General features: G+C 33.8%; 1 long non-coding RNA gene across 6 annotated transcripts; it reads left to right on the top strand.

Annotated features, from left to right (window-relative positions):
* Positions 1–25,161: 25,161 nt before the first annotated feature.
* LOC114735282 (uncharacterized) lies at positions 25,162–43,157 on the top strand. Of its 6 annotated transcripts, none has more exons than XR_003739254.1 (4): positions 25,162–25,173; positions 31,099–31,288; positions 42,071–42,170; positions 42,527–43,141. It is a non-coding gene; the product is annotated as an uncharacterized LOC114735282 (long non-coding RNA). The 6 variants fall into 6 exon arrangements; XR_003739250.1 differs by lacking the exon at positions 25,162–25,173 and having other exon boundaries at positions 30,803–31,288; positions 42,527–42,796; positions 42,958–43,157; XR_003739253.1 differs by lacking the exon at positions 25,162–25,173 and adding an exon at positions 30,803–31,041 and having other exon boundaries at positions 31,199–31,288.
* The last annotated feature ends 28,932 nt before the right edge of the window (positions 43,158–72,089 follow it).

Genomic DNA, 72,089 nt, shown 5'->3' with positions numbered 1-72,089 from the left:
TGTATAGAAAAGCCAAAGAAAGAATGTTAAAGCAAAAGAAAATAAGTTGTAACAAAAGAATGAAGTTTGAAATAAGGCATTTCATGATGGTTAGAAGAACAAAGATTTGTTTTTCAAGAGTTTAAAGTCTACACATTAGTGTCCTTTCATGATTGTACCTTAGCTCATCTTGAGTTGACACTTTGCCATTCATGGATTTGCTTTGTTGGTTTATTCCATTCATTTAGCCTTTCTTTCCAACATAACAACCCTTCAAGTCCCCTTAATCATGAGTCTAAGGTATATTAGTAGTGGAGAGATTAGCATTTCTACAAGCTTATGGTAGGTTTTAGTCTAAGTGGACTGAGTGAAATTCTCCTATTTCAGAGATGAGTGAAACACTTGTACCTTTTATGTAAACTTTTTTATGTTTCTCTTCCATTATCTTGCTATGTTTTTTGTGTTAGTTTCTTTGCACTAAAGCATTTCATGGTTGATGATTGATTAAGGATAAAGGTTGCTTGAATTGATTGCACATTCTTGCTTAGCCAGTTTATGTTTACTTGCATAGAGTTTAACTTTTAGATTTTTCTTTTCTAATGTTGTGCCCTGGAGTACAAAAGATTAAGTGTAGGGGAGTTGACAAACTCATATGTGTGTGTATATTTATATCATATCTTTTGATGACTTTTTGTCATTTTAATTGATCTTTATTATATATGATTTTATTGTTAATTGACTTAGTGTGCCTCATGTAACATTCTGAATTTTGAGCTCTGAAGTACCAAAAGCAATCTAAGATAGGGAGGCTATTTGACTCCTTTTGGCAAGAGTTTTAGAAGTTCCCTAAAAGGACGAGAGAACTCTCAGGGACTAAACTGGAAAGTAAGAATTTTTTGGAACCACGAGATAGATAAGTTAGAGATCCTAATAAAGTTTGGAGGATTCGAGCATGGGAATTGAAGATAATTAAGGACTAAAATTTGTAATGGGAACCTTAGTGAGAAGATTCCTGAGGTTAAACTCATACAGGGACCTAATCATAAATTTGAAAACTTTCGAGCTGAAAAGGGCAGTAGCAGAAAGTATGCCCAAAAATTTCCAAAAATTCTAGAAAAATTAGAAATGAGGTTTTAGGACACGAATAGGGAAAAATGATGAAAATACCCTTGGAGAAAATTGATGAAATTCTTAGGTTTTGGCTAATTAAAAATATTAGCCAAAATTGAATTATTTAAAATATGAGGAAACCTCAGATAATTGGAGGAAAATGAGGAATAATATTTGAGGAATTATCACAAGTTTTAAAAATGATTTTGTCCCCAAAGAGTGAAGAGGTTGGCTTTAATATAATTTAAAACCAGTTTATACGCTATCTAAGGAAAGTCCAAATAAACCATCTAGAGATTAACTTTTAACCTAGGAAAAATTAAAGAAATTTCTCATGATGAAAAGATAGTATTGATACCCAAAGATAGATTCTTCGAGTCATGGACAAGTAGAAAGAATTCGGTCTAGTTCACTCTGAAATAAATATTATTAAATATTTTAAAGAAAGAATAAAGGGAAGAGCATCACTCTCTTTTAAGGCATGCTATATAATGTCATATGAGGTTAATTACGATGGAAAAAGGATGTGAGAACATGTCTCAGGGGTATCGGGTAAGTCAGGACCTGAAAAAAAATACTCGATATGATGTAAAATCATAAAATCTGTGGAGGAATTATCAAAGGTATGAGGGAGCACAAATTTTTCCCTATTTTCTCCATCTTTTAATGTAAACTCGATGAGGGGACATAAATAGAATAATATATTTTGTTAAGGGTTAAGTTTGGAAGAATAGAATTATGTAATAAAATATCATATTTTCTTCACATGGGTGATAGGTAGCATGTGATGCGTCCTATGAGGTGGCACTTATATTGAATGAAGAGGACATCTAAGAAGGTTAGGTGGCAATAATCAAGAATGTAAGGAACACATAACCAAAAAGATTAAATAAATGATCAAGATCAAGATATACATACAAGATCAAGGGCTAGGATTTAGCAAAATTTTATAAATACCTCCCCTCCCCATTTAGGCCAAGATTTCAACCAAGCTAGGAGGGGGGACCGAAATTAAAGTGGAAGAAGGAGAAGAGAAAGAATAAGAGAAACCAAATAAAATTAAGCTCTAACATAAGGTGAGATTGTAGATTTTGATGTAGTATATGTTACTCTTTTTTTTATTGAGCTTTGTAATGGATTTTGATAAATTTTGAAAGCTTGAAATCCTAGGGTATAGTGCTGCAAAAAATTGATTGAGCAAGAGCAAGATGAAGTTGATGTGAATAGAGAAAGAATCAAGTACTTTTATAGTGGAAATTAATTAAGATCAACTCCTTCTAATTCTTGTAATTTTATTCTTAACTTATCAGAAGCATAAAACTCATACTCTTAGGGCAAAGATGAGAAAACATGTTTGAAAGCATTGGAATTAAAAATAGAAAGTTTGAAACTAAGACCCTATGTTTTGGCCAAACCAGTTTGAGTATTTGATTTTGATTATTTTGAGCTTGAAAATGAATTCTACATGTAAAATTGTATGAAAATAGCATGTGGGATTGATTTTAGAAAGATTAGAAACCAAGCTCAAAAGTTAATATGAAGTTAAAAAGGATTAGGTATGAATGTGTTGATTTAGATTATAATTAAAGTTGCTTTACTGAATGTTCGATAGGCATTGGGAATTTTTAAGAAGAGAACTCCAAGAGCAAGGAAAGGAGGAAAGAGTGAAGGCTTTAAAGAGGTAGCAAGAACTTGTAACTTAATGTTAAATTGCCTTATGTGTTGTTTGTTATTTGTGTTATGCCATGAGGTGGTTGAGCTAAATACGTTACGCTATATGAAAATCCTTACATTTGATGTGTTAGCAATATGCATAGTTAAATTATGAAATGGAATGGTATGATGGCATGCTTCCCTTTCATAGCATGATGATGAAATGATATGCATGAGATGTACAAAGTGAATATAATGATGTATGAGATGTGTATTGATATATAGTATAACATGCATTGCATTGTTGGCATTTTGTTGTGATTCATTGCTACTGAGATTTCTATGAAATCTCACCCTTTCCATATTTAAATTATATTAATCAGAGGCTGATTTTCAGGTGGCAAAGGAAAGAAAATAGACTTGGCATGAAGATCCCCTTGAATGATAATGAATTATGTTCTTGAGACTTGTTTTATATAATTTATAAATGGTTATGTATGAATGATGTCACATCTAGCAATAGGGTAATTAAAAATAAGAAATATTCCCAAATAATTTTGGTGGAAAATAATTATTATGATTTTCCAAGTCAATTATGAAAATTTGATTAATTAAGGAGAATTGGTCAAATTATAATTATAGAAAAATATTTTCAAGCCTTAGAAAATTAAGAAAAAATAAGGATAGTATCCTTTGAGAATTATATGATATTATATAATTTGTTTTATGACCAAATTACCCTTAAAAAATTATAAAGGAATTTAAGTGTAATTTAGACCAATTTAAGGGATTTTATTTGGAAAACTCCAAATAAATATTTTAAGGAGAATAAAATTCCAAAAAATTCCTATAATACCCCAAGGAATTATAAGAGATTATGAAATTAGAAGGAGACCCTCAAATATCTAAGATTTTTTCTAATTCTTTTGAAAAGTGAAAAAATCACTAAAGAGAAGAAAAATAGTTTTCCTTTCTATTTAATTATTAGGAATTTAATTTTGAGACAAAGAGGGCATTTTTGAAAGATAAAAATGAGGAGAATAAATTAGGAATCTGACAAAAAATAATTACAGAGGTCAGACTACTGTAATTATAGAAAAGAAATTAAACCTGGAGTTAAAGTGCACCGATAAAGTGAAGATTAGAGTCTTGCAATTCACATGGCTCACATTTTGCCATGTGTTAAACCCTTAATGGAGAGTGTCACATCCCAAAAATTTTCATCTGGCAATAAAGGATCAAAAATTGCGATGAGGGTCAATGTAGGAACTAAATGGGGAGATGAAACAATTTTTGATATGAAACCCTGAAAAGGTCCAGACTGACATTTTCATAATCATCAGTCTAGGAAGGACAAAACAGGAAAATTTGAGAAAAATTCCAGAAAATCCCCGAGAAATGGGAAAATTGTAGAGTAGAGGTTTTGGAAACCCAGTTGAGGCCCGAAAGGTTGGAAAATTTAGAAAAAGAAGGGGGGACTCTGTCACTGTTCATCCAGCACCCTTACATGAAAATTCTAAGGTGTTTTAGGCAAGAAATCATCCAACTTACTTCAAGGAAACACTAAGGTATGTCTAAGCAACAATATCCCTAAGTTTTATATTGATTGGATTAAGATTTTGGTTTGAAAAAATGCTGAAAATTCTGCCAAAATTTTGATTGGATGTGTGATGCTTAGGAAAGGGTAGAAACCTTAATAATCAAGCGGAATAAGCAAGATTAAGTAATGTATGGATTGATTTTTGGATGAGATCAAGGTTAAGGTTTAAGGGGAGATTTTCGACCAGCACTGTTCATGCAGGAGCTGATTGTTTTTCATTGATTTAATGATTCCAATGGCTTTAAAACATGTTTATGTGTAGGGATATGATATTGGAAAGTGTTTAAAATCATTGGAATCAAAAATAGAATTTTTAAAAAAATTAAGGACGCCTATTCGGTCAAACCGGGTTCATTGTATAGGATTGAGTCATGAGATGGTTGAGTTTAAAGAAGGAATCAATTTGTTAAAAATCAAAGAAAAATAGGGAAAATTGTTGAGTTAATGTTTAAGTATTGGAATTAAATTGTTTTGTGATTAACATGGCCTATGATTATGCTTGATTTAATAGGCATTGAGAGGAGAAATTAAGGAGAAGCATTGCTCCTTAGAGGAATTGATTGGACAAACTTTGCAAAGGTAGCTTTGAATTATAATTTTACTGTTTATCTTGCTTATTTGTTGTGATTGTTGTTATTTGGATTGGAAGAACTTTGTGGTGACTTTGATTGTTTGATTGTCATTGGTTATACTTTGGCCAAATGCTTTGTGGTATGTCAATGTGGATAATATGACATTCCTCTCCTTGCATGGTATTTGGTATGAATTCCTATGAGTTGGGAATAGTTTGGATTGCATGAACATGTCACAATTAAACTTGCATTAATTTACATGAAAATTATAATTCATATGCTACTGAGATTTTTTTGAAATCTCATTCCTCCTATGTTATTTTATGCACTAATTAGGAAGTAGACCAAGTATAGATCAAAGGAAGGATTTGGCCTTGGAATGAATTGATTTTGTAGATGTTATGCCATGTTGGAAACTTTTGCAATGTATAATGAACTTTACATGAATTTTGTAATAAGTTATGGATGACATTTTGATATAAATTATATTGTTATCCCATGTTTCAATGTTAGAATTATACTTGATGCATTGTGGAAAGGATGTGGACAAAGAAAAAAGAAGAAATAAATCAAGAAAATAGAAATTAGGGGATAAAATCTCCCTAAACAGTGCCAAATTTGTGGCATATAAAATAATGAGCAAGTGTTGGATTTTAGACATGAAATTTTATAGGCAAATAGATCTCATGGTAATTCATTAAATTTAGAGTTGTGTGCTAAGAGTTATGCCCTTCCAAAATTGGGCAAAAATACTAAAAATTCAAAAGTTTATCAAATGAATAGTATATTTTGACAAATTTCCTGGAATTATTCTGAATGGAATTGGGCCTAATGATTATTTTTCCTCCATAGAAATCTTAGCAAGCTTCCCATCAAAATTAGAACCACTTCGTTTTAATTTTGTTAGATTTAGTTATGAATTTTCAAAATTCACCCATTTTTGGATGAACAATGTACGAACGGATGAATAGTAAAAACCTGAATTTCAATTTTTTCATCCGAAAATGTTACGAAACGACTTATATTGGTTCCAATTAACGTATAATGGGGGTGTGCTAGAGAGGATTTGAATTTGCCAAGTGTCACACCTCAAATAGAGAGGATTTTGACTTTTGGTAATTAATTTCAATTGGATTTAGTTAGTTAAGAAAGAGAATGTAAGATTAAAAGGGGTAATAACACTTGGATTTTAATTAATGATGGTAGTTGGGATATTTTTCTTATTAAAGAACTCTTGCTCCCCCTGTTTTTCAGATCCTTGTTCGGGCAAAAGAGAGAAAGTGAGAGCAAGAGAGAGTTTGAAGAAGAACCAAGAGAAAAGGCACCAACTTTGATCATCTAACCAAGATTCAAGGTTAGTTTTTGATTCTAAGTTGTTCCTTACCTTGTTTGCTTGAGTTGTATGGTTGAAAATCCTAGTTTCTCTTCTCTTTGGATACTGGCCAAAACATATATATTGTAGGGGAGGAAGTTTTGTTGGTCAAACTTGTTAGGATACTTCAAAGCATGATAGTTCCTAGTGGTTTTAAGTGATTATAGGTTGTTTTTGAAGTGATTTTCTTGTTGTTTTTCATGAGGACCAATTCGACCAAGGTAAGAACTAGACCCTAGGATATGTTTTTATTTATGTTGATATTTCCATTGTGTTCAAAATGGAAAATGGCGTGGGATAAACCCAAAGAACAATTGTTGGAAGCATTAGAATCAAAGTTGTAATTTTTGGATAATAAACCTCTTTGGTTTGATCAGTTCAAAACTAGAAGAAGGGGTTTTATTTTCTCAAATCTAAGTAGATATTTGGAATCTATATGAAAAATCATGTAGGAATGAGTCAAGAGGGAGTTTTTAGGGTTAAAGAACACAAACTCTAAAAATTCAAGAACAAAGATGGAAGCTAAAAGGGTTTAGGAACTTCTTAAGTTATGTTGTTGATTTTTGTATGGAATGGTTGATGATCTTGCTGCCCATTTTGTGGTTCTTCATGCTAGGATTGACATTTGTGAAGGGAAGGAAGAAGAAAAAAAAAAAAGCTCAAGTCTTTAAAGCAAGATAGCAAAGGGTAACCTAACTACTAACATTAACCTTGCACTGTTGATTATTGCGTGACTAATTACTATTATGTGGATGAACTTTCTTGATTGTGATGTGGCTACTCTTTGCACTTTCTTGCTTTGGCCTTTGTATGATTGAGTTTGCCAAATGATAAGTATGCTAGTTCACCAATAGTAGCTAATGTGGTTATGCATAATAATGATGCTTGTTGATGATATAGTGGGTTAATTTTGCTATTGGGATTTCTTTGAAATCTCATTCCTTCCAAATAAAATCTAACCTTTTAGGAGTTGAATCATCAAAGGGCAAGCTGCAAATTCAAGGTTAATTATGGTGCCAAACCATAAAAACTTTGTTGGCTTTTGGTTATGTAATTATATTGTCGTTTAGTGTTGTAACCCTAACTGCACCGCCAACTTGAAGCAACGTTTTGACTAGGTTCCCAGATGTTTTAAGTCACAAATTTGGTATGAATGTAGATCATGTCCTAAGCTTCAATTTGATAGGTAGCACGTTAAAAATGGCCAACTATATGATTTATAATGATTTTTCAAAGTTAAGGTCTAGATTCTAGAAAAAGAATTTTCACCAAAAAGATAATGGTGACTTCTACAAAAACCTGATACTTTCTCAAATGGAACTATTCACAAGTTTATTTTTTCTTGAAAGATAATTCAAAGAGCTTTTTACGGAATTTTGAACTACTCCATTTTGATTTTTCTAGATTAAGTTATGATTTTTTGAAGTTGGACCAGAAAACTGGATTTTTACCAAATGAACAGTAAAAATCCGAAAATTAACATTTTTGTGAAAAATTTGAGCCCAAGACCATCCAATGTGGTCTAAAATGATTTTGAGTCGATCCAATAGTAAGGTATAACAAATGACCTAATGACTCTATAGTGAAGCAAGCAATAGTTAAGTTGTGTTTACATGTCATTATGCTGGAGTTTTGATTACATGCTTTGAGAAAAGTAAGAATCCTTAAGAAACAGCACAATAAGGGATAAAAACAATCTAATAACGGTCTAATTTGGTTACCATGTGAATCTGGGCAAATGGTCACTAATTTTGGCAACCTATTAGATCTCATTTTAAGCTTTAAAATGGATGTAATTTGTTAAAATTAGAATTTTGCACAAAAAGTTATACCTATCTAAAGTTAGGCATAAAATATAAAAAATTAGAAAATGATTTTAGCCTTAAATTGGACTTGAATGGTGAGGTAATGAGAGCAATGAATATTTTTCCTGTGTAGACAATTAATAGAGCTTCAAATAGTTATGATTTTTTAAATTTAGCTAAAATTTTAAGGGTTGCTGTGAATAGTAACTCGAGAACAAAATTTTTGAAAACTTGATTTTCTAGCCTTATGGCCAACAAATGTGATTCCAACCACTTCCATTTGATGCACTATTGAGTATAAAGCAAGGTGTTATACCTTATTTTGATTTAATAGTTTATAAGGGTAAAATTATCATATTCTAGTATAATTGGCATTAATTAATTTTTAAGAACAATTGAAGCTACCTTATTTTCACTATTTTAGGTAGATTTGCAAATTACATTTTTGTCCCAAATTTAATGACAGCAAAGGACTAAGAGAAATACAAAAAGGACTTGAATTGAAGAAAACACAAAGAAGGATCAGAGTAATGAAAACAACATCATTTTGAAGGGAGCCCTTAAAGATTTTGATAGACTAGTGAGGAGTTTGATGGAAGAACATCACAAACATCCTTCCATTCCATACTAATCCTCATTCTCGACATATAGCACTAAAAATCACCAACCAAAACCTTCAATCCACTGTTCCTCTCCCTTCTTGTGTTTCTTATCATTTTGTTGTCATTATCTTTACTGTCCCCTTCTTTCTCGCTTGTCTTTTATTGTTCACCATTGTCCTCAATGTTCTTTATTTTTGGTGTCCTTTTTAGTGTACTCACACCATTTTGTCATCTTCTATACATCTCTCTATGGTTGCTTGTGGTAGATTACTGGTGGTAACATTTTTCATGGTAAATCGTACTAGAGCTTTATCATCCTATGTTTTAATAGCAATAGTAGGCCCTTAGGTCTCTGTAGGGAAGTTTAAGCTACTTTAATCTCCTACTCTATTAATTGTTTAGTCATTCCTAAGTCTTAGGATAGTTCTTCTAATTGTTGAGAGCTTTGTATTGTTTAATTTGATTATGTTTAGAGATTATTGTGGCTAGATAACTCTAATCTCTTACCCTATTAATTGTTTAGTAATTCCCAAGTCATAGGATAGTTTTGCTAATAGTTGGGAGCTTTGTATTGTTTAATATGATTATGTTTAGAGATTATTGTGGCTGGATTACTGTTTAGCATTTGACATTAGGCTACTTATAGCTTTGATTTCAATTATAGTGTTGCAGTTATGACATTTGTATTGACTTTAGAGTTAGTATATTGTGATTTTCTAAGCTCACTTGGAATTTTGGAACAAAAAGTCTTGCTAGCTTTAATTCTGTTGTCCTGATTTGTTTAATTATAATTAAGAATTAGCTTTTAACATCCCGAGTTCCATTTTACTATTCCAGTTATAGTTAGTAAGTTGAGATTTTGAAAAATATTTTGTGACAATTCGAGATGGACTTGGTTGTTGAAGTAAAAGCTTAATTATAATTCTTAATTCATGTTTTTGTAGCTTTTGTATATGTTGAAGTGATTATTCTAGTGCTATTGAGTTGGAGTGTTGTTCTTTATTATTGTTATCTTATGTGTTTCATTCCATTCCATCTATTATCATTCCATTTCAATATTTTTCATATAAAAACATCAAAAACAAGTCTTTTAAAATCAATTTAATTCATGGCATTTAGTTAGTAGTTTATCAAATTGAAACTCATTTTGTAGTTTAGGTTGCATTGCATTTAATTACTTAGGATTTGAATTCCTTTTGGCTCCTCAAAAGGAAACGACCTAAGTTATGCACTATATGCATAATTTGGATTTCTTTTGGAATAACCCCAAGACAACAATTGAGGGTTTATCTCAACTATAGATCAAGATGTCATAAAAAAAAAAGAACAAAGCAATAGAGATATGGCCAAAAAATTGTATTCACGAATGCTTTGAAAATTGTTGGGGTGTTAGTAAGTCTAAAGGCATTATCATCTACTCATAGAGGCCCTAATGCATTATAAATGTAGTTTTTTCTCTACGTAAATCTCTCATCAAGATTTGATGGTACCTGTATCATAAATCTAATTTTGAGTAGAACACTAAACCATATAGTTCATCAATAAATTCATCCATAGTAGGCATGGGAAAAAATGTCCTTAATAGTAACAATATTCAGAGCTTGATAACCAATACAAAAATGCCATGTGCCATCTTTCTTTTTAACCACAATCACAAGGGCAAAAAAAAGGCTGCTACTAGGTTGAATCAATCCCTCTAATAATAATTCTTCTACCATCTCTTCAATTTCCATTTTCTGATAAACTAGGTACCTATATGGTTAAACCTTTATTAGTTGAGCTCTAAGCAATATCTCAATTTTACGCTCATGGCCCCTTGATGGAGGCAATCCATGAGGTTTCCAAAAAACAGAGCAACAGGATTGCAATTTTTTGCACCAAATCTGAAGGTACATTGGTAGGAATTTTCACTATGTAAGGTTCTACAACTTCAACCATGAAACATCATCCCCATGACCTTATCTGTTATAATTGAACAAGACAATAAATATTTTCTTAGGATATTGAGTTGCCCTAGAAACCTTTAAGTATTATTAATTGTCTATTGGTTAAGAATTTTATGGTGGATGCACTGTAGTTGGCCATATAAGGATGCCATATGAGGACCCAACTTTTTAAGGCAATCTACTAGCGACTCCCACAACAAGTGATACTAGTATCATCATTCTCATAAATAAAGAGTTGAGATTTAACCACACACCTCTTGTAATTTTATACAACTCTAAGGGCTAAGAGTTAAAAGGAGCACTATAAATACCCTTTCCATCCCTTCACATTTTGGGCCAAGAGAGGTCTTTTAGGGAGAGAATGTTTTGCTCCTAAATTACAAGAGAGAGAAAGGAAATTCTAGTGAGAGGAGGCTTAAAAAAGGCTAAATTACCACCAAAGTAAGCTTCTATTCCCTTTATGAATTATTGGGCTTTGGTTAGGACTTGTGAATTGGAATTGTTTAGGATTGTTTTGAGATGGTTTTCATGTAGGTTTGGTGGCTTTTCTAGAATTGTTTAGGACTGTTTTGAGATGGTTTTCATGTAGGTTTGGTGGCTTTTCCTTAAGAGGCAATGCCACCCAAATTTTGAAAAAAATAGTAAAGGATGCCTAAGAAATTGGAACAATGTGTAAGCAATAGAAATGAGTAGGAGTTGATGGTTATGATTGATTTTTAGAAGAAAATCCAACCCCCTAACCCTATATATATGTTTCAGCGAAAATGGAAAATAGGGGTTAGAGTTTGATTCAAATTAATTTGACACTCCCATTATGTTTAAATCATGAAATGGTGTAGGTAAACACCAAGATGTCTGGAAGCATTAGAATTAAAAATAGAATTTTGGAATTCCTAACCCTATGTTTCGGCCAAGCATGATTCTCTAGGGAGGGATTGGATTTTGATCAATCTAAGTGGAAATATGGAATCTACATGGAAAATTATGTAGGAAAAGACCAAGGGATTAAATGAATCAAAACTAGAAACAATAACCCAAAAATCAAAGGAAATGGTTAAGTGTTATGTTGATAGTTTAAATTGGATAAATTAGTAATGTGTGATGTCCTATTGTTTTACTAACAGGCTTTACATCAAAGGAGGAGGAGAGTTATCAGGGAGAGAATGTGAAGGCAAGAGGTTAAACTTATTAAGAGGTAGCAAGCATTTACAATTTCAATATTGACTTGCATTGTGTATTAGATATGTGTATGCTATGTTTTGTTTGCCCTGAGGTGGTTGAGATAGTTATGTGATGATATGTTTAACTCCAAGCATAAAGTTCCTTGGCTATGTGCAATATTGAGTTTGATGATTGAGAACGCACGTTATTACCTTTCCATGGCATATGCATTTAGAAGAGGCATGGAATAGCTAGTGACATGTAGCATGTTATACCTTGCTTGTTGATATTTTAATTGTGATGCTTTGCTACTAAGATTTTCATGAAACTTACCCTCCCAATGTTCATACAAACCATCTAGGGGCTACTACTTTAAAGGAAAAAGGAAAGCAGGTAGCTACGACTTGAAGGAATGTCATGTTTTATGACACATTATATGGCTTTGAACCTTTCCCTTAAAACATGTGAAGTTTTGTATTAGACTTGAATGAATGACCTTATGTGATATTTTGATGTATTTGTATATTAAAATATGTCATGATACCTAGTTGCGTGAGTAAATGGTTAGTATAAGGAGCTATGGTCTTGACATACAAAATTAAAGTAGTTAAGGGGTAGAAAGAATCTTAAAATAACCAAATTTAGACTACATAAAAATCTAGCCAAATGGTTGATTTTGATTTGGCATGTAATTAGAGCTCATTTTTAGTTTTAAAATGAGTAGTATTTCATCTAATTTGGATATCTACACATAAAATTATGCTAATCCAATGTTAGGTAAAAATACTAAAAAATTGGAAAATGACCAAATAAACAATAAACATTTGGACTAAAATTGGGCTCTAATTTTAAGAGTAATCATCTAGTGACTATTTTTCTCAAAAGAGAATATAAAGAGTTTAAATAGAATTTCGAACTACCTTATTCTGATTTTTCTAGAATTAGTTATGAATTTTTGAAAGTTTGATCCATTTTAGGGTTCTAAGTGAATAGTAACCTAGGAAGAAGAAATTTACAACTTGAATTCTCTCAACCTAAGGACTTAGTAAGTGGCTCTAATTGCTTCTATTTGATGTATAAAAGGGTCTAAAGTAAGGTGTGACAATCTCTACACAATTACATAAAAATCATACTAACAATGAATTAACAAAGGTATAAACATGAATATATTTATAAACCAAGTACTCAAACTTACAATTACCCATCCAAATCTCAACAATTCCAATCTAAACTAAGAATTACAACTAGCAATTTCTAGTTCTAAACCAAATTTAAACAATTTCAAACCAGAAATCATCAATTAAATAGTCTAAACTAAGGATTAAAATTAAACTCCTATTTGTAGCTCCCAAGCTCAAGCCATTATATTCAATCCCAAAGAGCACAGTGAACTCAACCTCTCATAGCTCTGAACCCAGTCACAACTCGCCCTAAAGATTTAGTAGCCATAGAGGACAATTATGTTGATGGCAAGAGAGTAAGGGACAACTTTGATAGAGGAGAAGAAAGATGAAGTCGAAAGATTCACGGAGGTGGCACAGAGGGGTTCAAAGATTGATGCCTCTGGGTCTTGTGTTCACTAGCTTTTTATTGAAGAAAAGTTCGAAGGTTGATGCCCCTTACGGTTGCTCTTCTCCTGCATGATTGAATCCTCCTATTCATCCAATTAAATGCCCTAAAATTCATTCTCCTAAAAACAGTCCATTTAGCTTTCTTTGGCCTTGTTTTTTTTTTTCTCCAGCTATTAATTCCTTTCCAATATAATATAATAATGGAAAATCAATTTCTCTCTAATGACCAGCAAAATAATAGATAATACCATAAAGTCATAAGTTCAATTATTTAAGAGTAAAGATAAAAATATGGCAAAATCCCCCCTTTCTTCTTTATTTTAATAAAATCATTTGTTAATTGAAAATAGTAATAATAAATCCAAATTAAGCTCATTTTAGCTGATAAAAGACCCCTAAAAAGTTATAAAATAACAAGGCAAAATAGAGGTTTATGAACTCTCCCACACTTAGACTTTTACACTCCTGAGCAAAGATACATTAAAACCAAGACAAGCACTAGAGACAATTAGGAAGCTATACAAATTCATGGTAAAAGTGTAATAGCCCAATCAATGACGTCCAACAAGCTAGCAAAATTTATAGTTAAAACCAATACAAAGGATCAATCAAGTGCGCAATCAGCCATGAAAGTAAACAAATGGGAGAGAGTACTAAAGGATAATAGTGTTTCACTCAACTCATCTCGTTAGAGTAATTTTCAATCAAATCCACTTAATTCACATTCTATCATAGGCTTATAACAAATCCACTATCTGAATTACTATCACAATTATAAAATGAATAATGGGGACTTTAAAGGGTTTTAATAATGAGAAGAGGCCAAATAGAATGAATAAAAAAAACAAAATGGCAAGAACTATGCATGCATAATGAATGATAAGCAACCTAAGCATGACTAAATATTCTATGATAAAATCATGCCTCCTAATGACACTTTGTTGCTTCACAAGATCCAAAATGCCTTATTTTCTTTTCTTTTTTTTATTTTGTTTTTCTCAAGTGCACAATTTTTCCCTTTTTTTTTCATTTTTTCTTTCTTTTGTTTTCTTCTCTTTCCTTTTTTTTTTTCCTGAACTAGCATTCCAACCCCTCTATAAATGGCAACAATATCCCAGGTATAACAAGAACATAGGTGTGTTAAGATGCTATGAAAATGCAATCAAGATGCACATACATTATCACTTGCTCAAAATAAGAATGAAAAGAAAGTGAAGACTCAAAAGGGGTTCACAAAAGAGGTAGAAGGTAGTGGTTTGTATTTGGAAAAATAGGGATATGAATAAAAAAGCCTCAATCATATTCATCATATAACCATAATGCAATTAGACTAAGAGTTAGAACAAGTTATGCGGATTGAAAAAGTAAGTGGATAATCACACAAGGAAAGGAAATTAGGCCTAAATATCTTCTAACAAAGTTTACCCTCTCAAGCTCACTCACATTGGCCAATTAGACACCGAACTAGCTACAAAGCATTAATGAAACTATTCAAATTGCTAGCTATAAGAGTAGTATAAATCAAAGCATTATATTAAATAATGAACAAGCATAACTCTAAATTGAAATAGTGAAAGTCATTTTCTCTCTTTTCAAAACATAGAGTAGCAAAAATCCAAATATGGGATATAATGAGCAACAAAATCATCAAAATTAGCAGCAAAAACAGCAGGTCTCAATAACTCAACCAATCATAGGACCATAGTAAGTAACAGAAAGACTCAGAAATATGAAACCTCCCCCATACTTGAATCATGCATTGTCCCCAATGCATAACCCAAATGTGGAGTAACAATAAGAGAGAGAAAACTACAAAGGAGAGATTTTATTGAATTAATAATAGCTATAGCTATCTTTTCCTACTGGATTAACCCTTCCCCAACACTTAAAATTAGAATAACATGTCAAACAGATATTATTAGCAATAATAGAACATGAAAAAAAAATGAATCAAGGGAAGGAAGGGGACAACCTAACAAGTTATGGAAGCTTATAACTCAAATGGAAAAGTCAAAGCCGGTCTAACTTCACTCACATCTGCTGCCTTTTAGCAATCTTTTCCACTGCTTTTTTTTTCATATTTGTAAATAGAAGTGATTACCACAAATCCGATCTATCATGCTTTCATCTTATGGTCTGGGGTCTGAAATTTAGAGAACTAGACCCAAACTGACTGATCAACTAACAATAGTTTTGCTCCTTCATCTTTTTTGAAATTCGAATCATTAATGAAAATGTCAAGTATTTGAAGATAGCTAATAAGGTGGTTAATATCAGAAAATGTAAGTCTATACTTTCTTTCTATTGTCTTTGTTTCTTGAGACAATACACTCTATACCTTAATTATCAAAATCACTAGATGAGCTAGTATTAGCTTGTAAGATAGATTTGACAATTCATGATTGCTTTCACTTCTTTTTCTTATTCTTCTTGTTGGTTTTGGAATGGATAAGAGCTGCTACAATAGCTTGTAGGTGTTTAACCTCTATTATCAATTGCGTTGTAAGCTCATATGAGTTCTCGGTCTTATCAGTGGTACCTACAGAATGAACACCCACAATACCTTTCTCAAGCCAATTTGTATCAGAAACAAGAGCAATATCTGTTGCAGCAATTTTATAAGTACATAGTATGGAAAAAGCATAATCCATATGAGTAACTGTAGAGTACTTCACGTCATCACCATGCATGGGGGAGGGAGAAGAATGTAGTGGAGAAATGGGGGGTAGCATATAACCATGAGCATGAACATATGTAAGAGACAACCCATCTTCACTAGAAGCGTCATAAATCAAAGCATCAATAACACTAACACTAAACAATAAATTATATTCATATAATCTTTTCATGGAATCTTGAATATTAAATGCACATAATGATCTCCTAAAGACATAGTAATAGTCTCTCTTGGCAAGTTAATATTAGTATTTACAGTCATTAAGAAGGGCCAACCCAGTATCAAAGAACCATTACCCTTAGACTCATCAGTTATATTCAACACATAAAAGTCAGCTAGAAAACTAAGTCTTCCACTTTTACCAAGATGTCCTTAAGTATACTGTCTGGGTACCTAATGGTCTAATCAGCTAGTTGGAGTACTGCATTTGTTAGCTTAAGAATATTAACACCTAACGATTCATAAACTAACTTAACATCACATTGATAGTAGCTCTTAAGTCTAATAATGTATGGGGAATAGTACTCTTACCAATAGTGCAGGATATGGTAAAGTAACCTGGATCTTAACACTTAACTAGGAGAAGGGATTTAAACATAACAGACACATTCAATGTGACATCCTAGATTTTAGGCCTAGAAGTACCAAAATTAGCTAAAAATGGGCAGGCTAGCAGATTTTTTTTCCGTAAGAGTTCCAGAACTTTCCTGGAAGGACAAGAGGATTCTTAGAAACTAAATCACAAAGTAAAATTTTTCTGGAACCATAAGAAATGCAAGTTAGAGACTCCAATGAAGTCTTGAGGGCTTGAATATGGGAAATAGGGATGATTAAGGATCAAAGATTGCGCTGGGAACCTCAGTAAGATGATTCCTAAGGCTAAACTCGAGTAGGGACCTAATCATAAATTCAAAAAGTTTCGGGCTAGCAAAGGGCAATGATGGAAAGTGAAAAGACCTCTTCTTAATGTATAATTATAGACCATTTTTAAGATGATAACCATGGTAGAAAAAGAATTGAGTTAGAGCGTTAAAATAATACTATGGTTATAAAGAGTTTGTCTTATTCCGAAAACATCCCAAGAGACTCAAGATGCATACAACACTCATGAGTTTAACAACACGTACAATAAGGACTCAGGGCATAGTAACCGGCCACAAGTCCAACATAAACATTCAGCCCATAAAGACTTAGGACACAAGAAACACATGGTGCTCAACCCAGCCCACAAGTCATACACATAAGAGTAACACATACATAAGAGTTTTATAGCTTCTAGCCATTCTAACAGCACTCCATCAAATATAGTCATCCAACAACCAAACAAAAAAAAGTATATGTCAACAAAATCATGGGCCATAAGATAGTAATATACATAACATTACATGCCCAAACCAAAAGAGGACTACTAGGCTATGCTCGCTTATGCCTCTGGTTGCTTCCCTTCACACTGAACCAAACTAGATAGCTCTCTTGAAAAATATTGATGAACAACGGGGTAAGACATAAAGTTCTAGTAACCAAGTATTAATTTATGACATATACTAGTAGGATGACAAGTTGGTGAAGTAGTGCTTAAATATAATTTAAGTAATAAATAATACTTTAATAGATACAATCACATGAAAGGAGTATATCTCACCATCCACAACACAATTCATGCAAAATTATATATATGCAACAACACAATGAAACATGCCCTCCTATCACCATAATCTTCCTCTGACTCATTGACAAGGACCTGAACTTTCTATACTAAGTAACCTAGCCAAAGGTCACCCCACTTACATTAAGCACTGGGCCCCCTCTTACACCTACACAGCCCAAGAATGGACTATGATGAAAGAGGTGTCTACCCAAGAGTTTGTTGTCAATTTCAGGCCAAGAAAAAGGAAGAACTACAAGGGTCTGACAAAAAGGCCAAACACTATGATCAATAGTGTAAGCATGTCGCGTGGGCTTTAAGAACAATTATCCTCCACATAACAAAATCCCAACCTCTACATATGAACGCTATGCATAGTCACAATATAAATTAAAATATCATAGTTCTTCGAAGTAAGATGATATAATTCCAAACAAAGTACAACATATTTTCATTTCATTTAATAACATAATATTACATATCAAATTCGGCACCACAAAAAAACATAATTCCCAATAAACTACAACTCATGCATAATTAAATCGACATATTTCCCATTCCACCAAAATTTGTCATATAAAAAAAATATATATTTTACTCACAGACATACTTTCACAAATTAATTTGAGAAAATAAAAGCATAGTAAACACCTTACAATCCAAATCATATATATAAAATAAATTAACCCTAGTCACCTCTACTCTAAGCTTAACCTCACACGCTCGAGGAAAAAGAGAATAATTTACAAACTCTACAAAATAATCTACAAATAATGTAAATACAAGTTAATATACATACAAATAAATAACTTAAATTATATAAAATTTATTATTATTAATATATATACATATATTTACCGCCCGAAAATTCTTGTTTCAAATAATAACTTTTCTCTACCCAAATAACTCATTTAAATTATATATATACATATGTAAACTGTTTTTATCTAACAATGTAAAATTCTCAATTTATAATTTAAGTTTCCAGCTTCAAAATTTTTCTAATAACATATCCTTAACCTATTTCATATTTTAAAATGATTAAAATCTCAATCATATATTAAATAACCCAAATAAGATATTTAACTTAAATTTAATCGGTAAAAAACCTCACAAGCTCGAGGAAAAAGAGCATTATTTACAAACTCTACAAAATAATCTACAAATAATGTAAATACAAGTTAATATACACACAAATAAATAACTTAAATTATATAAAATTTATTATTATTAATATATATACATATATTTACCGCCCAAAAATTCTTATTTCAAATAACAATTTTTCTCTACCCAAATAACTCATTTAAATTATATATATACATATGTAAACTGTTTTTATCTAACGTTGTAAAATTCTCAATATATAATTTAAGTTTCCAGCTTCAAAATTTTTCTAATAATATATTCTTAACCTGTTTCATATTTTAAATCGATTAAAATCTCAATCATATATTAAATAACCCAAATAAGATATTTAACTTAAATTTAATCCGTAAAAACATTCTATATATCTTGAATAATACATTTTTCAGCTAAAATCTTAGTTTAAAAAATTTTAAAACAATCAATGAATAAATATAAACTGAATAAAATTTCAATAATATATCAAACAACCCAAATAAATTATTTAATTTAACTTTAATAGGTATAAATATGATATATATCAAAAATGACAAAATAAATTTAATTTTAAAACCAAAAGTAACAAATAGACAAATCTAAACGGATTAAAATTATATACTCATTTACCTCTAAAGTTTTATGGTCATCTATTGTCAAAACCCAATACTTATTCCATACCAAATCACAAAATTTTCTCTAAACATTATAGTGATACTACTAATATAAAATTCTAAACATATAGAAAATATTCATAAAAAATTTAATAAAAAGTACTTTTATGTACCTAAATGATCCCCAAATGCTTGTCTTACTCTTCAGACAACACATACTTACAAAACTTTTCGCTCACTCTCTTGTTCTTTCTCTTCCTCTCGTTCTCCCTTTTTTTTTTCCTTTACCTCCTGCTCTCTTTTTATCCGCAACCTTCAACTGCTCCCTTATTTTTTTTCCTTCTTCTTTCATTAATACCTTCCCCATTTTTCTTCCTTACTATTGCACCACCCCCCTCCAATTTCTTCTTCACCTTTAACATACTCAACTTTTCCATTGAATTCGGTAGAAAAGCTGAATGTTTGTGTTTTTTTTTTATATAATAAAATACTATTGTTTTATATTATTTAATTAATATATTTTTATACTTTCTCTCTCTTTTTTTGAAATAATAATATTTTTTTATTAAAGTAATATTCAGGATGTTACAGACAATACACCCAAAATTCTAAAAAAATTTCAAAAAATGGAAAATGAGGTTTTGAGGCCAACATGGGGTTAAAAATGATGAAAATACCCCTGAGCAGTTGATAAAATTCCTAGGGTTTTAGCTAATTATGATATACTAGCCAAAATTAAATTATTTAAAATATGAGAAGGCCTAAGATAATTAGAGAAAATTGGGAATAATACTTGAGAAATTATTACAAGTTTTAAAAATAATTTTATCCCCAAAAAGCAAAGAGAATGGTTTTAATAGAATTTAAATTCTAATTATGCACTATCTGGAGGAAGTCAAAATAAACCTTCTAGAGGTTGACTCTTGACTTAAGACAAATTAGAGAAATTTTCTATAATGAAAAGACAGTATTGGTACCCAGAAACAGATTCTTGAAGTCATGATTGATGAAAAGAATTTAGTCAAGTTTACTCTAAAATAAATATTATTAAATGTTTTAATGAAAGAATAAAGAGAAGAGCACCACTCCCTTTTTATACAATTTATATAATGCAATGTGGACTTATTTGTGATGAGGAAAAGGTGTCAGAACATGTCCAAGTGGTACTGGGTAAGTTAAGACCTAAAAAAGTACTCGATACAGTATAAAATGACAAGATACGTGGAGGAATGGTTAAGGGTTTGGTTATGCTCGAATTCCCATTCATTTTTCCTCCTTATTTTATTGCCAAATTGATGAAGGGACATGGAAGGGAATAGATGATTTCTTAGTTGGACGAAGAATTAAATGTTATTTGTAATTAGTACACATGGCAAGTAATAAGCTAAGAGGCAAGAGATTTTTACACTTAATGAAAGGTTTGGAATAGAAGTGGAAGATCAAGCACATATGGCGAGAGATCAAGCATGAAGTGATAGGATTTGTATACTTAAAAGAGAGTTAAAATGAATGGTTAGATTGTGATCCACACAACCCTTGTAATTTTGATCAATTTCAAAGACCTACTTCTAAATAGTGTATCACACACATCATTCCCTCCCATTCATTGCAATATTTTTGGTCAAGAGAGGAAAGGGGAGGTAGGGACCAAACCTCATGGAGGAAAGAAGGAGAAGAGAAAGAACAAGTGCTTCTATGCAAGTCCAAGCTCCAACATAAGATATGATCATTGTTTTTGTTGTAATCAACGCTTTCCTACTTCTTTCTAGGCTTAGCTAAAGATTTTCGTTGAATTTAGAGAGGATAAGAACCCATGATGAGATGCTGTCCAAACTTTGATTTGTAGAGGAAAGAATTGATTGAAGTAAAACTAAGGATTAAAGATTAGAAGACAACAAGAATCAAGTGTTTTGTGATGAAAATTAAATGAATCTAACTTCCCTTAACTTTGTGTGAATTTTAGCTAGACTTATGGTTTTTGATAGGGTTGGATTTTGATGATTTTGATACTTCCAATATGTTTAGAATAAAAAATTATGTGGGTTAAAGGTGAGAAAGCAAGTTTGGAAGTATTATAAGTGGAAATAGAATTTTGAACCCTAAAACCTGATGTGTTTGGCCAAGGTTTGTTCATGAGAAATGAGTTGGATTTTGTTTAATTTTGAGCTTGGAAATAGATTCTTCATGTAAAACTGTGAGGAAATAGCACATGAAATTAATTTTAGACTGATTATCAAGCTCAAAAGTTAGAAGTCAATATGATTTAAAGAGAGTAAAGTATTGATATTGATGGTGATCATGTCTCTAATAAATAAATGACATTGTATGCTAATGTATTTAGGGCTATGAGACATTAAGGAATAGAAATGCAAAGGTTAAGCAAGCAACCTAAATAGTTAGAGGCAAAGAGAGCAAGAGAGAGCAAAGAGAAAGTTTAAAGACACAAGATAGTGAACTTAAACTTATTATGTACTTGATATGTATGCTTGAGTATTGATATTACTTGATGATAATTTAGAATATGAAAGACTGAATGTTGCTCTATTTTTTATATGTTTCATGGCTATATATGAATGAAACATTGAGAATTAAAGCATGTCGTTTTATAAGCATAAATGCATGAAAGCATGAGACCAAGTATGTCATCCACTTGGTATTTGTCTTGCATGCATATTGGGTAATCTTTGTTACTCAGATTCTCCCAAATCCCACCCTAGGTATTATGCTTATAGAAGAAGAATGCATTGATGAAAGTTAAAGAAAGATGAGAAGAAATGGGAGAATTGTGTTTATGTTTTATAATGTAAAATTTCTCCCTTATGTTAATGTATATATGAACAAGCCTGTCGATGTTATGCGATGTTAAAATGTAAGATTAAATATGATGATGATGAGAATGAATTATGCAATTTTGGCATGATTATAAAATATGCAAGAAATGAATATGAACTATTAATGCAATTAAGGGGGATAAATTATCTCCAAGTGAGCCATGAAATTGTGACATAGTAGAAGTGAGCCAAATGATGGGATCTACCTGTGAAATTTGGAATACTTAAAGCACATATCTTGAGCTTTAAAACAAGTGGTAGATCACTTAAAATAGATATGTGTGCTAAGAGTTATGATTATTCAAAATTAAGACAGAGAAACTAAAAAGTATCAAATAAATTGTAAATTTTCACAAATTAACTATACGAATTAACAAGAGTTAAGTCTAGATTTATATATATATATTTTAAGAGAATTTGAATGAAAACTTACACCACTCAATATGATTTTTTTATAATTACTTATGAATTTTTAAAGTTGAACCAAAAATCTAGAATTTACAAGTAGATAGTAACCAAAAAAATTAAATGCAAGTTTTTAAATCTACCAGCTTATTTCACACTTTGCTTGAATTATAATGGTTTCATATGTGTAGTAAAAGTGATAAATAGAAGGTTGTTTCATTCAAACTTAACTAAACCTTATCATGTGGCTTAAACTTTCTCTTATTAGTGAACAAATCTTGCAAAACTTTAGCATATTGAGGCACTTTGTTAATCAATTGAAGCAAAGGAATGTTAATGTCTAATTTGGTAAACATCTCAACCAATTTATTATCATGTTGCTCATTATGCATTTTTTTTTGGTGAACTAAGAAAAATTAAGGGAAAGGAATGTTGCTGACTTTTACCTCTTTACCTTTATGATAAATCCTTGTCGGCTTGATTCACTTTGCTTTAATGTTATGCACTTGTCATTTGGAGCCACTTCAAGTTGGTTTTTTTTTCCCTTCTTGCCCTTCAGTAGGCTCTTTAAGGTTAGCCACTAGTGCTCTTTCTTTAGAGCTCTCATATTTCTTGCTTAGTTTAATAGAACATAGAGCAGATTCAGCTTCTATCTCTTTATCCACAGTCGGTTCATCCTCTTTAGTGAAGCATACTTTCTTTCTACTTCTCAGAGTAATGGCATTAAGGGCCTTGGGATTGATAAATGTAGTAGAGGGTATGCCTCTTCCCCTAGCTTATAGATCACTAATAGTATTAGCCACTTGAGTCAAATAAGATGTCATAGTGTTATTCTTCAATTCTAGCTCTTCCAACTTCTTATAAATGGTTGCATTATCACCTTGCATCCTTTGTAGAATTGTGGTAATGGATGAGAATTAGCTATATCATGCAAGGCTTTATCGTCTTTCAATCAGTTATCCATATTGCTAAGTTAGGCAACTATACTCTTCAATAGTTGGTTGGTTTTATCACTCTTTGGTTGAGGAAGTGAATTATTCTAGGGTAGAATGACCATCCTTGAAGGTTATTGAAAGTGGCTTGAAGAAGCATCAAGTCCATAGTTCCCTCTTGAAATTAGTTTAGCCCTCTGTTATCATTATCTATCTAACTGAAGTTACAGTTCTGTCTCCACCCTTCATTGTGCGTGTTGGAATAAGGATTCCAATTTTAGTTCATAGGGCGTCCCTAAAACATAGCAGAAACTTCTTCATATCTTAAAGGACATGCACTACTTATGGCATAGGAGAACCATAGTAATCACAACTACGAGCCACTAATGCTTGGGAGGTTCTTATTACATTACATCATTTAGGGCCCCTTTCATTCTCTAGTTTCTCTAGTGTCCTATCAATCTTCTCTATAAACTACTTAAGCTCATCATCAGAAGAGGATGAAGCTACTTCTCTAACATATTGTCTATCTCTAGTGCTACATTGTTAGTCATTTGTAGCAGTCTTCTCAAAGAGGTCCTAAGCACCTTGTAGAGTAAGATCAAGAATTAAACCATTAGTAGCAGTGTTAACAATGCTTTAGTTGTATGGCAAGAGACCTTTGTAGAAGTACTAAACCAATCGTGACTAAGGTAATTGATGATTAGGACAATGAGACATCATGGTTAAGAACCTAGTCCAATATTCATAGAATGATTCCCCTTTATCTTGTTGTGCTCTGAAGATAGCTTTCTTAAACTTGGAAGACCGAGATGTAGGAAAGAATTTCTCAAGAAAAGTGGTCTTAAATTGCTCCCAGGTAAGTGTAGCAGAATACTGGGGCAAAGTTCTTAAGGAATCAGTGATGAGATACTCTTTGAAAAGAGAGGGGTTTGAAAAGAGATTTTAACTAATTATGAAAATAAAGAAATAAATCTAAACTTTTTTTTGGGTATTTTTACAAAAAGACAGAATGAAAAATGCAAATTTGGATTTTAAGGAATCAGTGATGAGATACTCTTTGAAAATGACCTATTGACTATCCTAACTTGTTTGGTGATATCAAATTACTCAAGTGATTAGGATTGGTTTAGAAAAATTATTCCTTTTAATTTAATGCTTAAATAGAATATTAATTACTTGTTAAAATTACTCCAAGCATAATCTCTACGCAACTTGCATAAAAATCATACTGACATTGAATTAACAAAGGCATAAACATGAATATATTTATAAACTAACTACTCAAACTTACAATTACCAATCCAAATCTCAACAATTCCAATTCAAACCAAAAATTACAACTAACAATTCCTAGTTCTAAACCAAATATAACAAACTTTAAACCAGAAATCATGAATTAAATAGTCTAGACTAAGGACTAGAATTAAACTCCCCTTTGTAACTCCCAAGCTCCAGCCATTATATTCAATCCCAAAGGGCATAGTGAACTTAGCCTCTCATAGCTCTGAACCCAGTCACAACTCGTCCCAAAGATTCAGCAGCTATGGAGGACGGTTATGTTGATGGTGATGGGGTAAGGAACATTTTAATGGAGGAGAAGAAATATGAAGTTGAAAAATTCAGGGAGGTGGAATAGATAGGTTTGAAGATTGATGCCTTTTGGTCTTGTGTTCATTGGCTTTTTATTGAAGAAGAGGTCGAAGGTTGATGCCCCTCGCGGCCACTCTCCTCTAGCATGATTGAATCCTCCTATTCGTCCAAGCAAACGCACTAAAATTCATTCCCCCCAAAAATGGTTAGCTTAGCTTTCCTTGGCTTTTTTTTTTTTTGTCAACTTTTTTTAATTCCTTTCCAATATAATATAATAATCCAAAATCAATTCTTCTCTAGAGACCTACAAAATAATGAGATAATACCATAAAGTTCCAAGTTCAATTATTTAAGACTAAAGATAAAAATTGGACAAAATTTCCCCTTCCTACTTTATTTTAATAAAACCATTCATTAATTGAAAATAGTAATAATAAATGCAAATTAAGCTCATTTTAGTTGACAAAAGACCCCTAAAAAGATATAAAATAACAAGGCAAAATAGAGGTTTATCATTGAGAGCAAAATAGAGAATTATATGCAGTAACATGCTAATGTGGAGACTAGATTCCTTATCCCTAACCCGAGGCAAATATGGAGATCCAACCTTAGACAACCTTCACCTCATAACAGGTATCTTGAAAAATCTAATATGATGATGATGGAGCTATAGTTTCAACAGCTTTTGATCTACCATATTCTCCTTGAAGGCTGATGTCGAGTGGACAACTTGTGATGACAAATTCAAAGCTTCTTGTTGAAGGAAACAAGTCTCCTATAGCTTGAACTAGCTAAAAGGAAGGCCAATGTAAGAAGAGGAAGACTCAACAACTTTAGGACTTAGGCAATTAGGCTCTAGGATGATTGTCATATTTTGCATCTTTTGTAGTTAGGTTAATTTTTTGTAATAGTCCACCTTTTGATTGGATCCTTATGATAATTTGGAATGATGGTTGTCATATTTTACATCTTTTAGCCTTGGACACATGAATATGTTAATATTTATCACTTTGAGATTGATCAAAGTGATATTTTGAAATGTTGCTCTATTGCAAATGTGATGTTCATCTGTGATGTACTTCATGAAACTTTCTAAACTTATCAAATATATTACTATCTTTCCTTACCAACTATTTCTTCTTTTCTATTACACTTTCTTTCCTATTTCACAATTATATCAATGGTCCCCTTTATGCTTCAAGTGTCTTCATCTTCGGATACATTCTTCTTTACATATTATGCAAAATCCAACACTTTATTTTGCACAAAATCCAAACTTTTACACACAATCAGACAATTAGCACAAAATTTTGTCCTTCAAAATAGAGTAACATAAATTTTGACACACTGAGGTTACAACATTCGTAACTCCTATATGACGATATTCCCAAATGTCCACAAAGGTCGATGGACTTCCAACAAAATACATATAATTATGCTTTTAATACCAAAATAGTAATTTCTACTTCTAATATCATCTGACTACACATATGATTCATTAAAAAAACACCCAAGAAGCCACCAATGCACCTATCGCCGTCCTCATTCTTCATTTAGTCTTCCTCATCTTATTTTGTATTACAACTATCTCTACTTCAAGCTCATCATCTCCTCTTCTCTTCCTTACATTGTCAACATACAATGAACCTTTCCAAATACGCAAGAAGCTCATTAATAATCCCAATTGGCCTCTCCCCCATTTCCTCATCATGCCAATGATAATATCCACACCTCTACTCTGTACATCTGACAACCCTTCCCTATGTCAAAAATGTAACTTCTTAATTTTATTCCAAGGATTTAAATATTCAAAAATTGGAAAAAATGAGGTTCCAAACTATTATTTTCTCCATTTTAAATAGGGCCTTTAACTTCAACTTACCCTGGGCTTTTTTCTTTTTTTTTACCATCGCCCTCATCATTTTCTTTTGTTTTCTCTCTCTCCCTCCATGTTCTTTCGCAGCGTCGATCTCTCTCTCTCACTTCTTTCTCCATCATTATAGATCACTTTGGTAAGTAAAACTACTCCTAATTACAAAACTTCCTTCATGAAAGTTGTTCTACTTAGTTGGATCTATCTAATGATAATAATTTTGTGTTGCTTAGAGAAAATTTTTAGATCAAGAGTTTGGAGCAAGTGTTGAGTTTTGATAACTTTTAACCACAGTATTGTAGATCTATTATAGCAGATCATTTCTACCGGTTTAGATTTGTCCATTTGTTGGTTTTATATTTAAAAATTAATTTTTAGTTGAAAAATCTGTTATTTATGAGATATATCGTATTTATATCATCAAAATTAAGTTAAATAATTTATTTGGGTTGTTTGACATATTATTGAGATTTAATCAGTTTAGTTTTATTTATTAGGTGACTGGATATTTTAAAATAATTATTTTAGCTAAAAGTTTATTATTTGTAAAAAAAACTGATACTTATACCATTAAAATTTTAATTAGATTATTTATTTATAAATTTTTGAGATGCTATTAAATTTTTGATGGCTTGGTTTTGAGGTTTAAACTTCAAATGGGATTTTTAGAATTTAAAATATAATAATTTCATATTTGAAAATTTTGAAAAATTCTTTTTATTAAAGTAAATAATTTGGAGGATATAAATGAATAATTTGGCTTGTTAGAAAAATTTAAGTTAGTTCTAAAATACTTAATTTTGGGTTATGAGAGTTGTGAGAATTTAGAATAGAAGTTAAATTAAATTAAATTAGAAATTTAACTAATACATATAAGCTTAATTAATTAGATTATGATAATATGTGGTTATATTAATTGTGTAGATTAATTATTCGGTTATTGGTTTGAGCACATGGTTGACTTCGTGGCAATCCTTTTTATAGCCTTGGTGAAAGGTAACCACTTTCCACTTGTTATGTATGCTTGTATAATGTTTGTGAGTGATTTCGAATTACATGAGATTCTTGAAATGCCCTTGGGATATGATTTGAACAATGAAATGTATTATTGTTGAAATTATCTTGAGATGCTTCATGTTATTAAAAAATAGTTATGAAATTATGAATCTATAAAGTTGTTATATGGGACACAAATTTATTAAGAAATAGTTTTGAGAATTGATGTTAATTATTGAAATTTAGAAATTTTGATTTTGGTAAATGTAAAAGTTATTATGTTATTGGTAACTAATTATTTTATAAATTTTATGAGTATAAATACGAGAGAGGATGGTGAATGTTGATTGATGGGAGACATATTATAGAGGAAATAAGGGGGTAAATTTTGTATATATTATAGAGGTAATATGGTGGTAGGATGCCAAATGCATACTGGTTGATCCCTTCGCCCTTTCGTGTGTTGTAAGGCACATGACACCCCGTTAGTAGACCAAAGGGGGAACCCATAGTCCGGTCTTGTACTCTGTGGATTTTGGCCTGTTCACATCACTTGACCAGTGTGCTTCACTACAAAAAAAAAAGTCTATTAGCGACGGAAAAAAATTCCGTTGCTAATTTCCAACGGAATATTTTCCGGCGCTAATTTCTAATGGAATTTTGACGAAAATTCCGTCGGTAATTTTTTTGACGGATTTGGGATGGATTTCTAACGGACTTTAGTGACGGAATAGTTCCGTCGCAAATTCCGTCAATAAATAGGCTTAGCGACGGAATTTTGCGACGGAATATTTCCATCGCTAATTTCTACTCCTATTTTGTGACAGATTTTCTGACAGAATTTGTTTCCGTCGCAAAATTCTGTCACAAAATCCATCGCTAACATGAAATTCACAAAATTCTACATTATGATTATAAAATTTGAAAAATTTATATAATATAATAGTGTAATTATTTAGACATGTATTTTAACAATTTATATATCTATATATATAAAATATAATAGTTTAATTATTTATACATATTTTCTATTGGGAAATAGAAGAAAATTGATATCCTTATTAGGCACTTTTTTGAAATTGATTATATTTTTTTGAGCTTGTGAACTTAAATTAAAAATCTGAATATAATTCGTAATATGATTTTATTTTCTTGTTACAGTATGATTAATTTTTTTGTCAGATTGCTGCTCTTTCTTTCAACATTAGTGTCAAATAAGTGTCTTTAGATATGATAAGATATGTGAAAAGTTTCTTTAGATATGATGAGATATGTGGAAAGCGTAAAGACATGTTGAACTTTTACCTAATTGATAACTTATTTAACAACATATTGAAATATTATTTATTGACTTATTTTCATTGAATGAATAATAAGGGCGCCATAAACTATAGAGTTAAGCTGAAAACCTAATAACGAGGTCAATTTAGCTCAATTTGCGTATACTTGATCTGTTCGAAAAAAAGAAAGTTCAACAGAAGTTTTGGCAAGGTTAGTTTAGATCCAAAAGCGAGTATGTTGGGTTAGCTTCATTATTTGACTGAGGTACTCAACTAATCTATAGTGTGTGTGTGTATCCTAATTCTCATTTGTGACTTGGAGTAATAGTAAATGCTCATTTGATAATGAAATTATATGTAAGAATATCTAAGATAAACAAGGGGATGGTAAAGTATAAAAAGAGAATCAATATCTTGAATTTCTAAAACAATAATTATAAATATTTTGAATTTCTTTTTAGTCATCCAGAAATTGAGAAATGATAATTAGAAAAGAAAATTAGAGATTATAGAGTAGATCTAAGACTATAATAAGAAAAATCTTATTAGATCTAAAAATATTTGATTAGAATATTATAAAAAGCTTGACAACTTTACTTAAAAAAAAAATTTCATCCAGGTAACATATAAGTTAGAGATTCTGCCCCTATCATTATAATCCTGTGGATTAAATTTAATTTGTAAATCTCATATTTAAATATATCTATATTTTATTATCAAAGATTTCAAATATATTTGTATTAAATTTGATAAAAATATTTCGAATAAACTGCGGTTTAAATCTTTATTATTGAAGTGTCTTATATTTATGTTTTTTATTTTAACATTATTATATTCTTTTTAATGCTTATTTCTTGATATATCTTATATTTATATCACTATATATATATGTATGATATTAGTTTAACATTATTGGACAGTATTTCTATATTATTATTACTATTTAGGTTTTGAGGTATGTATTAATTTTCTCTAATTACATACTTAGATGGCAAAAATTGTTGGTAAAAAAAAGGAGGGAAAGTTGAGAGGGAAGGTACTGAAAGATAGAGTGTGTGTGAGAGAGATGTGATATAATTAAAAGTGAGATAATATATGTGAGAGAGAGGTATTATAATTAAAAGGAATAATTTTAATAATTAATTTATCATTTTAATGCTAAGTATATTTTCTATAATAACAATTTTATTTTATAATTTTTTACTAAAGAAACATTTAATTAGATTTTATATCTATATGTGTGTGAAAAATCTTGCCCCTCCAAAATATTCACATGTTCCCTCCCTCCGTTTGCAAAGGCAAAATTCATTTTCTCTCCACAAATATCACAAATTTGCTCTCTTTAGGATTTTTTTTCTAATTTCCTTCTTTTGAAAAATTACAAGAATCGCAAGAGGAGGAGCCAGACCACTTCTAAGGGTTTCCTCAACGCCTAAGGGTTTATTTCTCTGATGAAACCCCTTCACCATCATCTGCCAGTCCAGTAAAGGCGCCTCCAATCCTCCACTCCTACTCTTCTTCCATTTCTCCTCCTCAGATCAAATCGCGCCTGAATGTGCAGGTTTTGAGACTCAGAGTGTCGGCCTCCCGTTCACGTTGTTGTGTCCGTTCACATTCTTCGGTCTCCTCTTCAAAGTTTAGATTCTATTCCATTCTATCGGCCTCCTCTATTTTCATCGTCAGCGTTCAGATTCGTCACTGGGTAGCTTCTTGGCATTCTATTTCTTGTTTTCATCTTCTGGTTCAGATTCCCTTTTAGATGTCATTTTATTTGTGGGTTACTTTTTATTTCAAGGTTCACATCTCCCTTCTAGTTTTGTTGAAAATATTTCTATTGGTACTAAGTGATTGCCTTTTAGTACTGCCTTGACTAGTGACATTGCAGAGGATTAGCACTTCATTTGGTTGATTGGATTCTCTGCAATTCATTCTGGGAGATGGAAAATGAGGTACACATTTAGGCAAGCTTTAATGTATACTGGTCTTTGATATATATGCTTTTTTATTGGAGTTTTATATGTATTATTGTATACAAACATCTATAATTCCCAACCCTTATTCGTAACTTCTGTAAATTGGGCCTTTTTGCTTTCATTTGCTTTTTTTGGTTATTCGTTTTATATTTATTGTTGTATTGTTGGAATTGGCTTCTATCTAAGAAAGCTCATTCTTCGAGCTATCAAAGTACAAACATCTGATTGTGTTGTTGCTTCCATATTACGTTCATCATAGTCGGTGGATGAGTGTTGTGTAATGGTGATGGCACAAGCATTTGGTTGCTCTTGACATAAAACTCATGACATGAGAATGTTGCAAGTTAATCATGTGTAAAGCATCCTAGTTTGTTTATTTGCATTATAGATTCAATTACCTAACTAAAAAAATTCCCCCTCATGTAAAGCTGATATAGATTTCACTCTGATAGTTGCAATGCTTCAAGGCATTTGGTAACTTATGATGAGCCTGTCAGTGTAAAATATAAATGAAGAGTATTGCCTGGATATGGCCAAAACATACTGGAATACTATTGATCTAGCAAGCAGATGATGTATCAGACTCATCATGATTTAAAAGAAATTAAAAATACTTGTAGCAGGGGAATCTTCATTGAGAACCTCATGGGGACCAGTATATCGATACTAATATGTATCAATTGAATTCCAATACTAAACTTATACTTTTACAAAATTCTTTCAATATGCACGCAATTTCAACAATAAAACTTTAGCTCTTTAATTTATTATGGTTTATTAGCTTTAATGATTTCTAATTTTTTCCTGATTGTATTATTAATTTTATATTGTTAGGATGTCATTTCATTAGGATGGTCAAAGATCTTATCAGATTAGAATCTGATTTTGAGTTATTACTACAGGCCTAGCCCCAACTATATGCATTGATCATTCCAAAGGAAATAAATAAGAGCTGAGATGTTAATCCCTCAGCAGATTACAACTTAAAAAGATCGCAAACATCTGATCCAAAATGCCTATAATTTCAGCCTCAAACATTATGAGCATTATTACTTGAAACAGCAAAACAGTTTCCTACTGATTGAGCATTCCATAACTATTATGCAGATTTACATCACTTTTGCAATGCCATAATTGGGCAAATACATGTAAAATCTGTCATTACATGAGATGCTTGGTTGCTTAGAATATTAAGGGACTTATGTGTAAAACCCTTAACCTCCAAACAGGTATAAACTCGTCATAAAATCACTACTATGGTAGAAAAGGAAAGCTGTTACAACAAACTACCATAGTAGAAAGAAATTTGCATAATTTTTGAAATTAACATTTAAACTCGATTCAAACTCAAACTCCGTTGCATGCAACTAAAATCGTTCATTTACATCCACTGGGCCTCCGAGCCTCCGGCCCGGGTAACAAAAGACATCACATCAGCCCATCCAAATGGTTTCCAACAAAATAAATCAGAGTTTCATAAGACACTGGAAATGGCCTATGGCCAACCAAAGTAAGGAGATAACATTCCCTCCAGTTTACAATAAGGCCGGGTAATCAAAATATTTTAAAAGGGGTCCTAAATGTGGCAATATATACTAGCCATACATATACAAGGGCTAGAGGCCTAAAGCTAACCAAGCTCAAGCCTCTACGTCTCTTCCCGATGGCACACGCCTAGAATCTTCACCTGAAAACATTGTAAACCACGGGGTGAGACAAACGTCCCAGTAACCAACATTTCCAATTCAAGGTACTACTAAATAGGTGCTCGTGAGGTGTCAAGTGGGGCAGTTCACAAGTAATATGATAAATGATAGCCACAACCAGTCATGCAAGTGCAATGATGCAATCCCATCAACCATATCCCTCACTTTGGGGGATTTTCAAGAGCCGAACCCGGCCTATCCCTCACTATGGGAGACGTAAGGAGCCAAAAGGCCTATCCCTCACTATGGGGGACGTAAACCATCATGCATTAATGGAGGCCTTATCACGTGGTAGTAACAATCAAAACTCTCACCAATTCGCAATTCATGCATCATGCTCAAACCGTAATCAAAGAGTAAATGATCATTTCACAACTAACTTCTTTCAGTGGCCTATTTTTCACAAGTTCCAGATTCAATCAATATCAATTTAAACCCCACAAGACGGTTTTCCTTTTCAATATACAACATACACTTTGAACACAGTTGTTACTCGGTGCACAAAACATAAATCCACTTACAATACCACAAAAGCATGTACAAAGGATTGGAAAGTGGTTACCTCTCACCTGAGCAAGGAATAACAAACCAACGACACGGCCCCGTGCACCAACAAGGCTCACAACCGGTCTACACAAGCACACAACCAACATGTATTAGCTTTCAACTAATGATGTGGCCAAAACAACACTTGGGGACACAAAATTCCTAGCTCTAACCACAACTCTACCCAACTAAAAACGGTATAACCATCAAGGCAACACTCCAAGGTCATAAAAATCCATTAAAACCTTAATTCCTTTCCAAACATCAATTAAAACTCATAACCTCAAGGACCCACTATAGGAATTCAACACCCAAACATCCCATTTGAACAATTGAAGTCTTAACAACATTCTAAACGGATTAAACATCCAATTTAACCCTCCTTAACATAACCCAAATCATAAAACTCAAAATCAACCTCCACATTGTCATCCTCAATCACAAACCTCCCAATCTCATAAACCCTAACTTCAAAAACTCCAAGTTCTTCAAATCCAAGAAAACTACATCGATTAAATACTTAGACTAACCAAAAGCAATCGATTAAACTCAAAACAATCGGTCAAAAACCTTAATTCCATAACAACCTAGAAAACTCTAGGGTTTCACCATAAATCCTCAGAAATTCTAAGAAACAAAGTAGATTAGAGGTTAAAATCACTTACTTGAGGTAATGGATCCTTAGAAATGCCCCCTCCAAGCCAAAAATTCAAAACCCTAGCAGAGCCTCTCTCTCTTCCTTCAGATTTTCTAATTTACGCACATCTGACCCCTCCAGCGACTATATAGATTCGACCCCTTTCGCCGCGGCGAACCCAAAGCTTCGCCGTGGTGAACTAATCCCGAGAGGGATTACTCGCCTGAAAACCTGACTTCGCTGCGGTGAAAGCTTCCCGAGAGGAAACTCTTGCTCGCCCAGAAAACCTTCGCCGCGGCATGCCCTAACTTTGCCGCAACGAGACCTTCCCATGAGGGAAACCTCGCTCACCTGAACAACTTCGCCGCGGCGTCCCTCTGATTTCACCGCGGCCAAACCTTCCCGAAAAAGACACTCCCCCCTTGGAACTCCCGATTCGCCGCGGCGAACAAACCCTGAGAGGGATTGTTCACCTATTCCTCCAACATACCTCAATCCTAAGCCAAACACCAAGAACAAGGTTAAATCACTAATCTATCCTTAAAATCAACCAAAAAGAGGCTATTAAAACCCGATAAAACTCAGGACGTTACAATTCTCCCCAACAAGGATTTTTGTCCCCAAAATTCAAGCAATCACAATACACCACACAAACAAACACAAAACACTTACTAAGAAAATAAACGAGGGTAATCGCGTCGCATCCTTTCCTCTGTCTCCCAGGTGGCATCACCCGGACTCATGCCCTTCCAGAAAACTTTCACCAGTCGAATGGTCTTATTCCTCAACTGTTTGTCCTTCATATCAAGGATTCTTTCCGGTTCAGCCTGGTAAGTTAGATTGTCATCCAGCTCCACCTCCTCAGGCTCTACGATGTGAGACGGATCAGGGTGGTACTTCTTTAGTTGGGACACATGAAACACATCATGTACATTAGACAGGTGCGGTGGCAAAGCAACTCGATAGGCTACTTCTCCAATCCTCTCCAGAATTTCAAAGGGTCCAAGAAATCTAGGAGATAACTTCTTCGCTTTAATGGACCTCCCAATACCAGTAGTCGGCGTGACCCTAAAAAACACATGGTCACCCTCACAAAATTCTAATGGTTTCCTCCTCCTATCAGCATAACTCTTTTGCCGGCTCTGAGCTGTCAGCAACTTCTGCTTGATGACCTCAATCTTCTTTGTGGTGGCATCTACCAAGTCTGGTCCTAAAACCGTTCTTTCACTCAGTTCTGTCCAACAAAGAGGCGATCGACACTTCCAACCGTAAAGTGTTTCATAAGGGGCCATCTGGATGCTGGCATGGTAGCTATTATTATAAGCAAATTCAGCCAAAGGTAGGTGATCAATCCAACTCCCCTTGAATTTAATGGCACAAGCTCTCAACATATCCTCTAGCGTCTGAATTGTCCGCTCGGTCTGTCCATCGGTCTGTGGGTGATATGCCGTGCTGAACTTCAACTTATTACCCAAAGCCGCATTCACCGCTTTCTAAAAGTTAGAAGTAAAGCGTGGATCTTGGTCCGAGACTATACTCGATGGAACCCCATGAAGCCTGACGATTTCATCCATGTACAACTTGGCCATTCTCTCCAAGGTATAATTGACTTTGTAGGGTAAAAAGTGAGCAGATTTTGTCAATCTGTCCACTACTACCCAAATAGCGTCATAACCTTCGGGTGTCCTCGGTAAACTCACAATGAAGTCCATGGAGATGCTGTCCCACTTCCACTGAGGGATTTCTAGCCCTTGCAACAAACCTCCAGGTTGTTGATGCTCTATCTTAACTTTCTGACAAGTCAAACATCGAAGTACGAAGTCAGTCACTTCCTTCTTCATGTTGGGCCACCAATACTGCTGCTTTAGGTCATGGTACATCTTGGTTGCACCGGGGTGGATGGCGTAACGGCTTCGATGAGCCTCCTCTAGGATAGTTCTTTTAATCTCCTCATCCTAGGGAACACAAATCCGGTTCTTATACTTCAGGATGCCCATATCTCCAAATTCATAGTCCTGCACTGGGCCATCCTCTAATTCTACCCGAATCCTTGCCAACTATTCATCTTCCCATTGAGCCACTCGTAAATCCTGATAAAATTCATAATCTCCGAGCACTGCACACAGAGTAGCCTGCCCCGACGGTACAATTGGAATCTCTAATAACTCCTCGAGCAAGAATTGTTCCTTTAAGCTCATACAGAACACATGCACTGCTTTTCTACTCAGAGCATCCGCTACCACATTAGCTTTTCCAGGATGATATTTAATCTCAAAGTCATAGTCCTTCAGGAACTCCATCCAACGACGCTGTCGGTTGTTCAACTCTTTCTGATCCACCAAGTATTTCAAACTTTTATGGTCACTGAAGACTTCGAATTGGGAGCCATACAGATAATGCCTCCAGATCTTTAGTGCAAAAACTACTGCCGCTAGCTCTAAGTCATGGGTTGGGTAGTTTTCTTCATGTGGCCTCAGCTGCCTGGAAGCGTATGCCACTACCTTATTGTTCTGCATTAGCACACAACCCAAAGCCTTTAGTGATGCATCGGTGTAAAGAACATACGGTACCCCAGGGATCGAAAGTGTAAGTACCGGAACTGTAGTCAACCTGGTCTTTAGCTCTTGGAACGCTGATTCACATTTCTCCGTCCAAACAAACGATTGATCCTTCTTGGTTAACTTAGTCAATGGCATTACAATCTGAGAAAAGCCTTGGATGAATCTCCGATAGTAGCCAGCTAATCCCACAAAACTCCACACCTCAGTTACCGATCTGGGGACTTCCCACTTAAGTACTGCGTCCACCTTGTTAGGATCCACTGCTACTCCCTGAGCTGACACCACATGACCCAAGAACTTCACTTCTTTTAGCCAAAACTCACACTTTGACAGCTTAGCATACAACTGGTGGTCCCTTAAAATCCGTAGTGTAATGTGAAGATGCTCTCAATGTTCTTCCTCACTTCTAGAATAAATCAGAATGTCATCGATGAACACTACCACAAATCTGTCCAAATAAGGTCGGAAGATCCAATTCATGTAGTCCATAAAGACAGCTGGAGCATTTGTCAGTCCAAAAGGCATCACCAAAAACTCATAGTGTCCATAACAAGTTCAAAAGGCCGTTTTTGAAATGTCCTCTGCTCGTACCCTCAACTGATGGTATCCTGATCTCGGATCAATCTTAGAGAAAACTGACGCTCTGACTAATTGGTCAAATAAGTCATCAATTCTAGGCAATAGGTACTTGTTCTTGATTGTGACCTTGTTTAATTGTCGATAGTCGATACACAGCCTCAAGCTACTATCTTTCTTCCTCACAAACAAAACCGGCGATCCCCACGGTGACACACTTGGTCGGATAAGTCCCTTTTCTAACAATTCTTCTAGCTGCTTTTTCAATTCTACCAATTCTGAAGGAGACATTCTATAGGGAGCCTTTGAGACTGGGGTGGTTCCCGGAACCAATTCTATGGAGAACTCTACTTCCCACTCTGGAGGTAGTCCTGCAACCTCGTTTAAAAACACCTCAGGGTAGTCCCTCACCACAGCTATCTGTTCAATTCCTCCTGCCTCATCCTCACTAATTGAAAAGAAGACAATGAAGGCCTGGCACCCCTTCCTCACCACCTTCTCTACTTGAGCAGCTGACAACAAAACTGGACCACCTAACATTTCAACACATAAGGCACCTACCGGAATCGTCACCAACCTCCTTTTACAATCAAGGATTGCACCATTGGCCATCAACCAGTTCATGCCAATAATCACATCGATACCTTTCAGAGGTAGACAAAACAAATCTATTGTAGAATCTCGATTCTCAAACTAAAGTGCAAGCTCTAGACACGCTCTTCCAGTTACGACAGTGACTCTCGCAGGAGTAGACACTCTCAAATCATATGGTAGCTCAACCACAGGCAAGCTCAACTTCTGAGCATAGTCCACAGAAATAAAGGAGTGCGTAGCACCTGAGTCAAATAAAGCAGAAATAACATGCCCCTCAAGTAGAATGTTACCTCGAATCAAGTTTGGAGATGCAGAAGCCTCCTCATTTGTCATGGCATAGACACATCCCGGAACAGTAGAACGACCAGCTTGAGGTGTTGGTTGACTCTCTGGACAGTTTCTGGCAATATGTCCCCACCGGTGGCATCGAAAGCACTCCCATCATTGCCCCGCATGCCTACCCCCACATCTGGGCCACGGTCCAGTAACACTCGGGGTGGTCATTAATGAATCTCGACGGGAGCCCTGTCCTCTGCTAGTTTGATTGTTTGGATTCTGGCGCCTCTGCATAAAGCCCCTCTAAGCGTTCGACCTCTGATTCTGCTCTTGATTCCTGTTTCTCCCTGAGCTACCTGAGCTCCCAGAGCTGTACTAACTTCTTTTCCCCACTCCTCTTGTAGGACCAGGCTAACAGGCTGCTCGAGCTTGGTTTTCAGCCCTCCTTGCCTCTACCACCTCTCTTGTCCTTCTAGCTGCTACCCGCAGCTTCACACACATCTCCTCAAAAGTATTGACCTCTAACAGGGCCAATTGCTGTTTCAACTCTGGCCTTGCACGATTCATCAACTGTTGAGCTAGCCAGAATGAATGATCTTCTGTCTGCCTGGGCATATACTTTACCAAGTCTATAAACCTTGTGATAAACTGATCCTCATGCATCTCTCCCTGCTTCAAGGAGTAGAACAGGAATTGCTTTTCCATTCGCAACTCCTTCAGAAAGAAATGATCATAGAACATCTGCTTGAAGGTATCGTAGTCTAACTGAGATATATCAGAAGGTCTTGCACTATCCCACCAATGTCTTCCTTGCTCCACAAGATAAGTGACCGCCACTTGTACCTTGAGCGGGGAAAGACAAGGAACAGCAGTAAAGATTGTCTCCATCCGCTCAATCCACTTCTCTGTATCTGACGGTTCCAAACTTCCCTTAAACTGTGGAGGATCATGACGATGCACCTCTCTCCATACCTTGGTGATGTCATTCAGTAGCGGAGGGTAAATCACTCCCTCTGAAGTATCTCCTCCCTGGCTAACTCCTCGATACTCCTCCCTCTGAGGTAAGTCTCTAGCTCGATCACCACCTCTAAACCCCCTTTCTCCTTCTCCTTGTGCCTCCATAGTCACCTCGTTCTCTCGGTCCTCTTAATTGACCGACTCTTGATGCTTCCTCGTGAAGTCTTCTTCAAACTTTCTCAATCTTTCATCTACCACTGCTGTCATCATCTCCCTTATTTGTCTCAGAAAGGCCTCATTCTCTTGAGGCAGTCCGTTACCAACTGGATCTGTCTGACGTGTCTGTACCATCCTTCCTCTCCCCAACTAAGGATGGAAACCCTCATTAGTAAAGAAAAGAAAGGAACACAAAACAAACAGGGAAGGTATGTATGAAGTATGTATATTGCCACTAGGAAAAGAAACAATTTCAAAAAAAACAAACTGGCTCTGAGTACCAATTTGTAAAACCCTTAACTCCAAATAAGTATAAACTCGTCATAAAATCACTACTATGGTAGAAAAGGAAAGCTGTTACAACAAACTACCATAGTAGAAAGAAATTTGCATAATTTTTGAAGTTAACATTTAAACTCGTTTCAAACTCAAACTCTATTGCATGCAACTAAAATCGTTCACTTACATCCACTAGGGCTCCGAGCCTCCGGCCCGGGTAACAAAAGACATCACATCAGCCTATCCAAATGGTTTCCAACAAAATAAATCAGAGTTTCATAAGACACTGGAAATGGCCTATGGCCAACCAAAGTAAGGAGATAACATTCCCTCCAGTTTACAATAAGGCCGGGTAATCAAAATATTTTAAAAGGGGTCCTAAATGTGGCAATATATACTAGCCATACATATACAAGGGCTAGAGGCCTAAAGCTAACCAAGCTCAAGCCTCTACGTCTCTTCCCGATGGCACACGCCTAGAATCTTCACCTGAAAACATTGTAAACCACGGGGTGAGACAAACGTCCCAGTAACCAACCTTTCCAATTCAAGGTACTACTAAATAGGTGCTCGTGAGGTGTCAAGTGGGGCAGTTCACAAGTAATATGATAAATGATAGCCACAACCAGTCATGCAAGTGCAATGATGCAATCCCATCAACCATATCCCTCACTTTGGGGGATTTTCAAGAGCCGAACCCGGCCTATCCCTCACTATGGGGAATGTAAAGAGCCAACCATCATGCATTAATGGAGGCCTTACCACGTGGTAGTAACAATCAAAACTCTCACCAATTCGCAATTCATGCATCATGCTCAAATCGTAATCAAAGAGTAAATGATCATTTCACAACTAACTTCTTTCAGTGGCCTATTTTTCACAAGTTCCATATTCAATCAATATCAATTTAAACCCCACAAGACGGTTTTCCTTTTCAATATACAACATAAACTTTGAACATAGTTGTTACTCGGTGCACAAAACATAAATCCACTCACAATACCACAAAAGCATGTACAAAGGATTGGAAAGTGGTTACCTCTCACCTGAGCAAGGAATAACAAACCAACGACACGACCCCGTGCACCAACAAGGCTCACAACCGGTCTACACAAGCACACAACCAACATGTATTATCTTTCAACTAATGATGTGGCCAAAACAACACTTGGGGACACAAAATTCCTAGCTCCAACCACAACTCTACCCAACTAAAAACGGTATAACCATCAAGGCAACACTCCAAGGTCATAAAAATCCATCAAAACCTTAATTCCTTTCCAAACATCAATTAAAACTCAACCTTGAGGACCCACTATAGGAATTCAATACCCAAACATCCCATTTGAACAATTGAAGTCTTAACAACATTCTAAATGGATTAAACATCCAATTTAACCCTCCTTAACATAACCCAAATCACAAAACTCAAAATCAACCTCCACATTGTCATCCTCAATCACAAACCTCCCAATCTCATAAACCCTAACTTCAAAACCTCCAAGTTCTTCAAATCCAAGAAAACTACACCGATTAAATACTTAGACTAACCCAAAGCAATCGATTAAACTCAAAACAATCGGTCAAAAACCTTAATTCCATAACAACCTAGAAAACTCTAGGGTTTCACCATAAATCCTCAGAAATTCCAAGCAAGAAAGTAGATTAGAGGTTAAAATCACTTACTTGAGGTAATGGATCCTTAGAAATGCCCCCTCCAAGCCAAAAATTTGAAACCCTAGCAGAGCCTCTCTCTCTTCCTTCAGATTTTCTAATTTTCGCACATCTGACCCCTCCAGCGACTATATAGATTCGACCCATTTCGCCGCGATGAACCCAAAGCTTCGCCGCGGCGAACTAATCTCGAGAGGGATTACTCACCTGAAAACCTGATTTCGCCACTGTGAACTCCAATCTTCGCCGCGGTGAAAGCTTCCCGAGAGAAAACTCTCGCTTGCCCAGAAAACCTTCGCCGCGACATGCCCTAACTTCGCCGCGGTGAGACCTTCCGAGAGGAAAACCTCGCTCACCTGAACAACTTCACCGCGGCGTCCCTCTAATTTCGCCGCGGCCAAACCTTCCCGAAAAAGACACTCCCCCCTTGGAACTCCCGGTTCACCGTGGTGAAGTAAAACTTCACCGCGACGAACAAACCCTGAGAGGGATTGTTCACCTATTCCTCCAACATACCTCAATCCCAAGCCAATCACCAAGATCAAGGTTAAATCACTAATCTATCCTTAAAATCAACCAAAAAAAGGCTATTAAAACCCGATAAAACTCAGGACGTTACATGATGTACGTATATATTGTCTATGTATAGAGTTACCAATTATTGAAATGCTTGGTTGCTTGGTGAATGCTTTTTTTTTCTTCTGGTTTTAATTTGTTGAGCTGATTGTGTGTGCAGGGTTGGATTATAATAATTTGAGATACAGTAGCTTCTTTGATAGAGTTAGCTAGAGGTCTAGTGGCAACCCAAACACAAGTTGTAGAACTATTCAAGTAAGGTGACCATTTAACTGTTAGTTGGGTTGACGTATAATGTTTTGTTTTTTTTTTTATCTGGCTTGATATATGTTGTTTGATTTTTGTTGGTAGGTAGTCTCAATACATTCCTATCTCTTACATTTTTCAGAATATTTTTCAGTTTTTTTTTTGTACTTCAAAGCTATCTCTTAATGATTGTTTAGCAAGTCTTGTCTTTGGTAGGAGTTGTCCTTAAATAAAACTTGTTAGTTTCTTCATATACAAATGTTGACATTTAACTTTGCTTATTCACATATGTGTGTGTGTATTTGTTTGCCATATATATTACTTGTCTTCTCCAATTCTTACATATTATTATTGCACACCTCTTTCTTAGAATGGAAGGCCCAGAAAATCGGAGATGGATGTACAATAGAATAGATCCATGTACTAAATGGGTTACAATAGAATTTGTGCAAGGTGTAGAGGACTTTCTTACTTATGCAATGCAATCACCTTATTGCCAAAACTTCGTGTACTAAATGGGTTACAAGAAGAAGAGGAACTTCAAGATGATGAAGAAACAGAAGATGGTGAGGAAGATTCTCATATGGATGAAGATGAAGATGAAGATGAAGATGAAGATGAAGATGATGCATAAATTATGGTTGTGACATTGCATTTGTTATTTAGTTTTCAGTTTGATTGATTGCATTAACTTCTTATTTATTTTTCATTTAGATTAGATTATAATTTTGTTAATTTCTAAAGAAGATTTAGTTCTTATTGATTTAGTTTTTATTCATTTATTTAATTTTGAATATGCAGATGGCAAGTCGTCGACTAAAGCGTGGTAGAGGGTAATGGAGTACTCCATCACCTGCACAATTAACCTTAATGTTCTTAAATTTATGACATTTTATTGTATGGGATTATTTTTAAATTCCAAATTGTTTCTTATAAAAAAAATTGAACTATTTGCAGTTTAAAAACTTTACTTATTATCATGAAATTTATTTCTTTCTAAACAATTTATTAAAAAAACCTATTTAAAAAAATAATTGACAAAATTTTGTTGCAAATCAAAAAAATAAGCATAAAAATTGAAGAAAAAAAATTTGTGACTGATTTGCAAGGAATTTCCGTCACAAATTCCATCACAAATGTGTGTGAGTTAGCGATGAAAAATTCCGTCACAAAATATAGCAAGTTAGTGACAGAATTTTTTGTTGCTAAATGCGGTACTTTGCGACGGAATATTCCGTCCCCAATTTCGTGGCAAATATTGTAGAATTAGCGACGGAAATTCCGTCGCTAAATACAGTATTTAGGGATGGAAATTCCGTCGCTAAATGCAATATTTAGCGACAGAATATTCCATTGCTAATCGTACTTTATTTGCCACGGAATTGGCGACGGAATATTCCGTTGCAAAGTACCGCATTTAGTGATGGAAAATTCCGTCGCTAATTTGAGACCGAAAATCCGTCCTAAATCCGTCACAAAATTAGCGACGGAAAATCCGTTGCAAATCCGTCCGTCGCAAACCAATTAGTGACGAGGCTGTTTGTGGCAGAACATTTTCTGTCGCTAATTCCGTCGCTAATACTTTACCGACGGAATTCCATCTCTAAATTCCATCGTAAATCGATTTAGCGACGGAATTTCCGTCGCTAATAGCTCTTTTTTTGTAGTGCTTATTATGTTGAGCTATCAGTCACATAGGTCAGTACTAGCCCATAGGTTCAGTCAGAGGAAATAAGGTGTGAGGAAATAAGATGGAATTGAGAGTGAGATATTATATTTTGATATATATATATATATATATATATAAAACCATGTGACAATTGTGAAGTTATGATTCTTATAATTGTTCCACCTGACACCTCCCAAGCACTTGTATGCCTGATGAGTGGGATTGTTAGTTATTGAGGCTTTTGTCTCACCCTGTGGTGTAACATTTTTAGGTAATAGCTCTAGGACTGGTCCGTCAGGGAAGGTGGCGGAGGCTTAGCTATCAAGTTTATCTTGTATAGTCTCTTTTTCGTCATGTGATGAATATTTATATATTGCCACATATAACTCTTTTTGCATACTCTAATTTATCTAAGATTGATTGCCTTATTTACTTTTGTTGCTAGATTGCATGCTGGTAGAAGGCTAGAGGTCTCTAGGGGTTTGCTTGTGTTTGTGAATTGTGGATCCACAATAACTTTCGAAAATAGTTAACTACCATTGGTTTGGAAGAATTTTATTTGAAAAATATCATGTTATAGGCTTAGAGTTAAATGTGATGTTTTGGACTTCATAAAGCCCAAGACCCCATTATTGTAAAATATTATTAATTATGATTTTCATACAATTTGTTTAGTAAAGCTCTTATAATTATAATAGACATGTCTAATGATTAGTTCAAGTCATTTCTATCATGATTAATATTTCTGGCAAATCAAATTTCTTTTTATAACCATAGTAGACTTTTTAAAGATTATACTAAGATTTTTTTTCCACCATGGTTGGTATTATTAAATTTTGAGTTTAAAAAAAGTTAGTAATAGATTGGAGATAATCGTGTTACAAGAAACACATTCATTCTTATAATAATAATAACTATTATTATTATTATTATTATTATTATTATTATTATTACTATTATTATTATTATTATTATGACATAACAACAAACCTTTTGATAATTTTCGCATCCATAAAATCTTCTTTGGTTCATTTCCATCAATGAAGTGCGAAGGGCCGGGCACACCATGCCGTAATAACAATGCCTAGTCCATCCCACTCTTACCTCCTTACACTCGTCCCTCATTGCAACCCTAAGCTCCACTCCACTCAATGCCTCTATTTAACCAACTCTAAACCCCACTCAATGCCTCTATTTGACTCTTTAAATATCGTTACCATTACACATGAGAGAGGGGGGGAAGGATGGGTGACTGAGCACTATTCTAGCATGGATAATGACCTTCTATCCTATGTGTCTAAATATCCTCCGTGTATGATGTTTGTTTGGGTTCTGTTAGATTTAGTCAACATTGCTACATTTTTCACACTTCCAAGATGACGGTACTCCAAAAAATACTTCCGGATACCCATAGCTCCTCTGTGAAAGCTTTCGGGGCAAATTTGCTATTTAACCCATTAACTTAAACTATTTATATTTATCATTTTTTCCAGAATAACTTTTCTCACTTATAAATTGATATATAATCTAATGATCAGTATAAGTATTTTAGAGAGATCATATAACATATGTTATAATTAAGTCATTTAGTAACTTCCTTAATCTCTTCAAATTAATTAACTGGGTTTTATATTAAGGATTGATAGTAGTAGTTTTGAAGCTTGTGCTTACTATAAGTAGCCCATCCTGTAATGATGATTATAAGTTCCATAATGTTCAAAGTCTCTTTGTATGCATTATTATGGTGTCTTAACTGCATATTGATTTATACATCTCATGCGGCATGTTTTGAAGTTGTCTTTCTATCTCATATTTTTTGGTCATGTCAGTTTGTCCAATGCTTAGGTTACTATAAATTTCATTTATAGTAAAATAAAATGTAATATTTCTATCATATTCTTGTCATAATAAGTGTCACACCCCAAGTTTTGGGCCTAAGATAGGTAGGCTACTAAATCCCTATGAGCAGGAGTCCTAGAAATGTAAAAGGAATGTTGAAGGGTTTTAGGGACTAAACTGTAAATAAAGAAAGTTCTAGGGACTAAAATGTAAAGAAAGGTAGAGGCTCCGGTGAAGTCTCGAGGCCCATAAATGAGAAAAGAGGTCAGTTTAGACCAAGGTTATGATAGAAGTCATAATAGGGTGATTTATGAGGTTTACTTGACCAGGGGCAAAACTGTAATTTTTGGAAAGTTTCGGGCCAGGAATGGGTAAAAATGGAAGTAATACCCAAAAAAATTCTAGAAAATTCCAAAAAATGAAAAATGACATTTTAAGGCCTGTATACGAGGAGAAATGATGAAAATGCCCTTGAGTTGACTTAAAAGGAATTTATAAGTTTATGGCTCAGTTTGAGATGTAGAGGTAGATTTAATTGTTTGGTTCATAAGGAAACCTCAAAAAGTTATGATAAAATGGGGATGTATGATCTAAGAGGCTATAGAATTTATAAAATTAGTCTCAACCCTTGAAGGCCAGCAGAATGGCTTTAACATTTTTTAAGACCAGAACTGCAGTTTATGAGTTTGTTATGGGAAATTTAAAAAGAAATACTTATGGTCTGAGTTATAATATGAGAAAATTCATAAATTTTCTACAGAATTAGATGAATTTTATAGTATAAATAGATATAATTAATGGTGATCTAATATAAGAATTCTGAGATACTAGAATTTTTCAGCTATCAGATAAAATAAACCAATATTATATTACGATTCAGTAGACTGTCAGGACAACCGGGGTGATAAAATTTCTGAAGAATGTCAAGGACACATGTTATGCCCAAATTGGCCAAGAAAGGGAAAAGGAAAATAAAAAGAAAAAGAAAAAGAAAAAAATAAATCAAGATAGGTTAAAACCTAATTAGGTTTAAGTAAGATGATTAGGGTTAAGTCATCTTCCGTAGGATTGTGACATGTGGCAAACATGGTTCATTGGATGGCTAGGATCTAACCATCTATCTTTGAAAAGTCAAAAGTTTCTAGAAGGGTAATTAGTCAAGTTAATCAAGGAATTAAGAGAGTTAACCTTGATTAAAGCCTAATTAATCTTAATGGATAAGAACGATGACATAAGCCCTAATGACTCACCATCCAAGTGTCAACATATTAAGCCACATAGCCTAAGATTTGTACATGTGGAAAGAGGTAAGAATTGGAGGGCTAAGATTAAGGCTTATGCAAGAAGGGCATATGTGGAATTAGTGAAATATGGAGCCTATAAATACCCCCTCACATGTTCATTTCATGCAAGACCTTTCAAGTAGGAAACCTCTTGCAAATTTTCGTGTAGAGAGAGAAAGAGAAGAATTCTAGTGAGAGAAAGTCATTTGGAAGCAAGGTAAGCTTCTAAAACTCTTCCATTTCAAGTTATAATGATGGTATGTTAGTTTTAGGCTATTTTAATGATGATAGAAAGTCATTTTCCTAAGGGGAAGTGCTGCCCAAATTTTATCAAAATGATAAGGAATGGTTTAGATGAAGATTAAGCATGGTTAAAGGTTAAAGATTAAGTGGTTACATGTTAGTTTGGTTGAAAATCCTTTTCCCTATAAATATATATGGTTCGGCCAAGCTAAGTCAATTGGAAGGGATTGGATTTTCATAAAACTAATATGATAAATGGATTCTACATGAAAAATTATGTAGGAAAGGCCCAAGAAAGTTCAAGAATCAAAGCTAGAAAAATAAACCTTAAAAGTCAAGAAAAAAGGGGTTTAAGGGGTTATGTTAAGTTATGGAGTTGAAGTAATGCTTAATGTTGTGTCATTGGTTGCCTAATAGGCTATACACAACAAAGGGGCAAAGATCTAGTCAAGAGAAAAGAGTTCAAGAGGAAGGAAAGCCAACAAGGTAGCTTTTGCATTCTATTACTTGTTAGAGTTACTATACATTGTATGTTCATTGCTATGTGTTATGATGTTATGCCATGATGCCTCCATGCATGTATACCTTGGTTTATTCAAGGTTGAGATGATATGTTATGTTATGATGTTATGTTTTTCCATGGCAAGTACATAATACTCAAGTATGTATGTATGCATGTAGCTTGAATTACATTGTGATGTGTAACCATAGTAGTGTATGCAATGTGCTACTAAGATTCTCCAAGAATCTTACCCCCATATTTAACAAACCCTAGGGCCTTTAACCTCCAAGAGCAAAGGAAAAGAAGTAGCTATAGTGGAGAATTAAGTTTGCTTCAAGAAGAAGAAGAAGAATGAAGAAAAACCTTATGTTGGATGAATGTAATTAAGAGTATGCTTTAAGGTTTTAAGTTATGGATATATGCTAGCTTATGTGCTAATATGTGAAAGCATGCTAGTGTTGTCCGATATGCATGATTATATGGTAGGAGAATTAGTATGCAAGTACTTGGTCAAATAAGACAATTTATCCTTCCAAGGGGGATAAAAGTCAACATTATGGACCTAAACTTTGACCAAAGTCAAATTAAGCAATTGAGTGAGTATAGCCATGAGATTCGGTGAGCAAATAGATGGGATTTTTCTCTTCAAGATGAGAGTTGGTTCACCTGAACCTGATAACCACACAAGAAGTTATGCCCTTCCAAAGTTGGGCTAAAATAAGTGGAAAATGGAAAAATGACCATATGAACAGTAATTTTTTCAAGAAAAACTGGGCTCAAATTTTAAGGCAATCAGTCTAGAAACTATTTTCTCTCAAAATTTTATCCAAAGAGCTTTCCATAGAACTTGGAATCACTCGATTTCGATGTTTCTACAATTAGTTATGAATTTTCGAAGTTTGCCACATTTTTGGGTTACAATAAATAGTAATCCGTAAAAGAAAATTTTCAAACTTGATTTTTCATAACTTGTAGTCTTCAAAAGTGATTCCAAATGCTTCCGCAAGGCAAGTTAATTGGTATAAACATAAGGTGTTACAATAAGTGACTAATGATCATTTATAAACTTCATCTGAAGCATAGCATATGGTAAATTTAGAGCCAAAAGTTCGCTTATTTTGTTTTATTTCTTTATTTTCATTTCACAAACCACGCTAAGGATCGATAAAACATAAAGAACTAGATAAAAGAATATAATGACCTTAACCCGTATGTGTTTTGCAAACCAGGAAAACAATAGTAAATGATGAAAGAATGGCCATTTAGAGCCACATTTGGCCCTTTTCCCCTTTTAATGAGCGGAAGCATATAATTTACCAATCTTATTATTTGGAATCTTTGTATAGGTTGTATATAGTTTTTGGAAAGATTATTAAGGGATTGTAAATATTGGATAAGATTACAGAAGCACCTCGAAGAAACCAGTTCAAGTTTAGGAGTGTGGTGAATTCAATTTAGATGAGATTAGAGCTGGTACGTAGATAACAAAAGCATAGTTTATATTTAATTATGTGTAAATTTTGAATATGGTATTTTAATTCTATAAATATTTTATACTTATTTAATTCATTCTAATTATTTAATTATTATTACAGAAGTGATATTTTCATAAAAACCACTGATTCTCTATTATTTTATAGGATAAAAAAGAAAAGAAAAGAAACACTAATATAAAATTATCAATATATGTCGGTTATTTTGGCTCATACATGGTTGTTGTCATATATGGATGTATCATTTATTCTTTGTGAAAAATACGTGATGGTTTTAAACCGTCATGCGTTACCCCAAAAAAAAAAATCTCATTATTGACGAAATTAGCAATGAAAAAGTATTTGTTAGCAAGGCTAAACACCCAAGAGGAAGGGTGAATTGGGTGTTAATAAGAGTTATAACTAATAATAGATTAAAATCAATTAATATAAATAGAGAAGAGTGAAAGAGATATCACCTCTTGTCTTTGAAGGAAAGGATAAGAAGAGAATACTATACACAAAGATTTATACTAGTTTGGTCCAACTAATCTACATCAAGTCTTTAGACTCCACTTAAGTGTTTCACTATATCCCCAAAATTCAATGGGCTCTTGGTGCCATAGTACAATAACCACCTCTATACTAGAGGCAACATGTCAATCCTTGAGGTAATCACTCCACTTACTACGTGTAAGACAATATTCCACTTAGAATCCCATGATTCTAAGCAACAAATTAATGAAAGTATGTAACAATGGAGTGAGTCTTTCTTTCTCTCTAAACAGAGTAAATGCTAATCATTGAAGCTCAATAAATTTTTCAAATAATGTTACCAAGAATGTTGTTTCTGTAGCTTGTGAGATCTTGTCTTCTCTAATTAATCTCTTCTAGTTCTCTACATCTTCATTCAATACATTCATCTATTTGTAGTTCATCTCGAAATTTGTCTACTAGACACAAAGTGAAATTTCCATTTAAGCTTGTGTTTGATGTAGGTGAACATATTAAATGAATCTTTTCATTAAAGTTTGTTTCAGATTGAGTCAGTCATATTCAATGCTTTTTGACATATTCTTTTCTTTTTAATATTCCCATTGGCCCTTTGCTATTCTGTAGAGTGTTTTAATATATTTTGAAAATATTTTCTCTTTGATAAGATACTCTGTATAAAACAATGCTAGACAATTTCAAATTTGATAAAATATTTTTCAATATAGAACTAGAGTAGAATGAAAGTAAAAAATAACTTGGAATATATCTTCAGTTTATCAGGATAGTTCAACTGAGATATAACATTAAAAAGGCTTAGTCTGACTAGTATAGAATCATAGCACTTTTGACTTGATACCTATCTTGAATATATTAGAGTCAAATAATCAAATACATAAGATGAACTCCGAGAACATGACTAGAATGAGCTTAGAATGAAAAACGATTTCTAGTTTTAATATAAAGCCAAACAAAAGGTGTTTTATAAATAAAGAGTGGGGCCTTTCTGACTTGGTTCATATAGAGAATTAATATGACTTAAATGTAACATCCTAAATTTTGGACCTAGAAGTGCAAGAAATAGCCTGAAATAAGCAGGGTACCAAACCCTTTTTGGCAGGAGTCCCAGAAATTCCCTAAAAGGATAGAAGGATTCTCAAGGACCAAATTGAAAAGTAAAAGTTTTTTGGAATGAAGAAACAAGGAATATAAAGACCCTAATGAAGTCTTAGGAGTTGAGTATGAGAAATTGAGATGATTATGGGTCAAAAGTCATGTTAGAGATCTTAATGAGATAATTCTTGGGTTTAAACCTTGGCATGAAGCAAACATTAACTTTAAAAAGTTTTGGGCTGAAATGGGTAAAGATGAAAAATACGCCTGAAATTGTAGAAAATTTCATAAAATGAGAAATGAGGTATTAAGGCCCATTTGAAGTTTAAAATGACAAAAATACCCAGAATGAATTTTGAGGAATTTCTAGAATTTTAGATAATTATAAGTTATTTAGTCAAATCCAATTATTTGAAATATGAAGAAGCCTCAAATAATTGGATAAAAATGGAGATTAATTAATTAAGGGGTTATGTGAATTTATAAAAATTTTTATCCCCAAAAAAAATGAGAAGATTGGCTTTAAAAATATTTAAAGCCTAATTGTGCCAATTAGTGGCATTTCCTGAGAAATTAAAAAAAAAAAACTTTTGAGCCAATTTCTGACTCAAAAAAAATTAGAAAACTTTCCTATGATGAGAAGGAATTTTTGAAGGTAAGAAACAAATTTTAGGAGTTGTGGACCATTAAAAAGAATTTGGTCAAATTTACTCCTAAATAAAATTATTAAATGTTTCCAAAATGGGAGACAAAATAAAAACTATCTTTCTTCTCCCATGTACTGTAATTAATATCCATCAGAGTTCATTATCAAACCCCACATACTCTAATTAATGAGGAGACGAGTTGCAGACAATGAAATGTTAACAAAAATAATGAGATGATGAAATTCTTGGTTGATTTTTCAAGTGGCATTATATTAAAAGCTAAGAGAGGATTTGAGCTCCTCTTCCATTTTCCTCTTCATTTTGGTGCCACCTAAGACTCTCTCTACTGGTAGAATTTTTGTAATGCCATGTGATGAAATTGCATTAATAATTAAGGCCAAATGAAAGCATGAGAAGGATGATATAGCCCTTGTAATGTCTATCAACTTTAAGGGCAAAGATTCAAGGGCTTTATGGTAATTTCAAAGGATGGACCTCAAAATACTTTCCAATGGAGTTAAGAATACACATGGGAAGGTTATGATCATTGTCACATCCAAACTTTCAGACCTAGAAGTACTAAAATTAGCCTGAGATGGGTAGGCTACCATACCCTTTTTGGCAGAGGTCCTAGAGATTCCCTGGAAGGACAGAGGGATTCCCAGGGACTAAATTGCAAAGAGAAAGTTTTTCGGGACTGAGAAAAGAGAAAGTTAGAGACTCTAGTAAAGTCTCAAGGCGGGAATGAGAAACAGAGATGAACGTAGGCTAATAGTTATGTTAGAAGCTTCAATGAGGTGAATTTTGAGGTTAAGCCAAACCAAGAGCAAAATTATAATTTTGTAAAATTTTGGGCTAGTAAGGGCAAAAATGAAAATTATGCCCGAAAATCCTAGAAAAATCTCAGAAAATGAAAAATAGTAGGTTAAGGCCTAAACAATTCAAAAAAAATTCTAGAAAAATAGGAATAAGATTCAGAGGCCTGTATGAGGCTAAAAATGATGAAAATGCCCTTGGAAGGAAATTATGGAATTATCAGCGTTTTGACTGATTTTAAATATTATTAAAAATGAATTATTCAAGGTATAGGGAGGCCTCAAATAATTGGAAGAAAATGGGAGAAAATACTTGAAGAATTATCACAAGTTTTAAAAATAATTATGTCCCCAGAAAGCGAAGAGGTTGGCTTTAATGGAATTCAAAGCCTATTTACGTATTATCCAGAGAAAGTCAAAGTCAAATGTCTAGAGATTGAATTTTGACTCAAGAAAAATTAGAGGAATTCCCTGTGATGAATAAATAGTATTGATACCCAGAGATAGATTCTCGGAGTTGTAGACCGGTAGAAAGAATTCGGTCAAGTTCACTTTGAAATAAATATTATTAATTATTTTAATGGAAGAACAAAGGAAAAGCATCACTCCCTCTTTGGGCATGTTATATAATGCCATATGGATTTACTTGAGGTGAGAAAATGGTGCCATAACATGTCCTAGTTGTCCCGGGAAAATCAGGACTCGAAAAAATACCCTATACGGTGCAGAATGGCAAGATAGGTGGGGGAATACCTAAGGTTTGTATTTTGCACGAATTTTATATTAATTTCCTTCCTATTTTAATACCAAAATGATGAAGGAATATAGAGGAGACAAGTGTATGGTTAGATGGAAAAAGAAGGTATTAAGCGTACAGATGCAAGACATATGATCGGATTAAAGGCATGTGGATTGATGATGTAAGCATGATGTCATAGGACACTCGTCACCACAAGATTAAAAGATGATCAATTGTAGGAATAATTCTCACACTCATATTATTTCATATGATTGGGTTACAATTTATAGAGTAGGGATGAGGGAAATCACGCTGGTTACAATCAATCAGAAATAAATTGGAGATATTGTAATATCACAAGAAATCAGGACTTTATTCTCTAGCTAATATCATGGGTAATCAATGGAGAGAATCAAGTGAGAGAAATCAGGGCTTTCTAATACTCCCCCTCAAGCTGGAGAGTAGATGTCAACCATCCTTAGCTTGCTTCGAAGCCCTTCAAACTTGACTCTGGTTAAAGGCTTGATCATGATGTCAGCAATCTGATCAGTTGCACGCACATAGCTCAAGTTAATGGTGCCATCTTCGACCTTTTCTTTGATAAAGTGCCAATCAATGTCAACATGCTTTGTTCAGTCATGATACACCGGATTCTTGGTCATTTCTATATTGGCTTGGTTGTCACACCAAAGGTTCACTGGACCTTCATAAGGAATTCTTAGTTCCTTCAGGAGTCTAATCACCCACATTCCTTCACATACCCCCAGGGCTATAGCTCTTAGCTCAGCTTCAGCACTGTTCCTTGAGACTACTGTCTGTTTCTTGCTTCGCAAAGTAACTAGGTTTCCCCAAACATAAATGCAATAACTTGTGACAGATCTCCTGTTATCCACAGCTTTCCCGTGATCTGGATTAGTATAGACCTCTAGGTCTCTTATACACCTCTTTTTAAAAAATATTCCTCTTCCAAGATTGAGTTTGAGGTAGGTCAGGATTCTGTATACTGCTTCTATATGTTCTTCCTAAGGTTGATGCATAAATTGGCTTACCACTCCAACTGCATAGCTAATGTCAGGTCGTGTATGAGTCAAGTAGATCAGTTTACCCACAAGTCTTCTGGACCTTTCTGAGTTAATTGGTGCCCCGTTTGGTTTCACTTCCAGATTGCATGACTCTTCCATAGGTGTCTCACTAGGTTTAGCCCCAAGTATTCCTGTTTCGTGGACTATGTAACATCTTGATTTTTGGGCCTAAAAGTACTAGAAATAGCCTAAATGGGATAGGCTACCAGACCCCTTTTTAGTAGAGGTCCTAAAGATGAGAAAGGAAGTTAAAGCAGTTTCAGGGACTAAACTGCAAAGTGAAAGTTTTAAGGGGCTAAAGTGTAATCAAAGTTAGAGGCTCTAGTAAAGTCTCAAAGGCCCTGAAAGAGAAAAGAGGCTAGATACAAACCAAAGGTTAAGTTAGAAGCCTTAAAGAGATGGTTTTATGAGATTGAGCCTAAGCAGGGGTAAAACCGTAAATTCAGAAAGTTAGGCCATCAGGGATAAAAATGGAAAGTACTTAGAAAATTCTAAGAAAATCCCAAAAAATGGGAAATAATATTCTAAGGCTCTTTTGTGAAGAGAGATGATGAAAATACCCCTGAGATAACTTAAAAGGAATTTATAAGTTTATGGCTTTGTTTGAGATGTAGAGGTAGATTTAATTGTTTGAGTCATAAGGAAACCTCAGAAAATTATGACAAAATGGGGATGTATGATCTAAGAGACTGTAGAAAATTATAAAATTAGTCTCATCCCAGAAGACTAGCAAAATGGCTTTAAGAATACTTAAAAGCCAGTTATGCCGAAAAAAGGGCATTTTAAAGAATGATTTTTAAGTAGGGCTACAGGTTGAGTTATGACCTGAGAAAATTCACAGATTTTCTCTAGAATATGAGGAATTTTATGATATTTTTTGGATGAATTTTTGGAGCTCTGGATTGAATAAAATGCTCCAGTCAAATATTAAATAATTTTGTCCCCTAAATAGGGGACAAAACCAAAGAAAATATCTAAGGGCCATCATGACGATACTGAGTCGCCAAGCGTAATCATGACACCTACGAGTCATCATGCTGAGTCGCCAAGTGTAATCATGACATCTACGAGTCATCATGCTGAGTCACAAAATGCAATCATGACACTTACGAGTCATCATACTAAGTCAGTAGAAGATATTTATGGACAGCATAAAAATCAGAACGCAGTACAGGAATATTTTAGACAATCCTTTGTCTACCTGTTATAGTGAAATCCCTACTGCATGACTCAGTAAGGTTAAGTAGCTTGTCAGCAAAGCTAATTATTTTCATCTATGCTCCTCTAAGATGGCGCCATATATATACCTTTTATTGGCCAGAATTTTAAGAAGAAGTTGTCCCAGTGATACAGGGTAAGTTAGGAGCCGAAAAATATCCGATACGGTGCAAGATTGGCTTGATAAGTGGAGAAATAATTAAGGAAATATTTTTACACGAATTTTCCATTTATTTCCTCCCTATTTTAATGCCAAGTTGATGAATGGGCATGAAAGGAATTGTTCAAGTTGTTAGAAAAATCTAGAACTATCTAGAAGAATCTAGAGCAATCAAGAAGAGTATAGAAGAACCTAGAGGGAACTAGAAATCTCTAGAAGCATCTACAAGCTTCTTGAAGCCATGACTCACCAAGACACTTGTCATCTTCTTAGGCTATGTTGCTTAAGATGTGTACACATGGAAAGGTGGTTGAATGGAGGGCTCGGATGAGCTCTTATTCAAGAAGGGCATGTGTGGCATTATGGAAAGTATGAAGCCTATAAATACCCCCCATCCATAGTTCATTTTCGTGCAAGACCATTTTAAGAGGGGAAACTCTTGCAAAATCAAAACTAGAGAGAGAAAGAAGAGAATTCTAGAGAGGGGAAGTGACTTGGAACCAAGGTAAGGCTTCCAAACTTCTCTATGTTGGTTTATGGTAGTTATATATTGATTTTATGATAGTTTGATGATGTTGGGAAGTCATTTTCCTAAGGGAAAGTGCTGCCCAAATTTTATCAAAATGATAGGGAATAATTTTACAAAGCTAGAACATCAATCCAAAATTAAGAGAAGAGGGTTAGGTTCAACAAGGTTAGCCTTGAACTTTATATAATCTCTTGGTCCTAGTGGATTGTATGACCCATGTGATTATGTTTAGGATCTTGGAATATCCAAGAGGATGTTTGATGATATTGACCGAAAGCCCTTGTGGTTGGGAAGTCAAGGAAATCAAAAGAAAAGCAAGAAGAAAGCTTGAGGTACAAGGTAGTGAACTTACCCTTTATGTGCTTGATGTGGTATGCTCATGTGTTGGTTTGTATTTGTTGTTTGAATGATGTTGTGACATGATGATTGTTGCCGAAAATGCTGTTTTTAATATGTTCCCATGGCCATGCATTTTGATACCAAGCATAAAGCATGATGGCATGTCACTAGTTAGCTTAAGTTTATGAAAAACTACATACCATACACTAGCATTCATCTTGTGTATGTATGTGGTAATGTTTGCTACTGAGATTCCCCCAAATCTTACCCCTTTGTAACCAACCATTTAGGTCAATCAACGATGGGCAATAATGGCATGAGAAGCAAGAAGAAGTAAGCAGAGAATTATTCTTGTTAATGGATGAGACTGTTGATGAATATATAATTCTCCTATTTTGTAAACTATGTTATGGATGCCAATAATGCCATGTATTTAATTATAATGTTTATGGCATGAATAGAAATGTATGAGAATGAATGGAAAAGAGTAATCCCAAGTTATGTATGTCAAAGAAATAAAAAGAATTAAAGTAAAGAGTAGTTAAGGGGCAAAACGTAGGTCTTAGGGTAGTGAGTTTGTAGCTCCAGTTTGACCTAGCAAATGAATGCGTTTAGCCACAAGATTTGGCATACTTATAGTACACATCCCAAGATTTAAAATGAGAGGTAGATCGCCTCAATTGGACATGTACACAAGGAGATATGAATTTTCAAAGTTGAGGCACAGAATCTTAAAGTTCCAGATTTTACCAAATGAACAGTAATCTTTATTGATTAAACTGTACGAATTGGGCAAGGATAAGTCCAATTGGATATTTTTTTCTTAAAGAGATTTCAAAGATATTTTGGTATAATTTTAGAACACCTCAATAAGATTTTTATAGATTAGTTATGATTTTTCAAAGTTGGACCTGTAATCTGAAATTTAAATAGTGAATAGTAACCTGAGTAATTATGTCGAAATTTTTAATCCATGAGCTTGTGTCATGATCCGCTTGAACCATAACACTTCCAAACGTGTACTCTGAGGGGCTAAAGGTAGGATGTTTCAGACTAAATCAAGTGTGTACTTCTATTTGGACATACTTATACCCTTTTTGGATCTAGCAACCTCAATCCCGTGAAAGTACTTCATTTGTCCTAGGTCCTTCACTTGGAATTCCCTAGCTAGGGCTTTCTTGAGTTAAGAGATAGAAACCTTATCATTTCTAGTTTTGACTATATCATCCACATACACAATTAGGACCGTTACCTTTCCATCACTGTGTTTGACAAAAAGGGTATGGTTAGCTCATCCTTGGATGTAACCAAACCTTTTGATCGCTTTGGCAAACCTGTCGAACCATACTCATGGAGATTGTTTCAGGCCATATAATGATTTCTTCAGTTTGCAAACTGAGTTCGGTGGAGCTATTACTCTATTTGGGATTTCCATGTATGCTTCCTCCTCCAAATATCCATTTAGAAAGGCATTCTTCACATCTAGTTGATGTAGGGACTAGTCAAGATTAGCAGCTAGGGACAGGAGTACTTGGATGGTGTTGAACTTTGCCACTGGAGTAAATGTTTCTTGATAATCAATCCCATAAGTTTGGGTGTACCCTTTTGCAACTAATCTCCCTTTTTACTTGTTGATGCTTCTGTCGGGATTAAATTTAGGGGTGAAGATCCACCTACAACCCACCGCTTTCTTACCTTTAGGAAGTGTGGTAATATCCCACGTATCATTTTCCTTTAAGGCTCTTAACTCTTCGTATGTAGTACGTTTCCAACTAGGATCTTTCATAGCCTGTTGAAATGTTTTTGGAATCTTTACCTACCAGCTATTCACCATAAAGGTTTGTATTCTAGCAGATAAATTGCTATATGAGACAAATCTTTGAATAGGATGCTGAGTACACGATCTTACCCCCTTTCTAAGTGCAATAGGCCATCCTAGCTCTTCAGGATCCAACTCCAGATTGGAATCATGTTGCTGCCTTGGAATGGAAGGAACCTTACTACTGCTATCCTGTTCACCTAATTGAGGACTTGAATGTTTGTCACCCCTGCATCAATTTCAGCATTGGTTTCCATTGGGTGAGGAGTGTTTATGGGGCTTTGGTGTTTTAGTGGAGGTATAGGACCAGGGGTTTTTGGTTCAGGTTCAGGGATTTCGTCTTGTGGTATATAAGGTTCAAGGGGGTTAAGAGGTGATTTAGTCATAGGTTCAGGCGTAATTAGCCATTCTACTCTATAGTTCTCCCCTTGAATGGGTAATTTGGGATAATAAGCATCATCCTCGTAAAAGACGGTTCCTTTCGAGATTATAAGCTTTCTAATGGTAGGCCAATAACACTTATACTCCTTTTTGGTGAAGGAATACCCAAGGAAAATACATTTTACTGCTCTAGCATCTAGTTTGCCCCCATCATGGTTATGGACAAAGATGACACACCCAAAGACCTCTTGAGGGATGGTATTGATGATAGATGAGGTGGGGTAGGTCTCAAGGAGTTTTTGAATGGGGGTATGGAAATGGAGAATTTTGGAGGCCATTCGATTGATAAGATAAGCTACGTTTAGCACAGCGTCTCCCCAAAACAGACTTGGAACGTTTTTTTCCATCATGATAGCTTGGGTTACTTCCAAAAGATGCCTATTCTTTCGCTCAGCAACACCATTTTGTTGAGGAGTATAGACACATGAGGTTTAGTGAGGGATTCCTTCCTGCTCAAGAAATTCCCTAAAGGCTCCGCTCACATACTCTTTGGCATTGTCACTTCTCAGGACTTTGATGGGAGTTTGGAACTGGGTTCTCACAAAAGAGTGAAAGTTTTTAAAATTTTGTAATGCTTCGGATTTCTCTTTCACAAGGTAAACCCATATGACCTGGGTGTGATCATCTATGAATGTAATAAACCACTTTGTGCTCGTTCAGGTGTTGGTTTTAGCTGGCCCCCAAATGTCAGTATGGATCATTGTAAACGGGGTAGTGGGTTTGTAAGTATGTTTGGGATAAAAGGCGTGAGTTTGTTTAGCAATTTAACATGTTTCACATTGGAAAGGTGAAGAATTTTTATTGAATAAAGTTGGAAAGACATGCTTCATATAATCAAAGCTGGGGTGGCCTAATCTTTGATGCCACAACATTACATTTTTATTTTGAGAATTGGAGCTAACCATAGCTTTCTTTGCTCCTTCAGTCTTCATATCGTTTCCTTTAAAGTAGTAGAGTCCATCCCATTCTTTAGCAGTCAAAATCTTCCTCCCCGAGGTCGAATCCTGAAAAACACATTTAACATCATCAAAGATCACCCAACATACTTGTCCTTTAGTTAATTTGCTCACAGATATAAGGTTACAAGTAAGAGCAGGAACAAACAAAACATTATAGATTTCCAGATGATCATATAGGGCCACAATGCCAACACCCTCAATTTTAGTATATAGTCCACTTGCCACTTTTACCCTAAGGTTCTCGTGGCAATATTTGAGGGTTTTGAAGGACTTATTATCAGTCATGTGGTCTGTAGCACCGGAGTCAACAATCCAAGTCTCGTCACTAGTTACCATTGAATTAAGGGCTATAATGGAATTACCTGACTGAATCAAGTTCACGTTTGGAACATATTTTGATTTGTTTTGTTTTTCCAGTATCTTATGAAGCATTTGAAGCTCTTCTCTGGTCAACTGGTCTCTATCATCACCTTTTTCCTCAGAGGAGGTATGGTGGCTCTTTCTATCTTCTTGTTGTTTCTGCTTCCGTTGGTTTGGTTTCCCATGTAGTTTCCAGTATTCATCTCTAGTATGGCCTCTCTTGTTACAGTGAATGCACCATTTGTTCCCTTTCTTCTCAAAGCCCTTTGATGTCTGGAACCCCCTTATCACCAATGCTGAGCCATCTACTGGAGTTTGGTTACCTTAGGTTAGGTGTCTTCAGCTTTCTTCGAACTTAACCATACTGAAGACTTCAAATAGGGATGGAAGTGGCTTCAGTCCCATAATTTTTCCTCTCACTTCTTCAAAGACATCATTCAGGCCCAATAGAAAGTCATTAGCATCATCCATATCCTTCTAAGGATGTACTTCAAAGAGATCCAATTGCTGCCATATCTTTGTCAGAGTACTGTAATATTGTGTTACGGTTAAGTTACCTTGCTTTAGATCTTTGAGTTGCCTCCTTAGATCTAATAAGGTTGCAGTGTTGTCCAGTGTAGAGTAAGTCCGCTTAGCAGCATCTCAAATTTCCTTGGCTATGCTTACAAGAAGGTATCCCTCACTGATTTCGAGAGTCATTGAGTTACACAGCCAAGACATCACCTGATTATTTTCAGCGAACCAGGTGTCAAATTTGGGATCATTATGTGAAGATTGTTTTGCTTCTCCATTGATATACTTCTCCTTTTGCTTCCCATATAGATACATTAATACACTTTGAGACCATTGGAGATAGTTGCTGCCATTAAGTTTGTGAGCCACCCCTATAGCTTGAGGTTCAGTTGTTACTATCAACTCTAATTCTGAATCAGAGGTTTTATAGGTGACCATTGGTGAAGAAGGAGTGCCTTGAGTATTTGAAGATGTACCGGACATGAGAGCCCTTCGAATATTGCGAACAGACCTAAAAAGTGGTGGGAATTCTGGATCATTCATTTTCTGGATCTCAAGAAGGTCCTGACAGCTTCTGGCAATGGCGCGTGTACTTCACACGCAGAAACAATGGTGGCATGTGGGCTTCACACGCGGAGCTTGTGACGGCGCGTGAGCTTCACGCACAACTCTGTTGGACGTCGGCTTCACGGGACGCACCGATCAGAGGACGCCGGTAAGGATTGGAGGGGTGGTGTCGTCTATGGTCTGCTTCTGGCTTTAGATTTGAGGACGCCTCACACACACTCTCTCTCTCCTCGCTTTCTCTCTCTGTGTTTCACGGCAGAGTTTTAGGGAGTCTTTCTGGGTTCGGACCGAACCCAAAGCTTTGATACCATGATCAATTTTAGGAATAATTCTCACACTCATATTATTTTATATGATTGGGTTACAATTTATAGAGTAGGGAAGAGGGAAATCACGCTGGTTACAATCAATCAGAAATAAATTGGAGATATTATAACATCACAAGAAATCAGGACTTTATTCTCTAGCTAATATCATGGGTAATCAATGGAGAGAATCAAGGGAGAGAAATCAGAGCTTTCTAACAAAAGAGAAAATGGACAGTCCAGATCAAGCCACGCATTTTTAAGATCAACGGCCCAGATTCAGTCTTGTTTTCTATAAATAGCCCCTCCCTTCCCTCATTTTCGTCCAACCTAGAGGAAACCTTAAGGAAGCTCTAGCAAAATAGTTTCTAGAGAGAGAAAGAAGAGGGAGAAAGAAAAGCCAAGTGGTCATATGCAAGATCAAGCTCCAAAACAAGATATGTTCATGGTTTTTGATATAGTTTTCACTACCCTTGTTGTTGTTGAGCTTAATTATGGATTTTAATGATTTTTGGGAGCTTGAAACCCTGGGATTTATGCTATAGGAAATTCTTAAGGGTAAGGGAAATGAAATTGATGTTAGAATAATGTTCAAAGGCTTGAAAGGAACACGAATCAAGTGGTTTTATACTGAAATTGGTTGAACTTCATGATTGTGTAACTTGAGAAAATGTTTCAGCCAGACCTGGTTCTTGTGCCTAGGATATGATTTTGATGATTTCGATGCTTCCAATTTGTTTAAAATGAAAAATTGTGTAGGGATAAGATGAAAGAATGAAGTTGGAAGCATTGGAATCAAAATTAAAAATTAAGTGGCAAATTTCAATTTTGGCCTAGGACTAGGGGAAGGAGCTGGATTTTGATCAATCTAAACTCATATTTAGATTCCTTCGGTAAAATTGTATAGGATTGGCTTAAGAAAATAATTTTTACAAAGCTAGAACACTACATTATAAATTAAGAAAAAAGAGATTAAGTTTAAGGACACAAGTCTTCAATGTTTTGTAATTCTTGGTCCTAATGAGTAATGTGACCCTTGTGGCTGTGATTAGGACCTTGATACATCTAAGAGAAGGTTTGGATGTGGTTGAGCAAGCAACCTTAATGGTTGGAAGCAAAAGGGAATAAGAAGAAAGCTTTAGGACACAAGGTAGCAAACTTTACCCTACTCTTATGTGCTTGGTATTTGCTTGCATATATGACATGTTCTGTGTTTATATGGTTTTATGAACTCATGCATTATGATTGTGAATATGTTTGAAATATGTCATAGGCCTATGTGTTTTATGGTTAATGCATGATGATCACCAAGCATGTCACTATGTTATAGAAATGTTAAGTTGCAAGTATGTTATGAATGTCAAGCTTGCCATGTATGTTTGGGTGGTTATTGTTTACTACTGAGATTCTCCCGAATCTCACCCCTTCCTAACCAACCATTTAGGTCAATCAATGATGCACAATGATTGCATGAAGGAGAGCATGAGAAGGAAGGAGAAAAAAGCGGAGAATTATTGATGTTAATGATTGGTTAAAGATTTTTGTATATTTCTCTTATTATGTAAATTATGTATATGAATGCCAATGATGCCATGTCTTTGTTTAGAATATTTATGGCATGAATAGAAATATATGAGAATGAATGGGAAAGAATAAAGCCAAGCTATGCATGCCAAAACAATAAAAAGAATTAAAGCAAGAATTGTCTAATGGATAAAACGTATGTCCTGGAGCAATTAACTTCCAGATCCAGTTTGACCTATCAAATGAATGAGCCAAGCCATGAAATTTGGCAGATGTGTTTTACACATCCCAAGCTTTGAAATGAGAGGTGGAACACCTCAATTGGATGTGTACACAAGAAGATATGAATTTCCAAAGTTGAGGCACAGAATCTGGAAGTTCCAGAATTGACCAAATGAGCAGTAATGTTTAATGAATAAACTGTATGAATTGGGTAAGGATAAGTCTAGTTACATATTTTTTTCCTTGTGGAGAATTGAAAAATCTTCAAATAGAATTATGAACCACCTCAATATGATTTTTATAGAATTAGTTATGATTTTCTGAAGTTGGACCTGTAATCTGAAATTTAAACAGTGAATAGTAACCCAAGAAACAATTGAAAAATTTTCAATCTATGGGCTTCTTTCATGATGTTAAACTATAACACTTCCAAACATGTACTCTAAGGGATTAAAGGAAGGATGTTTCAATCATGACACCTCATCCATGTAATTTTAATCAAATTTGATGGCAAAGACTGCAGGGTTAATTTCAGAAGACATTATAAATACCCCTCTCCCCTTCCATTTGGTGAGATTTTTGGCCATGAGAGGTCTTGCAAGAGGGAGCACAAAATTTTTATGAAAGAAAAGAAGAAGAGGAAGTGCAAGAAGCCTCAAGCCAAGTTAAGCTTCAATATAAGGTAAGATTATGCATTTTAGTGTTGTTTATGTTGGCCTTTCTGTTGTTAAGTTTGGTTATGGTTTTTAATAAGTTTTGAAAGTATAAAATTCTAAGGGAAGGTGCTGTCCAATTTTAATTAATTATGAAGAGGATTGATTGAAGTTAGATTAATAATTAAGAAGAAGAAAATAGTAATAATCAAGTGATTTTGTGATTAAATTAGAAAGAATCCAACTTCCCCTTAACATTTGTATATTTTTTGCTAGACCTAGGGTTCATGTTAGAGATGGGTTTTGACTATTTTAGTACTTCCAATGTGTTTAGAGTGAAAAATTATGTGGGGTACATCTGAGAAAGTAAATTTAGAAACATTAGAATTGAAAATAAAATTTTTGCCCTAAAAATCCTAATGTCTTAGCCAAGTTGACTTTTAGGAGAAGGAATTAGATTTTGTTAATTTTAAGCTCAGAAATAGATTCTACATGCAAAATTATGCAGGAATAGTGTGTAGAATTAATTTTTAAAAGGTTGGAATCAAAGCTCAAAAGTTAAAGTTAAAGTTATGTTCAAGAGAGCTATGTTTGGAAGTAGCTCATTGTTATGGCTCTAATGAATGAGTGAAAATGATGTATTGATGTAGCTAGGGCCCCTGGACATTATGAAAGTGGAATTGGGAGCTTGGACGATAAAGCTCTAGGTATGGAAAGCAAAAGAAGCAAGAGGAGCTAAAGCTTTAAAGTAACAAGCTTTACCTTACTTTTATATGCTTGATATTTGCTTACATGTATAACATCTTTGTTATGTTTATGTGATTGTATGAACTCATGCATTATGTATGTGATAATATTTGAAACATGTCATAGGCCTATGTTATTTATGATTAATGCATGATAGTTTCCAAACATGTCATTATGTTATGAAAATGTTATGTTTGCAAGCATGTTATGAATACCAAGATATACCACGTATGTTTGGGTGGTAATTATTTGCTACTAAGATTCTCTCAAATCTTATCCTCCCTTAACCAACCATGATAAGTATGTGAAGTATCGAAGAGGAATGCAAGATATGGATTAAGAGAATAAAGGGGAGAATTAAAGAAATGTTCTTATGTTATGTTATGTAATGACTTCCCTTTATGTTATTGTATGATTAGACATGCCAATTAATGTTATGTAATGATAAATAATGAAAATGACATGTAAGATTGAGTATGATGATGTATGAGAATGGTTTATAAAATATTGGAATGGTTACATGTACACAAAGAAATGATTATGAATTGTTGATTTCAAATGAGGGGATAAACATCCAAACATAAAGCCACACATTTCAAAAAGAGTAAAAGTGATGCAAATGAATGATTTTGCTCTTGAAATTTTATGAGTAATTAGTACATATCTTAAGCTTCAAAATGAGTGGTAGATAACCTAAAATAGATGTGTGCACTACACATTATGATTGCTCAAAGTTAGGACAAAAAAGCTGTAAGGTACTGTTTTGACCATATGAACCATACCAATTCACCTATTTTTATATATTAAATGAGCAAGTAAATGACCCAATAAGTGTCTTTTCCCTACAGAGAATTAAAAAAACTTTAAATAAAAATTTGAATCACCTCAATATAATTTGTTTTTATAATTAGTTATGGATTTTTAAAGTTGGATAAAAAATCTAGATTTACCAAATGTATAATAACCCAAGAATCAAAATGCAAGATCTTAATGTGTAGGCTTAATTGTGATTTGCTTGAACTATAACACTTCTAAATACATACTCAAAGGGGTCAAATGATAGATGTTTTATCAAATATGTTTAAGAAAATATAAACCTATTAAATGACTTTTTGTAAACACATTAATAACATTTACAAAATCTGATAAATATGTTAATTCATTAATTTCCTGCATGTCATCAAAGCATAGAATTAGTTGCTTTAACAATGTTCTATCACTAATTTCCAATGAATTATTGACAAAAATTCTATCACTAAATGAGCCACAAAATTTCATTTTGTTACTAAATTCTATCGATAATGGATCAGTAAATTTTTAGAATTCTGTCACTAAATTTTGATTTAAAATCTTTACTACCAGAATTCTTTAACTGCTAATTAATTTCTGTCATCGATTCCGTATTGTTTGCCATGAAACTTTCTATTGCTAAGTCTATTCTGTTACTAATTCATTGCTAATTTTAAACTTTTTATTTTAGATTATAATCCTACAATAATTTTTATAATAACATAATTAATAAAATAATTATTTAAGTATATTTTCAACTATAAAATAAATTGATATGTGTGTGTTGGGGGGGATGGATTTCATAAAGGCATAATCATCATTCATCTCATCATTAGATATTTACTAAGATAGAAGGACAGTTTTTCAGAAAACTTGTTTTATGTTTCATTCAAATTAATTTGTCTTTGTCATTAATAATAATTAAACAAATAAGATAAGAATATCAATAACTTTCTTATATAAATGAATATAACAAAGAAATAATTGCATTATATATACATATTGGAAAGATATAGTAAATGATAGAAAGTCAAAATCAACATATGGATTTGTATGAGCACCTCCATTTATGAGTATTGACCAACCTAACGCTGAAGAGAATTTTGAAGCTGAATGATGAAACAATGAAATTTTGTCATGAAATAATTAATAACTCATTATATGGATTAATTTCAGTCATCAAGATAAAGACAAATGCTACTCCCTCTGATTCTTTCTATAAGACCCTATCAACTAAATTATATGATTTAACTGAGAAAATAATTAAAATTAGTTAAAAACGATAAATATGTAAAATTTGAATCTCTTTTTTTCCAAGTACATCCTTATTTAATAAGAGAGAAAATAAAAAAAAGAAATACTAGTAAAAAAAATAAAAGATGAAAGAGAATCAAAAATGAGAAAAAGATGAGAAGAGAGAACAAAAAATTAACTAGGGGTAAAATTGATAAGAAATGTATTTAGTGTTCAGACAATCTTTAGTACAATCTCATAAAAAAAACCAAATTAAATTTTGAGATTTTATAAATAAGACTGAAGGGAGTATATACAAAAAAATTTTAAGAAAAAAATTATGCAAGATACATACATAAGTAGAAGAATGGTGTTTATTATAATCTATTCAAATTATTTAATTTTTTAAATAGAATAATTAATTAGATTTTATTATAGTATTTTTGTAATAATTTGATTTTTTTACTAATTAGAAATTATTTTCTCAAATATGTGAAAATCAAATAGACAATATATTATGATGTAATATGGTATATATAATTAAATTATACATCTAATCAATGTTGTTTAAAAATAAAAATTAAATTTTAAAATAAACTAAATTTATAAGAAAATTATTTACGATTTAAAATATAAATTTTGCTTCATTTTAAATTAATGTCATATTAAAAATAATTTTTGAAATAAATAAAAATATTAAATAAATAGTAATATAAATATATAAAAATTATTTTTTTGAATTAATAATTAAAATTATCATATAATTTACTTTTAGTGCTTAATAATGTTATATACATACACATTTATATATAATTATTTGGATAAAAGAATATTTGACGTATATATAATTTTATATTAAAAGATTGCAAATTTATTGTAGTTCAACAAGCAAAGGTTTAGGCGCGCACACACGAGATCAAGGTTTTGAGCACAACCACGATTAAAAAAATTAATAATAACTAGGAAAAATTTGAGAGAAGGACCTAGATAAAATGAAATTTATTTAAAAGGATCTCAAAAACTCTAAATTATTTTAAAGGACCAAAAATTAAAACATAAATTTACAGTTACAAAATTATCCTTGACCAAACTCCCTGCATCCTCTCTAATCCTCTCCTCTCGATACATTTTCACAACAGCTACGCTCATGATTCGTGTTATTTCGTCCAAATAAATACAAAAAATCATTATCTGAATTCACAAGATACTTCTCCAATCTTTAATATAAGGCTTAGTTGGGGAATTCATGTTGGTCCTATACTTAAGATCTATTTTATATGTTTATCAATTTTTTTTTCAAATTAACCTTATTGATACTTCTTTAATAATAATCAAATAAAAGGGGAGGAGGGGAATTAAGAAAAATACTTAGGGTGTTTTAGAAAAATAATATCATATTAACTAATTTAACTAACATATTTAATCTGCTCAAATTAGTTAATTAGCTTTTATATTAAGGACCATGGCTATATAATATATTAATTGGATACAAAAATAATTTGACCACAAATTAAGATACTGAGGTCGCTAGGGAAGAATGCAATGCGGAGGATCTTGCGGCCTTGTCTATCTTTAACTTTGATATTGAAGACCTCCAATTTGAGAAGCAATTCTTCTTGTTCGAGCTCATAGATGGTGGAAATTTCCATTCATATTGTCTGTAGATTTTGAAGCGGTGTGGAAGAGAATTGAAAATAGCGTGTTTGGAAATACAGATTACGAAGGTGGGAAATATGATAATTAAAGGATGGGGAGCAGAAGGTAATAATTAGGGAGAGGACAAACAAGAAGACGGTAAGAAAAAAGAAAAATAAATGAAAACAAGAGGGCCAAGTTTTTAGGTTTAATTCAGGGCAATTTAGTAATTATCAATTTACATTTATAGTTTTTGGTTCATTAAAATAACTAGAAATTTTGAGATCCTTTTTAATACATTTTATTTCTTCTTGCTCCTTCTCCCTAATTTTCCCCAATAACTTTATCAAGACAAATAAATTTAAAAAATTAATTAAGTAGTATCACCAGCCTTAAACATAGGATAACTTATCTACTATCCTCTAATAAAAGAATTTGCTAGAGTCTGATCTTCCATTGATAATCAAGACACTCTTGAGTTATCTGGCCATCATGACGTGGGAAACATCATGGGGACTATTGAAGTTGAACACCTATTGGGGCTAGTTGGAGGTATATGAACTTCAAATGTTGAAACACACAGATCAATATAATTAATATAGAAGCAGGTAAGTATCAATAATATCATGGTCAGAAGAGAGTGCATTTTGGTATGAAGAATCCTAATCCCAAGACTAAATTTTCAATCCCACCTTCCCTCATGGTATTTTTCAATCCCACCTATATGGATTTGCCTAATTTTGAATAATATGCGATCCCTCATATATTAAATGCTCTTTTAGTGAATTTTCTCTATCCCATTCCCAATTTTATTTTTCATTTTCAATACTTCATATTAGATGAGACTTAAAAATTTTGAGATGTTACATGCCACAAAAGATAATTTGTAATCCAAACTAGTTGTTAGTTAACTTCCAAGATGTTGGCGTAGTGTAACACCTTACATTTACGACCTTATATTGTGCCAAGTTAAGACATTCGAAAGCACAGTTTAAGGTTACCGGGTCTAAAAACCTGAATTTGAAGATTTCTTTTCCCGCATTACTATTCACCGTAACCTTAAACTTGGCATAACTTTGGAAAATTATAACTAATTCTAGAAAAATCGAAACGAGGTCGTTCCAAGTCTCACTCGAAGCTCTTAACATCATCTATCAAGGAAAAATGACCTCAGGTTCCGTTTTAATCAGAAACGCATTCGTTTTCAATTTCGAAAAGTACTGTTCATATGGTCATTTTTCTATTTTCCAGGATTTTTGCCTAACTTTGAAAAGGCATAACTTCTTACACAGAGCTCCGATTGTGACGCTTTACCACTCATTTTAAAGGGAAAAATAAGATCTATTTGCATGCCAAATTTCAGGGAAAAAGTCAACCATTTGTCCAGGGTCTTCGTTGGTCAAAGTTTGGTCAAATCTAGACCATTCTTATCCCCCTTTTTCACTAATTCTAACAGCATTTCGTTTTTCACTATAATCATACCATAATCACATGTAAAGCTATTCTATCATTAATATACATTCCAAAAAGGGTATCATATCATGTATTTATGAACATAGTATGCTTACATGGCTTGAAAGAGAAAGGTTCAAAACCGTATAATACATTACATAATTCATAACTTCTTCAAGCCATGACTATTTCCTTTCCTTTCTCCTTGGCAGTAGTGGCACCTAGGATATCATGTTATAGGAGGAATGAGATTTCATAGAAATCCCAGTAGCATTGAACATACAACCATCAAGTCAACATGCATAAGATGTCATGCTACATGCAGTATAATAACATTTCTAGTCTTTATGCCATGCCATAATCATTCTGTATCCATGTCATCATATCATGGAGCATATAATCATTCTGGTCAAAACTCAATCATGCAAGAGCCAAGGCATACATTGCAAGGAGTTCACATCATCTGTACATAAACATTCTCATGGCACATAAACACACATAGCAGATACATCAAATACAGATCAACAAAATAATTGCAGTTCACGCTACCTCAATTCCACGCTTATCGTTTCCTCCTTGTTCCCTTGCTTGAGATCCTCCTAGGTATCCAGAGAATTGCCTATCAACCATACAGTAAGGGTATGGTAAATTCCATATCCAGTATACCATTCCTTCTCAATATAATGCTACCCTTGTGCCTTTCAATTTATAATTTCTGTATACCTTTCCTAAACCTTTGACCTTGGTTTGACCAAGCCTTAATCCTCAATTAAGGTCTTGGAATTCTTCCTTAATCCATGATTAATCATGCTTTCTTGGTTAATCATTAACCCTTAATCCTTAATCCAATATTTAATTAAGGTCCTCAAGTCACATAGTCATAATCCTCTAAGATTAAGTCACTAATTCCTTATGGATTAACCATTAATCATTCTCTAATCAACATGATTAATCATTTTCTAATCAATATGATTAAGCTTTAATAAATCCTTAATCAACATGATTAACCATAATTAATCATTCTTCAATTACCATAACTAATCACTAATTAATTAGGGTAGCTAATCTTAACCACTTACTAATCCTTAATCAAATAACATGATTAATCTTAGCTATCACTAAACCATAATTAATCAAGGTAATTAATCCTAATCTTCCTCAAATAAATAATCAACTAAAAATAATTAACACTTAGGGAGATAAACATACCTTAATTAGCTCTTAATCGGCGATTAGAGGTGTCTAAGCTTGCTTTCTCTCTTTCTCTCTCTTCTTTCTTCCTTTCTCTCTCCTAAAACTCAAGAACACAAAATTCTCTCCCAACAAAACCACCTTGGCCGAATTCTTCATGGAAGGGGGGGTATTTATAGGCTTTGATATTTCAAAATGCCAAAAACGCCCTTCGGGAAAAAGATGCGATCTCGGCCGTCCATTTTTTTCTACTTTACACATGGACAAATCTTAGGGCACACACCATAAGAAAATGACACATGGAGGGACACCTAATCACCATGTGATTTTCATGTGGAAAATAAATATTATTTTATTGTTTTGTCTCTTATTTCCCTTTATGCCCTTGAACAATGTGGAAAATTTCAACTTTGTCCTCCCCTTCTAATTTTGGCCGAATTATTGCTCTTAATATTGGAAAAAATATGACTCATCCAATAACCAGTGCAATCCACTGATTATTTGTGTATTTCCGGTCCGATTTTCCAATAATCCTGTCCAATTTACTGTCACAAAATTTTGATTTCAACACCTCATTAAATTCCCCTCATTCCAAGGGTAATCCATGATTTTTCTCAAGTTTTATCTCCCTCTATAATTTTCTAAATTTTATTCTGTCAAAAATCACTATTCTACCGATAATAATTCGGTAATAAATATTCTTTAAGCTAACCTCTGCACATCCAAAGGTGGGAAATAATTTTATAAATTAGGATAATATGTCACATAATTTATCCATATTTTTCCTTGAATTTTTGAGGCCTCTATATATTTTAAATAATGGAAATTGGCTAATTTTCCTTAATTAGCCAAAAATTCCAATAATTACAAATAACTCCCTGGTAAATTATTTTTAATCTCATATTCATCTTCTAAGCCTCAAACATTATTCTGTACCCTCCTTTCTATTTTTCATGATTTTCTGGGAATTTTCAGGAATTTTGGACATTATTTCCAATACTGCCCTTTCTTGACTGATCTTTTCAAGAATGACGGTTATGTCCCTATCCTGATTTTTCCTCATAGCCTGGATCCTCTACCAGTCTACTATACTATTTGGCCTTAGTTAGTCACAAATCATTCATCAACTAGAATAAAATTATCAGGGTGTGACAGGTAGTATGTTATATTCTATGGTTGGAGTTTCCCACCAGATGTATTTGCCACATGCCGACTTCACTACTACCAAACACGGGAGGAACAATTAAGAGTGGCAATTGATAAAATTCATGGGCCTTATGAATTTATATCATTCCCCAAGTTCCACTTCAAGTCTTAAGCCTTGTTTAATATGGAGGATTGAGAAGTAAGAATTGAGATTAGGATTAGGAAAGCTTACTAA

This window comes from Neltuma alba, unplaced genomic scaffold (genome assembly GCF_004799145.2).
Source record: "Neltuma alba isolate B1F8T4 unplaced genomic scaffold, ASM479914v2 tig00013198_pilon, whole genome shotgun sequence".
Taxonomy (NCBI): domain Eukaryota; kingdom Viridiplantae; phylum Streptophyta; class Magnoliopsida; order Fabales; family Fabaceae; genus Neltuma; species Neltuma alba.
Note: the sequence above shows the minus strand (reverse complement) of the source record. Positions and strands in the feature narration are given on the sequence as shown.